This window comes from Lampetra planeri, chromosome 25 (genome assembly GCF_965212315.1).
Source record: "Lampetra planeri chromosome 25, kcLamPlan1.2.h2, whole genome shotgun sequence".
Lineage (NCBI taxonomy): Eukaryota > Metazoa > Chordata > Hyperoartia > Petromyzontiformes > Petromyzontidae > Lampetra > Lampetra planeri.
Window position 1 is genome coordinate 295,972 of NC_136131.1, and position 62,679 is coordinate 358,650.

Consider the following 62,679-nt stretch of genomic DNA (forward strand, 5'->3'; position numbering starts at 1 on the left):
GTGGCTCGGAGGCGAGACTGTGGGACCCGGGGTCCGACGCCCCCGTGGGTCGGGCTGGGGACCCACAGTCAAGACGGACACCCCGGGCAGGGAGTGTCCCGAGTAGCTCAGTGGGCGTTAGTCGCCAGGGTAGCTAAGTGGGTGTTGGTCACCCGAGTAGCTCAGGGGCGTTAGTCGCCGAGTAGCTAAGTGGGTGTTGGTCACCCGAGTAGCTCAGTGGGCGTTAGTCGCCGAGTAGCTAAGTGGGTGTTGGTCACCCGAGTAGCTCAGTGGGCGTTAGTCGCCAGGGTAGCTAAGTGGGTGTTGGTCACCCGAGTAGCTCAGTGGGCGTTAGTCGCCAGGGTAGCTAAGTGGGTGTTGGTCACCCGAGTAGCTCAGTGGGCGTTAGTCGCCAGGGTAGCTGGCGACTAACGAGGAAGACTACCCGTACCCACGAGCGAGGTCGGGACGACGACGGCGTACCGGGGACACCAACCTCGGGAGGAGAGGACGAGGAGTTGCCGCCGATGCAGCACTTCGCGGTGATGGCCGACGCTCCGCTCGCCTCCGACACCAGCCTCCAAGACGCACACTCCCGGTTGGCGGAGTTGCTACTCGCCGCCGCCGCTGTCTTGGCGGACATCTCCGTTCCGGCGAGCGGAAAAACGGCTGCGGGGTTGGTGGAGAAAGCGACGTTGGAGGGATCCCGCCAAAAGGCGCTTCGCGCCAAAAGTCTGGAAGTTGCCGCCGTTTTTGAGGGGCCGCCATCGATTGGCGGGAAGCACGGACACCACGTGGCCGGAGACCTCCGCTCAGCGCAGCCCACGTCATCAGCGCGCGCCGGAGCTCTCCATTTTGCGCCTGACAACCGAGCCGACATTTTACACAACTACAGCGGAGCGCGGGAAAATCTCTCCGACGTCGACGACGATCGGGTCCTCCAGCAAAGATTGCCCGCGCTGTCGGCGTTCAAGGCGGATGGGGGCGACTGGGGAGCCTTCCAACGAAGGTTCCTCGCTCATCAGGAAATGTCGGGGTGGTCCGACACCACTGCCCTGCGTGCGTTGCCAGCGATGCTCGACGACGACGCGCTTGCAGCCTTCACATCTGCTGCAAGGTCGTCCCGCTCTACGCTCCAGGCCGCACTACACCTGATGGCGAAGGTGTTCGGACCGCCCTCCACCTGTCGCCACCAGTTCTACGATCGGCGGAAGGTGGCTGGAGAAACGACGCTCGCCTATCGCACGGCACTGCTCGCCTTGGCGGACGCAGCTTTTCCCCGCATGGACAAGGAGGGGAAGGACGCCATGGTGACGGAGCAGCTGCTGGCGTTGGCCCATCAATGTGGCGGACGAAATGGATATCTGCTCCCTGGCGATCGCCACGAGCATTCACGCGTACGAGGTCCTCAAACGCAAGCCGGGGGTCGTCTGCAAATGGGCGGGGAACGCGGCACTGGCCGCCACGATCGCCGAACCTCAGCCAGCTGCGGATCAGGAGCAGGCCTTCGCTGCATCGCGTCCGGGGGAGTGGAGAACAGGAGGTCGTTCGCCCACACGTTCATCCCGCAAGCTGGAGCAACCGAAACCTACGACGTCCCTCGTCGTCTGCTACAACTGCGGCCTTCGGGGTCACGTCGCAGCCGGGTGCCGGGCCCCGCGTCAGCGCGCCACAGGACCACGTCGGGACGACGACCAGGCCCACAAGTCATCCCAACAAAACCCGGCAAGTCGCGGCACCTCACACGCTCGGTCCACAAACACGGCACATTCGGGTCGCCGCTTGGCGGTGGGGGGTTCGCGGCTGGGTGCCGGGGGTTCACTTCGGCGAGGGGGGTCCGTACACGGCCCGCAAGCAGTCGAGTGGTCCGAATTGGCTCACAGGATAGTGGCTGCGTCGGCCGGGTCGTCCGTGGTAACGGGGTTTATTGACGGGGTTGAGGTCCGGGTGCTTGTGGACACGGGTGCGTCGGCCACTATCATCTCGGACCTTATTTATAACATTCTTCCCGTCCAAAGTAGACCCCTTCTGCCAGTGGACGTGCCATTTTATGCGGCGAATGGGGGATCCCTGGGGATCATCGGCCAGATTCGGGCGACTATTTGCATTGGTGACATCAAATTGGCGGGCCCTATTTTTGTATCATCATCGCTGGCCGTTCCCTGTTTGCTAGGTACGGACTTTTTGTCCAAAATGCCCATCAAAATTCTCATAGATCAGGCCTGCATTGAGCTTCCGTCAGGTCGGCGGGTTGCGTTCTTGACGAGCCCTACCAAAATACGCACGGTTTATGCGACGGTGCAGGCGCTGGCAACTCAGACTGTACGGGTGCCCCCGGGATCGCAAATGTTGGTACCCCTTCGGTTGAGGAAACCACTCGAGGTGGGTGCGGAGGCACAGGGGGTGCTGTTGGGGCCGTCTAACAGGGCCAGAAGGGGCCTCGACTTAGCGGTTGCTCAAACCATGGTGAGAGGGGACAGTGAGCCGTTCGTAATGGTCCTGAATACGGGGTCGCGGCCGGCCGTAATTGCGCAGGGAACGGTGCTGGCTCACGCCGCGCCGCTACCCGTTGAGGAACGGCTCGTGGCTCAAGCAGATTTCACTGTCGAGTCGCATCCTCCAAGTGATGAGGGGACAGAGTGGTTGGACTCGTTGTGTGCCGGTTCTGCTAACTTGTCCAAGGTGCAATTGGGAGCATTGAGGGGTTTGCTACTCGAGTTTGCTGACGTGTTCAGCAAACATAAGTACGATATCAGCTGCACTGACCTGTTGCGCCACCACATAGCTACAGGGGACGCGGCCCCTATTCGTCAGAATCCCTTCCGGCTCAGCCCAGCCGAGAAGGAGCATGTGCAATCGGCGGTTAATGATATGTTGGCGGCCGATATCATTTCGCCCTCTTCTAGTCCGTGGGGTGCTCCTATTGTCCTAGTTAAAAAACAGGATGGGTCCTTGCGGTTTTGTGTCGATTTCCGCCGCTTAAACAAAATCTCGATGGCGGATGCGTATCCGCTCCCCAGGATGGATGAGTCGCTGGATGCCTTGGCGGGAGCACAGTTTTTTTCCACACTCGATCTGCTTTCCGGATTTTGGCAATTGCCACTCGATAACGAGTCTAAACCTAAAACCGCTTTCCGGACACCTGGTGGCCTATTTGAATTCAACCGTTTGCCCATGGGCTTACATTCCGCTCCCGCCACGTTCCAGAGACTCATGGAATTGGTTTTGTCGGGCCTCCAATGGGATACCTGTTTGATTTATCTCGACGATATCATCGTCTTCAGTCGGACTTTTGAGGAGCACCTCCAGCGACTGAGAGCGGTGTTCCTCAGGATGCGTTCCGCTAAGCTTAAATTTAAACCGGCTAAATGTTTTCTGCTTCGGGAATCGGTCAGGTATTTGGGCCATATCGTGAGTCGTTCAGGGATCTCGACGGACCCTGCTAAGACGCACTGCGTCAGCTCATGGCCAACGCCAACCTCGGTCACGGAGGTTCGCAGTTTTATTGGTTTCGCCTCCTATTACCGTCGTTTTGTCAAGCAGTTTGCCACCATAGCCAGGCCCCTGCACGCTTTGACGGCTAAGGGTGTGCGGTTTCACTGGGGGGCGGAAGAGGAGGCTGCATTCTGCTCCCTTCGTGACGCCTTGGTGCAGGCTCCCCCCTTGTGTTACCCCGATTTCACACAACCGTTTTTGCTTGACACAGATGCCAGCAACACGGGTATCGGGGGGGTGCTCTCACAGGTGGTCGGGGGGGTTGAACGGGTGGTCGCCTACGGTAGTAGAGTTCTTTCCCCCGCCGAACAACGCTATTGCGTGACTCGTCGTGAATTGTTAGCGATTGTGTTTTTTACACAGCAATTCAGGCCGTATTTTTACGGCCGTCATTTTACGGTCCGTACGGACCATGCGGCTCTACAATACGCTATGCGCGTGGCACAGCCATCAGGCCAATTGTCCCGATGGTTGGAGGTCCTTCAGGACTACCAATTCACGACGATTTACCGCAAGGGATTGCGACACTCAAATGCGGACGCCTTGTCGCGGTTGCCACCGTGCACGGACTGCACATGTTTGTTGGGATCGGCGCGGTGCAAACCCCCGGTCGCCGACACCCCGGGAGTTGCGCTCGCCGCCACTGACACCCCGGGAGTCGACGCCCCCACGGGGAGGGATTCGCTGTTGTCGTTGCCCCTCATTGAGTGGGGCCGTCTCCAAATGTCCGACAGCTCCCTACTTACGCTACGTCGAAAAGTTGGCGCTCCCGAGGTAGGGGATGCGCGGGTCGGTTCCTGGGTGTGCAGACAGGGCCTTTTGATGAAGTGGGACAACATGTCCCGGCGTCACGTGCTCGTTGTGCCTGTTGCTATGCGGGGTAGGGTCGTTCTGGCAGCTCATGAACGGCTCATGCATCTGGGTTTTCACAAAACGCTCGCCCTAATCCAGCGAGACTATTATTGGCCGGGGATGGGTAATGACGTGGCGAATATTCTTAAGGGACGCGTAGGGTGCGCCAAAAGAAAACCGCCACCATTGGCAGCTAATCCACCGCTGCAATCCATTCAAGTTTCGCGCATAAACGAATTGGTTGCGTTGGACATCTTGGGGCCCTTTCCTGCTACACCAAGGGGAAATAGGTTCCTGCTGGTTGGCGTAGAATACTTCACCCGATGGCCCATGGCATGGCCACTCGCCAACCAGTCGGCTGCAGCGGTGGCGGACGCCTTCGTCCAGGGTTATGTTTTGGACAAGGGCGCCCCCGAACGCTTGCTGACGGATCAAGGAAAGAATTTTTCGAGCGTTTTGTTGCGCGAGGTGTGCGACCTGTTGGGTACAAAGAAAGTGCGTAATTCCCCCTACCACCCGCAGACTGACGGGATGGTTGAGCGTCTGAACAGGACGATTACGTCTATGTTGTGCCAACAGGTCTGCGACGATCAGGTTGATTGGGACTTACAGGTGCCGGGGGTACTCGCGGCCTATCGAATGGCCCCTCATGCGGCGACGGGGTTTTCCCCATTTTTTCTTATGTATGGGCGGGAGGCCGATCCGGCCATGGACGTCCAACTGGGGATTTCCCAGCCACGTGCAAAATCAAAATTGGCAGACCACATCAAATTTAATATCGCCAAATTGACTGAAGCGCGGGAGGCGGCGAGGTTGAATTCGCGGTCTCGGCAAATCGCGAACGAGAGATTGCATGGGCGGAGGGTGCATACGCATGATTGGAAACCAGGCGATAAGGCCTGGCTGCATTGTCCACATGCACCGTTGGCTACGTCCCCCAAGTTGTTGAGACCTTGGAGGGGACCGGTGGAAATTGTGCGGGTTGCACGACCCCAGAGTATACAGATTAAATGGGAAAAACGCCGTTGGTACGTGCACCCCTCCCGACTGAAGCCCTATGCGGCACCGTGTGACCCCGTTCTGTGCCGTAACGACCGGGCGTGTGATGTGACCGTCGACTCGGGGAGGGAGGTGTCGCAGGCTGATCCTCACGTGTCTCCACCTGACCCACCCCCAGGTGCCTCGGGCTTGACGGCTGCTGACCGTCGGGAACCTGAACCCCGCGGCACGCACGGGTCCTCGATGCCTGGCCAATGTCTTCCTGAACTGCCGGCACCACCGGACGTTCAACCGCGTCTGGTGCCGTACGACGGACCGGCAAGGCGGACTCGGGCTAGGGCACAACAATTTTCATGAAGACATTTTTTTTTCGACACCGAGCTCGCCCGGTGTTCCCCTCTGCCGGGGTAATGTCCCGTTGTAGGGACGCTCGGAAAGAATGGGACGCTGCACGAGTCGAGAGAAAAAAAAAAAAAAAAAAAAAAAAAATTTCCATTTATTTTTCTTTCTGCATACACATTGCTATTGTCACTCGCCGGATTGTATATATTGTTCTATTGTCGCGGTGGCATTGGTTGATGGTTGCGGATGGTAGTGTTCGCGTCGTGTTGTGTTGTTACATTAGTTGTTGTTCTTGTTGTTGTGTTGTGTTACGGGGCACACAGGGGGGTTTGTATATTTTTATAGCAGCCGGGTCGGCTGCGAGCTATGTGGTAGGGGGTGATGTAGTGGTGGTGTTGACGTGCGCCGACTGTGACAGTGATGGATCACGGGGCGGCGCGGGGTGCGGGGTTGGGCACGCGTTGTGGGCGTGGTGTGGACGCGCGCGCCGGGAGTGACAGATGACGGGGCAGCGCGGCGTGGGTGGTGAGGCACGCTGAGATGTGGGAAAACAGGATCGTAGCCAGCGCCCAGTGATTGGTCGAATAGGATGGGTGCTCGCAGCGACGTCCGCAGGTGGGGTATAAAGGGGGACGCGCGAGAGCACTCGGAGAGAGTTACCCAGTTGAAGACCAGAAGACGGAGCTGAAGACCTAGTGCCCCGAGACCCCTAGTCCCGCCGTCCTTGTAGGGACCGGGGCCCTGTGTGGCTCGGAGGCGAGACTGTGGGACCCGGGGTCCGATGCCCCCGTGGGTCGGGCTGGGGACCCACAGTCAAGACGGACACCCCGGGCAGGGAGTGTCCCGAGTAGCTCAGTGGGCGTTAGTCGCCAGGGTAGCTAAGTGGGTGTTGGTCACCCGAGTAGCTCAGGGGCGTTAGTCGCCGAGTAGCTAAGTGGGTGTTGGTCACCCGAGTAGCTCAGTGGGCGTTAGTCGCCGAGTAGCTAAGTGGGTGTTGGTTACCCGAGTAGCTCAGTGGGCGTTAGTCGCCAGGGTAGCTAAGTGGGTGTTGGTCACCCGAGTAGCTCAGTGGGCGTTAGTCGCCAGGGTAGCTAAGTGGGTGTTTGTCACCCGAGATACTAAGTGGGTGTTTGTCACCCGAGATACTAAGTGGGTGTTTGTCACCCGAGATACTAAGTGGGTGTTAGTCACCTGTGAACGAGTTTGGTAAAATAAAGAGTGTGTTACCCGTGAAGTCGTCTCCCGCCGAGTTACTACATTACACATACAATATTATCAGAGCATGTTTGGTTGTATGTTCACCACAAGTACTGTGAGTGGTTAATGTAGTACTTGATTCATTGCAAAAGGTGTCAACCCATACAGTTTACCAGTATTCTTGTACAGAGAAATTGAGTTTTCAGGTCATTACGCTGTACAACTGTTTGAATACGAGCAACAAATGTGTTGATTTTTTTAAGTGCACGAGGTGACCAATAAGGTCTGAATTGGTTCGTAATAAGGTAGGCACTGATAAGGGGTTGACAGGTATGTAATCTATTTAGCGTTTGCACATCTTAACACACCTCTTGTTGTATTGCCAGAAAGGGGTAAAACATACATTCTTATTTCTCGTACTTTGATAGTCTTGGCGAAAAATGTTTCCCATGATGACTTAGGGGTTGGCAAACCTTGCGGGTCTTCTAAAGGACTCCTCCGTGACGTTCTTTATTAAGGACCCACCGTCCCGTGTTCACACGTGCGCTCTTGAAATATTAAGGGTTTTTTGTTGTTGTTTGGACCGAATTATAATTTTTTCAACGTCTCGTCTTGTTGTTATAGTTGTTTTGTTATTGACGTTATGTTATGGTCGTGTTAGTGTTGTTATTATTGCTGCTGCTGCTGCTGTTGTTATTGTTGGTCCAGACGGACCGACAACACCGGTGAAAACCACGGCCTCTGTGCTCCCGCAGACAGAGGCGACTTCCCGCACTCAGGCAGAAGCAGACAGACAGATCGGCCTCGACAAGGGAAAGTCACTTTAAATAAATATAGACAACACGTTCTACTTCTTTAAATAGACTTTTTAATAAATGTTTTCTCCTGCAACATCGGAGTGCAGCGCCACATTAAAAACGCACTACCATGACAATAGTTTAAAGCGAATTGAATTTGAAGCATGTTTTTTTTTTGGGGGGGGGGGGGGGCAGAGCTTTGTGACGTCATATTTGAGGGGGGGGGTCTGACTTTTGTGACGAGGGGGGGGGGTCAAAAATCGTCCAAAATCACGTGACGTCATTTAGGGTAAAGGTCGGCTCGTTGTTTTTACCTTTTACTTTACCTTGCCGCGGTCTACAGACAAGAAGTGATACGACACGTGACCCCCCCCCCCACCGTGACCCCCCCACTCCTCCACCAGCTGTCACGAGGCGGCGCGAGGCGGCGAGGCGATTTTGATTGCGTGGTCAAGAATCGATTCCCGTGATTCTCGCTATCACCGTCTCGTTTCTATTGTCTCTTTCTCTCGTCTGTGCCCGACATCAACAATTTGTCTCGATATCATTCTTCCCGATCGTCAGCCTGAAGCTGCTGATTATTGAATCCTGAAAAGAAGCTGTAATTCGATAAGAATCGAAAGACCGTCATAGAGTTGCGTGATTAATTTGGATCGGCGAATCGACGCGGGAGGCGGAAGCCAGAGCAGGGATCGAGCCGTGCCAGCGCCGACTCAGACGCGGTGGTGTGGACTGTGGAGCGGAGCCCCAGTCCACCAGCAGAGTTCACCAGCAGGGTCATCGTCCACCAGTAGAGTCCACCAGCAGGGTCATCGTCCACCAGCAGAGTCCACCAGCAGGATCATCGTCCACCAGCAGGGCCCCAGTCCACCAACAGAGTCATCGTCCACCAGCAGGGCCCCAGTCCACCAGCAGAGTCATCGTCCACCAGCAGGGTCCACCAGTAGGGTCATCGTCCACCAGCAGAGTCCACCAGCAGGGTCATCGTCCACCAGCAGAGTCCACCAGCAGGGTCATCGTCCACCAGCAGAGTCCACCAGCAGGGTCCACCAGCAGGGTCATCGTCCACCAGCAGGGTCCACCGTGCGAGTCGACCAGCGATGAGGCTGCTGCCTGCGCTGGGAGCGCTGCTTGGCGCTCTGCTGGCGGGAGCCCAGTTCGTGCCCCCGGTGAGACGAGAGACACGACAGCCAGTCACCACTACACCAGGCACCGCTACACCGGTCACCACTACACCAGTCACCGCTGTCACCGCTACACCGGTCACCGCTACACCGGTCACCGCTACACCAGTCACCGTTACACCAGTCACCGCAACACCAGGCACCGCTTCACCAGTCACCGCTACACCAGTCACCGCTGTCACCGCTACACCGGTCACCGCTACACCGGTCACCGCTACACCGGTCACCGGTACACCAGTCACCGCAACACCAGTCACCGCTACACCAGTCGCCGCAACACCAGGCGCCGCTACACCAGTCGCCGCTACATTAGTCACCGCTACACCAGTCACCGCTACACCAGTCACCGCTACACCAGTCACCGCTACACAGTCAGCGCTACACCAGTCACCGCTACACAGTCACCGCTACACCAGTCAGCGCTACACCAGTCACCGCTACACAGTCAGCGCTACACCAGTCACCGCTACACCAGTCACCGCAACACTAGTCACCGTTACACCAGTCAGCGCTACACCAGTCACTGCTACACCAGTCACCGCAACACTAGTCACCGCTACACCAGTCACCGCTACACAGTGACCGCTACACCAGTCAGCGCTACACCAGTCAGCGCTACACCAGTCACCGCTACACCAGTCAGCGCTACACAGTCACCGCTACACCAGTCACCGCAACACTAGTCACCGTTACACCAGTCAGCGCTACACCAGTCACCGCTACACCAGTCACCGCAACACTAGTCACCGCTACACCAGTCACCGCAACACTAGTCACCGCTACACCAGTCACCGCAACACCAGTCACCGCTACACTAGTCACCGCTACACTAGTCAGCGCTACACTAGTCACCGCTACACCGGTCGCCGCAACACCAGTCACCGCTACACTAGTCACCGCTACACTAGTCACCGCTACACTAGTCAGCGCTACACTAGTCACCGCTACACCGGTCGCCGCAACACTAGTCACCGTTACACCAGTCAGCGCTACACCAGTCACCGCTACACCAGTCACCGCAACACCAGTCACCGCAACACTAGTCACCGCAACACTAGTCACCGCTACACTAGTCACCGTTACACTAGTCAGCGCTACACTAGTCACCGCTACACCGGTCGCCGCAACACTAGTCACCGTTACACCAGTCAGCGCTACACCAGTCACCGCTACACTAGTCACCGCTACACCAGTCAGCGCTACACTAGTCACCGCTACACCGGTCGCCGCTACACTAGTCACCGCTACAGGCAGTTAGCGCTACACTAGTCACCGCTACAGGCTGTCAGCGCTACACTAGTCACCGCTACACTAGTCACCGCTACACCAGTCAGCGCTACACTAGTCACCGCTACACTAGTCACCGCTACACCAGTCAGCGCTACACCAGTCACCGCTACACCAGTCACCACTACACTAGTTACCGCTACACCAGTCACTGCTACACCGCAACACTAGTCACTGCTACACCAGTCACCGCTGTCACCACTACACCGGTCACCGCTACACCAGTCACCACTACACCAGTCACCGCTACACCAGTCACTGCTACACCAGTCACCGCTGTTACCGCTACACTGGTCACCGCTACACCAGTCACCGCTACACCAGTCACTGCTACACCAGTCACCGCTGTCACCGCTACACTGGTCACCGCTACACCAGTCACCGCTGTCACCGCTACACCAGTCGCCGCTACACCAGTCACCGCTACACCAGTCACTGCTAAACCAGTAACCGCTGTCACCGCTACACTGGTCACCGCTACACCAGTCACCGCTACACCAGTCACCGCTACACCAGTCACCGCTGTCACCGCTACACTGGTCACCGCTACACCAGTCACCGCTACACCAGTCACCGCAACACCAGTCACCGCTACACCGGTCGCCGCTACACCAGTCGCCGCTACACCAGTCACCGCTACACCAGTCACCGCTACACCAGTCAGCGCTACACCAGTCACCGCTACACCAGTCACCGCTACACAGTCACCGCTACACCAGTCAGCGCTACACAGTCACCGCTACACAGTCACCGCTACACAGTCAGCGCGACACCAGTCACCGCTACACAGTCACCGCTACACAGTCACCGCTACACCAGTCACCGCTACACCAGTCACCGCTACACCAGTCACCGCTACACCAGTCACCGCTACACAGTCACCGCTACACCAGTCAGCGCTACACCAGTCACCGCTACACCAGTCACCGCAACACCAGTCACCGCTACACCAGTCACCGCTACACCAGTCAGCGCTACACCAGTCACCGCTACACCAGTCACCGCAACACCAGTCACCGCAACACTAGTCACCGCTACACCAGTCACCGCTACACCAGTTACCGCTGTCACCGCTACACCAGTCACCGCAACACCAGGCACCGCTACACCAGGCACCACTACACCAGTCACCGCAACACTTGTCAACGCTACACCAGTCACCGCTACACCGGTCACCGCTACACCGGTCACCGCTACATCAGTCACTGCAACACCAGGCACCGCTACACCAGTCACCGCTACACCAGTCACCGCTACACCAGTCACTGCTACACCGGTCACCGCTACACCGGTCACCGCTAGAACCAGTCACCACTGTCACCGCTACACCGGTCACCGCTACACAGTCACCGCTACACAGTCAGCGCGACACCAGTCACCGCTACACAGTCACCGCTACACAGTCACCGCTACACCAGTCACCGCTACACCAGTCACCGCTACACCAGTCACCGCTACACCAGTCACCGCTACACAGTCACCGCTACACCAGTCAGCGCTACACCAGTCACCGCTACACCAGTCACCGCAACACCAGTCACCGCTACACCAGTCACCGCTACACCAGTCAGCGCTACACCAGTCACCGCTACACCAGTCACCGCAACACCAGTCACCGCAACACTAGTCACCGCTACACCAGTCACCGCTACACCAGTTACCGCTGTCACCGCTACACCAGTCACCGCAACACCAGGCACCGCTACACCAGGCACCACTACACCAGTCACCGCAACACTTGTCAACGCTACACCAGTCACCGCTACACCGGTCACCGCTACACCGGTCACCGCTACATCAGTCACTGCAACACCAGGCACCGCTACACCAGTCACCGCTACACCAGTCACCGCTACACCAGTCACCGCTACACCGGTCACCGCTACACCGGTCACCGCTAGAACCAGTCACCACTGTCACCGCTACACCGGTCACCGCTACACAGTCACCGCTACACCAGTCAGCACTACACCAGTCACCGCAACACTAGTCACCGCAACACCAGTCACCGCAATACTAGTCACCGCTACACCAGTCACCGCTACACCAGTCACCGCTACACCAGTCAGCGCTACACCAGTCACCGCTACACCAGTCACCGCAACACCAGTCACCGCAACACTAGTCACCGCTACACCAGTCACCGCTACACCAGTCACCGCTGTCACCGCTACACCAGTCACCGCAACACCAGGCACTGCTACACCAGGCACCACTACACCAGTCACCGCAACACTTGTCAACGCTACACCAGTCACCGCTACACCAGTCACCGCTACACCGGTCACCGCTACACCAGTCACCGCTACACCGGTCACCGCTACACCGGTCACCGCTACACCAGTCACCACTGTCACCGCTACACCGGTCACCGCTACACCAGTCACCGCAACACCAGTCACCGCTACACCAGTCACCGCTACACCGGTCACCACTAGACCAGTCACCGCTGTCACCACTACACCGGTCACCGCAACACCAGGCACCGCTACACCAGTCACCGCTACACCAGTCACCACTACACCAGTCACTGCAACACCAGGCACCGCTACACCAGTCACCGCTACACCAGTCACCGCTACACCGGTCACCGCTACACCAGTCACCGCAACATCAGGCACCGCTACACCAGTCACCGCTACACCAGTCACCGCTACACCGGTCACCGCTACACCGGTCACCGCTACACCAGTCACCGCTGTCACCGCTACACCGGTCACCGCTACACCAGTCACCGCAACACCAGTCACCGCTACACCAGTCACCGCTACACCAGTCACCGCTACACCGGTCACCACTACACCAGTCACCGCTGTCACCACTACACCGGTCACCGCAACACCAGTCACCGCTACACCAGTCACTGCTACACCAGTCACCGCAACACCAGTCACCGTAACACTAGTCACCGCTACACCAGTCACCGCTACACCAGTCTCCGCTGTCACCGCTACACTGGTCACCGCTACACCAGTCACCGCTACACCAGTCACAGCAACACCAGGCACCGCTACACCAGGCACCGCTACACTAGTCACCGCTACACCAGTCACTGCTACACCAGTCACCGCTACACCAGTCACCGCTACACCAGTCACCGCAACACCAGGCACCGCTACACCAGTCACCGCTACACCAGTCACCGCTACACCAGTCACTGCTACACCGGTCACCGCTACACCAGTCACCACTACACCAGTCACCGCTGTCACCGCTACACCGGTCACCGCTACACCAGTCACCGCTACACCAGTCACCGCTACACTGGTCACCACTACACCAGTCACCGCTGTCACCACTACACCGGTCACCGCAACACCAGGCACCGCTACACCAGTCACCGCTACACCAGTCACCGCAACACCAGTCACCACTACACCAGTCACCGCTGTCACCACTACACCGGTCACCGCAACACCAGGCACCGCTACACCAGTCACCGCTACACCAGTCACCGCAACACCAGTCACCGCTACACTAGTCACCGCTACACCAGTCACCGCTACACCAGTCACCACTACACCAGTCACCGCTACACCAGTCACTGCTACACCGCAACACTAGTCACCGCTACACCAGTCACCGCTGTCACCACTACACCGGTCACCGCTACACCAGTCACCACTACACCAGTCACCGCAACACTAGTCACCGCTACACCAGTCACTGCTACACCGGTCACCGCTACACCGGTCGCCGCTACACCGGTCGCCGCTACACCAGTCACCGCTACACCAGTCACCGCAACACCAGTCACCGCTACACCAGTCACCGCTACACCGGTCACCACTACACCAGTCACCGCTGTCACCGCTACACCGGTCACCGCTACACCAGTCACCGCAACACCAGTCACCGCAACACCTGTCACCGCAACACCAGTCGCCGCTACACCAGTCACCGCTGTCACCGCTACACCGATCGCCGCTACACCGGTCACCGCTACACTAGTCACCGCTACACTAGTCAGCGCTACACCAATCACCGCTACACAGTCAGCGCTACACCAGTCACCGCTACACCAGTCACGGCTACACCAGTCACCGCTACACCAGTCACCGCTACTCCAGTCAGCGCTACACCAGTCACCGCTACACCGGTCGCCGCTACACCGGTCGCCGCTACACCAGTCGCCGCTACACCGGTCGCCGCTACACCGGTCGCCGCTACACCGGTCGCCGCTACACCGGTCGCCGCTACAGCCAGTCACCGCTACAGCCAGTCACCGCTACACCAGTCACCGCTACACCAGTCACCGCTACACTAGTCACCGATACACCAGTCACCGCTACAGCCAGTCACCACTACACTAGTCACCGCTGTCACCGCTACACCGGTCACCGCTACACCAGTCACCGCTACACCAGTCACCGCAACACTAGTCACCGCTACACCGGTCGCCGCTACACCGGTCAACGCTGTCACCCCTACACCGGTCACCGCTACACCGGTCACCGCTACACCAGTCACCGCAACACCAGGCACCGCTACACCAGTCACCGCTACACCAGTCACCGCTACACCAGTCACCGCTGTCACAATTACACCGGTCACCGCTACACCGGTCACCGCTACACCGGTCACCGCTACACCGGTCACCACAACACCAGGCACCGCTACACCAGGCACCGCTACACCAGTCACCGCTACACCAGTCACCGCTACACCAGTCACCGCTGTCACCACTACACCGGTCACCGCTACACCGGTCACCACTACACCGGTCACCACTACACCAGTCACCGCTACACCAGTCACCGCAACACCAGGCACCGCTACACCAGTCACCGCAACACCAGTCACCGCAACACCAGTCGCCGCTACACCAGTCACCGCTGTCACCGCTACACCGATCGCCGCTACACTAGTCAGCGCTACACCAATCACCGCTACACAGTCAGCGCTACACCAGTCACCGCTACACCAGTCACCGTTACACCAGTCACCGCTACACAGTCACCGCTACACCAGTCACCGCTACACCAGTCAGCGCTACACCTGTCACCGCTACACCAGTCACCGCTACACAGTCACCGCTACACCGGTCGCCGCTACACCGGTCGCCGCTACACCGGTCGCCGCTACACCGGTCGCCGCTACACCAGTCGCCGCTACAGCCAGTCACCGCTACAGCCAGTCACCGCTACAGCCAGTCACCGCTACACCAGTCACCGCTACACCAGTCACCGCTACAATAGTCACCGCTACACCAGTCACCACTACAGCCAGTCACCACTACAGCCAGTCACCGCTACACTATTCACCGCTGTCACCGCTTCACCGGTCACCGCTACACCAGTCACCGCTACACCAGTCACCGCAACACTAGTCACCGCTACACCAGTCACCGCTACACCAGTCACCGCAACACTAGTCACCGCCACACCGGTCGCCGCTACACTAGTCACCACTACACCAGTCACCGCTGTCACCGCTACACCGGTCACCGCTACACCAGTCACCGCTACACTAGTCACCGCTACAGCCAGTCACTACTACAGCCAGTCACCACTACACTTAGTCACTTCTGCACTTCGTGGTGAATGGCGTTCATTGTTGTCTTGCTTCTGTGTGTGGTGTGTGCAGTACACCGAAGAGTGCCGGAGTGGCATGTACCCCCCGAAGGGACCCACGTAAGGATTCCCATTCGTGAACAACACTCCACGCTGATCGACTGCATGAATCATGACCTTGAGAAACGCAGGTTTCCTTGCACGCATTGCTGCGTCTTAAACATGCCTGGGTGGTCAACCCTGTTTCCCTGTGTAGGAGTCTGTGCGCTCTCTAAGGGAGATGGTCTTCTCTTGGGCTTTAAACCTTGTAATCTACAGCACGTATATTGTGCCGGACACCACTGCTCAATTCCGGTGGTGTCCGCACGACACGTGGGGGACACGCAAAGTCTTTGGTGGCGGAGGGAGGCGTTCACTTGGCTTCAGAATCCCTTGCGTTTCAGAGAATCGATCTCACCGATTGTCGAGGCTCGAATTATCTGGTGTCATACAGAACTTCCTCTCGTGTCTGTGCGTCTCTCGTGTTGTGTGCATCTCTCTAGCCTCGTAGATTCCTCATTGTGGTCTCTTTTCTGTTTCCACGTGAATCTTCAGTGTGTTTGTTTTTTGTCCATTTTCTGTGTGAACTCTTCAGTCTCTAGAAAAACAACTCACTCAAGACCCACATATTTTGCACCTCCTGGCTTTGAAATTCCTCCTCAGAGATACTGGTGGTGTGTCACGATCAACTGCATCAGAACATCAAACAGGCCAATGCACACATCTCCTTCATGAGTGTAAAATTTAAAATTAAAGAAGCCACGGTAGTGCGATTGTGGCCATGGTACCCAAACTATGGATAATACTGTATAGTAAGACCGCTGTAGTCTGCGCTCCGTCAACAGAGGAATAGCAAATCTAGATGGACTCCTGAAGCCCTCTCGTGGCTAAAAGACTTTAACATTGGCATTTACTATTTAAACTATTTTAAATTTTACCAGGTAAGGCCCACTGAGCTATATAGCTCATTTTCAGAAGCGACCTGGCTACAAATGAAACTCAACGTAGTGGCTTATCATGCGGAAATGTATTGCAGCCATATACTCTAAATGGATGTTTCTAAATGTGGAGGGAAAAACCGGAGCATCCAGAGAAAAATCCACGCAATCAAAGGGGTAAGAGAAATGCAAACTCCAAATATACAGGTGTCATGGTCGGGATCGAACTCGCGCCCTCCTGTATACCAGGCGAGTTAGTTAACATCTTGCCACCGTAGATCCTGAACACATTGCCAGATGCAAGAATAGAATTGAATCAAATTTTGTATAGAAAATTTGTCTACGATATCGCCGTTGTCCCTTGGTTCACTCCTGTGTTTATTTCTTTCTCTCCGTGTCACTCTGGCGCTCATCTCATCCTATGTCCTCTCTATCGCTCCTCCCATCTCCGCGTCTCATCTCTTCTGTCGCCCACCTCAGTATTTCTTCTCTCTCACTCTCTGGCCTCCCTTGTATTTCTAGCTGAAACAGCTGTTGATAAGATTGATCTTCCATTGTAAGAAAGTTACGTGGGAAGCGATGTTCTGGGAGAGACGGATCAGTATTTGTGTAAGGGGTTGCATTGGGCCCTGGGCTTTACACGAGCACTGCGTTAGGTAATGCCACATAGGGCACGGGAGATGCTCAGCTGTTACCAGACCACAGTTAGAGAGAATGCAGTCCAACAGGAATCACCAATTGGAGAATAACAAATCAGAAATGTATGAAAAAAATTTCATGACGCACGCAATGTGCTGCACTGGCAAGATACCAAACAGCATTAAATTATAATTTAATAGCAGCCACTCTTTGTAACTTGTTGTGGTAATGTCTGTGTGTGTTTATATTTGATCGGAATTACACTCACAGACACATGGATCAGCAACATCATATTGATCGTTGAGGGAAGTAAAGTGGGCAGGAGGCATCAGAAGCGATAGCAGCAGACGAACAAGACTGGTGATAGAATGGTAATCGAAGGAGTGCGCGCACCCAAGGGGAACGACAACCACGGAGATGGAGCGATGAGACCAGCTTTTGTAGGAGTGAGATGCATCGTGCTTGCAGGGTGACAGTTTTTGGGAGTCCTTCATTCAGCAGTGGATAGAAAATATTAACTACAGTATTCGTAATGAACCCACTGCCACTCAGAGCCACGATAACCGGGGATGTCAAATGACAGCACTGAGCGGGAGTAATCAAACTAAATAATGGGTGTGTAACCCAGCGGTGGAATTTACACCACTTCCTCTCTCGTGATCTTTGAGATCAGCGCTTTTCAAAGTCCCAGGTAAGCTGCGGCATAGTCAGAATTCTAGGAAAGAAGGTCACTGTTTCGCAAGTGAGGACGGACGAACTCCCCTCCGTGCCGTTCAGTGGCCGATCCAGTCCCCCACCTCCCCCCCTCCTCTCACCGTTGGTCCGCGCCCGCGGTGACAACAGTAGATGTCCGTCAGCCCCCACCGCCGGACCTCTCAACTGCTTCCTCAGTCGCGCCCCCACGAAGTTTGGCCAGACGGCATGCCGCGTAGATCTAACACACTCGACTGCGCGCCGTGGAATGATAAAGGGTTCGCGAGTAATTGATTCCGATGATATGGAGGTGCGCGTGTGTTGCCTTTTTGAGGTGTTAAAAGTTTATCGCCTTTACTATGTAAATGTTCAAGGTGCTGGAATGACGTGCGTGGGTTTTTATGAAACCCATGACTGCGTTATTATGGCCGAAGTGCACAGACATCCAGGAAAATGGGGGTCGCGTGCCTTGTGTGGTGGCGTCCGGTACGAAAACATGAGCACGGCGCTGAAATTTACGCAGAAGATACCTTGAACATAAACGGTCCTGCGTTATACCAGGCTCGTCACTTGTTGAAAAATTAATTATTTATCATGGGATCTCCTTTGCCAGTACCAAAATATTATAATAGTTTTTTCCCCTTTTTTCTGGCAACTAAACAGGTGTTAAGATACTCTTTGGTTCTTTCGGTAAAGTCACGTAGATAGAAATAAAATAAAATAAATCATGACGTTTGGATCGCAACACAAGTGAACTTCATCAGGTGGGACAACCACAGCAAGAAAATGCTGAAGTCGGCGGGAGAGTTGCCGTGGCAAGAGGTTATATAGGTAAGAGAGGGGGGAGGAGGCAAGGGGGGAGAGAGATAGAGGGGGGGGGGGCGTGTGAGGTAGGGGGAGGGGGGCGTGAGCGCTAGGGGAAGAGGACGTGAGTGGGCGGGGCTAGAAGTGGGAAGATGGTGGAAGAAGAGAAAGAGGACTTGAGGCTGGGGTGGGGGACGTGGGCAAGGCTAGCAGTAAACCGGCAGGTACGAATGAAACAACAAGTTAAGGTATTACCTGGCTAATAACATCCTTCCAATGATTGTTCAATTTGTATCTATCTTCTCGGTTGAAGTTTTGTCTGTTTATATATCTGGATGGCTTCATGAACAAACCTTTCATAGTAGCTCGAAGGTTTGCAGAGTACCTTGGTCTCGGAAAAAAACAATATCATGCAAGCCCACAGCGTTATAACAATGGTCAGCCACAGCAGAGGTATTTGTTCTGCCATGTTTCAGATCTGCCTTGTGTTCGTGAACACGGTCCGAGACATGTTTCATAATAAACGTTTTTGGGTTAGATCGCGTTATTTATAAATGTGTCGTAACCCTCCATCACCCGACATGGCCAATCAGCAAAAATAGTGTCACGTTGACAAAAGACAAATAGTTCACTGCTTTAGCCCAGCGGTGTGTTGAGGCGTGAAACCACAACATTTACAATTTTTTTAGTTAAATGATGATGTCACCCTGCTGCTGCTGCTCTATTTAAGACCGTGAGCAAGAGCAGAGCCTCACCATTCTGGCGAATTTCCCGATGATGCTGGACGCAATTACCAGCGAAACGTCGTACTCAAAAAATTGTAAATGTTGTGGTTTCACGCTTCAACACACCGGTGGGCGAAAGCAGTTAACTATTTGTCTTTTGTCAACGTGACACTTTTTTTGCTGATTGGCGTGTCGGGTGGGGGAGGGTTACGACACATTTATAAATAACGCGATCTAACCCAAAAACGTTGATTGTGAATAATATAGGTCGCGAAAGCCTACGTGTTAAACCGAGACATGTTGTTTCATTTCCCCAATGTAACTGCTGCCGCAGCCACAGCTCAGTTTGTAGACTCCAGGGTATAGCAAGTCAGGAATGACATCCTTCACAGATGGGATTATATCACGGATTTGGTGTACTGTATTGAATCGGACCTGGATCTTGTGTTTGTATAAGATTTTGGAATTATTTTTGGTAACACCTGCTATGTATGGTAACGTGATGGTTTTGATTGGATTCTCAGGAGATTGTTTCTCCATGGTTGGAGAAAACCTTTGCGAATAATGCGGTCCGAGTACCCATTCATCTTGAGGGCTTGGTGTACGTGTTCCAGTTCACTGGCTAGGTGGTGTTGAATCTTGATTTGAAGTTTTCGTGACTGCAGGAATCCATACACTTTCGTTCTTTCGGTAAAGTCACGTAGGTATAAAATAAAATAATTCACGACGTTTCGGGTGCAACACAAGCGTCCATCAGGTGGGAAAGCATGGTCTGCTGCTGAGGCAGACTGTTTTAAAAGGTTTGAAATGGGTGTAGCTCAAGGGTTATAAAGAAGTGGCCGGGGCTAGTGATGTTAATGTGAGAAATTAGCATGTAAAAGTAAGCTAGGAGAGCGCCCTCCTAGACGAGGGCACGGAAGTGGCTATGTTAATGTGAGGGATTAGCATGTAACTGTAGAAAAAAAGGAGGCCGCTCTCCTTTTTAAATCCTTTATATTAAGTTCACTTGCTTGCTTGCTTGCGCGCTTACGACCGTGCAAATCTTTCAGTCGTTTTTTAACCCACTTCCCGTGATCCAATCGAGCTGACATTTTGCACACAGACTCGTTGTGTGTGACAATTTATTTTCGTGAAAAAATTTTCCTAAATTTTCCACTTTTTAGGAATTTTTTTTTTCATATTTAATTTAAAATACCAATGTGATAAAAATGAAACTCTTACTCAAGAAAAACAGAAATTAATAATAAAATAAAACCGATGCCACGCATATAAAGGATTTATAGTGAAAAACTTTGTTTTTACGGGTTACATTTTCTACAGTTACATGCTAATTTCTCACATTAACATTATGCTAATCCCTCACATTAACATAGCCACTTCCGTGCCCTCTAATTTCTCCCCCCCTTGCCTCCTCCCCCCTTTCTTACCTATATAACCTCTTGCCACGGCAGCTCTCCCACCGACTTCAGCATTTTCTTGCTGTGGTTGTCCCACCTGATGAAGTTTGCTTGTGTTGCGATCGAAATGTCGTGATTTGTTTTATTTTATTTCGACCTACGTGACTTTACCGAAAGAACCAAAGAGTATGGATTCCTGCAGTCACGAAAGCTTCAAGTCAAGCTGTTAAGATGTTAAAAAACCAAACTGAAACCTTTTACAAGGAATCATGTCTGATGATTGTATCCACCACACTGTCGTCTCGTTCGTTTGAACGCATTTACAGGGGTCGCCATTGAAATGAGTGGCGGATTCTGTGGACGACTCTCATACCTGTCAACCCCTTATCAGTGCCTACCTTATTACAGACCTTATTGGTCACCCCGTGCCCTTATAAATCTCAACGTTCATCCAACAAAGTCCGTTCACAAGGTAGAAACACAAACAGACAAAAATGTTCCCGTTTTGAAACGGCTGTACGCCGTATGGACCTGAACTCAATTTCCCTGTACAAGAATACGGCTAAAACGTATGGGTTGATAGGTATGGACTCCTTTTGGCTGTCAATGACTCCCCCCCTCCCCCCCTAATTTACGTTAACGGCGAATTTGCGATAAGATCTTCGATCTTGGCAGCAGTTCCATCTCTCGCCACTGGAGGGCGCTCCTTGCTTGCTTGGTGGTAGGTGCACTGGACTCTTGATCTCGGCCAACTGAGTTTGATTCCCAACTATGGCTATCACCAGTGGCGAGTGATGTCAGAACCATATCCAGGGTAACCTCCCAGTGCGGTGAAGTATGGTCAACAAACAAACTTTTTTTTTACCAGGTAAGGCCCACTGAGGTATGTAGCCTTGTGGAATGAATATAATCTCCGGAGAAAGGGCAATTATGGAATGATATTCCACACAAGGATGGGAGGGGGAGAGAAGGTGGGGCGACGGGGGGAGGGAGAAAAGGGGGGAGAGAGAGGGGGAGGGTGGAGGATGGGAGGGAGAAAAGGTGGGGAGACAGGGAGAGTGGAGGATTAGAGGGAGATAAGGGGGGGGGAATAGAGGAGAGGGTGGGGGATGGGAGGGAGAGAAGGGGGGAGACAGTGGGAGGGGAACAGCTGTGGGGGCATGCCTGCCCATGTGATCGTGGGTTCATTAATCGCCGTGTGCTGGGTTAACGAACAGCACTCTGACAAGGTGGTGTTGTTGCCTTAGTGGTGGTCCTCAATACCTTTCAATTCAAACACGATCGTGGTTCTCTGATGGAATTGTTCTCGTTTTTAACTGTCAATTTTAACCGTATACATTTCCTCACTGAAATACACCGCACAGAATTTGTACACGCCGAAAAGATTAAAAGTTGTTCATTGGAATAATATAGACGTGACGGACTAGGGTTTTTAAGTGTCCCCTTATCACGAGTGGCGACTCGTGATGTTGTGCAGCTGGGGTTGGAAGTGAATGAACGGATTAGTCTGTTCTGCATTTGAACCGATATCTCTAAACAGCCTGTACGGTATGTAAACAAGAACATAAATCACGATCCACGTGGTCAGGCAGGGGGGAATAGAACACCACTTCTCAAACTCTAAACCTCGCAAAGAGCACGTGGGAATGGGACAATTAAGTGGCCATTTGACGTCCCGTCCCCCCCTCCTCCGGAAAACTGCATAGGAAGTCAAAGTGGAGCAGAGGGTGCCCAGTGGGCGGCTGTGGGGGGCAGACGGAGGGCATCTGCTGGAGAGAAGTGTGGAGGTGTCTGGTGAGAGGGAGGTCCGGAAGTCTAAAGCTTCCCGAGTGAGAAACGAGACTTCACGGTGAGGAGCGTCACTTTTGCGCATCGCTGATGTCACTCGTACGTTTGAGTTCAACGTCATTGCAGTGGCATCACAGGACGTATGTACGTATGTGCGGTGAACCTGTTTCGCACCCTACGTAGCCAACCGCGCTCATCGGAGGTGCGGGGGAAAGACAACAAACTAAACAAAAATCAGTTCGCAAGAAAAGAGTTTTCAATCGAGTTGTTTTTAAAAGTGAATAGCTCCAGCGGCTTCCTAATATCAGAAGGAAGAGCATTCCAGATGGCCGCAGAAACGCATCTAAAAGTGCACAATGCGGTGACCGTCTTTGTTCGGTGGTTCGCCAAAAGCCGCTGCGAGGATGACCGGAGTTTGCGTGATCGGAATTGATGTTAAAGTCTACTTCTCACAAATGAAGCTTCAAACTTACATCAGGATGCTGAAGATGCATTACCTGGGCTGTGTGTCCTGAGCTGCCTTTGAGCAATTATTGTTCTTATCTACAAGGTCAGCCTCAATCGATCTTGTAGCATTGGGAGCCAGAATCGCATTTTTCTCAACTAACCATCGTGCATCCTATGAGTCGCACCATGCTTTAACTCTCCGTGGTGACAGATGTGGCATATGCGAGGAGGGGGTATAGGAATGGAAGTCAGTTTTGGATGTTGATTTTGTTTAGCGAGGTGAGAGCACAATAGGCTAGGGTGAGTCTCATTTACAAGAGTGACCTGGGGCCATTCGATTATTGCGATATATAATCCTCATTGATATTTGTGGGTCATTTCTTTTTGGCGAGATGTTAACTACATCACTTGGTATACAGGAGGTCTTGGGTTCGATCCTGACCCTGACGCCTGCTGTATATTTGGAATTTGCGTGTTCTCCCCGTGGTCCTGTGGATTTTTTCTCTGGGTCCTCCTATTTTTCCCTCCACATTTAGAATCAACATTTGGCTGCTATACATTTCCACGTGATAAGCCACTTTGTTGACCTATCATTTGTGGCCTGGTCGCTTCTGAAAAAGAGCTACATAGCTCAGTAGGCCTTACCTGGTAAAAATATGAAAATTTCTAAATAGTAAATGGCAATGGGGTGAGTGTGTTCACCCGTGTCAGTGATTTAGCGATCGTGTGTGTGACGCGCACGAGTGTTAATGTAGCGGTTAACATGCTGCACTACAAACCTGGCGACCACGGTGTGCAGGATTTTGTGGGTTCCATCCCCACCCACGCGTTTAGAGTATTTGGCTGCTGTAAATTTTCACGTGAAAAGCCACTTCGTTGAGCTATCATTTGTGATAGCCAGCTGGCTTCTGAAAAAGAGCTACATAGCTCTGTGGGGCCTTACCAGATAAAATAAAAAAACAATTGTGTTTGTTTGTTTTGGAAAATTTGGACTCAGACGCCAGCGCACAATGGGCTACTCTTGCGATGGACGTCGGGGGATCTTTAACGTCCACCGCGTGGTATTGTCGTGGTTATTTCTCCAGCAGTAAATAATGGGGGGGGGGGGGGTGTTGGCTGAATTCGAACTGTGAGCCTCTGCGAGTGGCAGCGAACGCAGCGCTAATCGCTGGGCCCCATCTCTGACCCGTAGGAGGAGGAGGAGGTGATGGTGGTTTCCAGTTGACAGATATTGGGTGGGGAAAACTCTTTGGGGGGAGTCGATGATCACGTGCAGGTTTAAGGACAAGCAGACTCCTTGTACGTGAACTTGCTGGTGGGCCAACTTTGGTATCACTAAAGATCAATTTATGAATGGAATTAAGTTATTTGGTGCCAACCGATTGATTGGGTTATAGGTCTGGCAGCTTCAGCGGGGAATGATGGTCGCGCCTGTGATTGCAGGTACAAAGGGCAGGTTCCCTGGTACAAGATCGACTTGGACCTCCCGCCAGCCCAGCGCTGGACCAAGCTGATCACCGAGAAGAAAGCCGAGGTGCGTGCCCCCCCCCCCCCCCCAGTGCATTGAGCAAGGGCGCTAGTTCACGATTGCTTTCTCTATTCACGATTGCACTGGCTCATTCTTGCTTCGTGTTGCACGGGGTGAACCGCGTGTTTGTGTGAGCGGTGGCGCAGAGGTTAGCGCTGGGCTATGAACTCGGTGACCCGAGTTCCATTCCCGTTTATGACCAACACCAGTGAGGGGGTTATCTCAACCGGTCCTGGGCCTCCCCTAGGTCGACTCAGCCTCAAATGAGTAGTCAGTGCGGTGTGTCAACATCGCCACTCGGGAGACAAAGGTGGTCCGGTGTGGTGCTGGTCACCCACTTCTGCCTTCGTAGGTACTTGCTAACAGCACTCGCCCCAAAAGTCTGTTAAGGCTGTATGGGGATCTTTGTCTTTGTGTGTGTGAACAGTTGGTGTCGCTGGTCGACCTGATTAAGCAGCTGGCAGGAGATTTCTTCCCGAGTGGGAAGCTCGTGGAGATCATTGACGTCGCTCTGGTACCTACCCCACTTGCCCTTCCTGCACAGACTTTGCAGCACAGCACACGGAGGGTGCACGTACCAACACACGTCCACGCACGTACCAACACACGTCCACGCACGTACCAACACACGTCCACGCACGTACCAACACACGTCCACGCACGTACCAACACACGTCCACGCACGTACCAACACACGTCCACGCACGTACCAACACACGTCCACGCACGTACCAACACACGTCCACGCACGTACCAACACACGTCCACGCACGTACCAACACACGTCCACGCACGTACCAACACATGTCCACGCACGTACCAACACACGTCCACGCATGTACCAACACAAGTCCACGCATGTACCAACTTCTAGACTCTCTGGGACAAAAATATCCAATTAACCCACTTTCTCTGAAACCAAATCTCACTCTGGGTATTATGTCTCCCACTCTGGATATCACGTCTCTGCATCGATGATAAGTCCTCCAATATTTTCAACTCTTCACGTGATATGCTTCTGTTTTTCTAATTTTTATTTATTTTCCTTTTTGTCATTGTCGGTGACCTGTGTCACTCTGCCGAACGAGACTCCATCCCGGGTCTCTCAAGTTCTCATCTGGTTACACAAAATAAAACTTTGACACAAAACCTACATTTACATTGAAATCTGCGACCCTAGAGGTTTTCTTGATATCGCTTCCCGGCAAAGTAAATGTGCGGTATCTCACAGTTCGAGCGAGCTCAGCCCTGAGCCCAAGGTGAAGACTACACATTCCTATGGCAGGGGCCAAACACATTCCGACAGCGGATGAGGGGCACGCACTTGCATAGCTGTCAACCCATACGGTTTACCCCGTATTTTTGTACAGGGAAATTGAGTTTTCAGGTCCATATGGCGTACAGCCGTTTCAATACGGGAAAAACAAATGTTTTGTCTTTTTTTTGTGTGTTTCTCCCTTGTGATGAGACTTTGTAGGATGAACGTTGATATTTATAAGGGCACGGGGGACATTTAAGGATTTAATTGGTCTGTAATGAGGTAGGTATGATAAGGGGTTGACAGATATGCATTTGCACTTCACTTCGGAACATAAGAGGAGTGGCTCTTTTTGGGCTCTACACAATCCAATTTAAAATAAAATTCATTGTAATTTCGGCCTTTGTCAGTCCACTGCTGGAATTAAGGCCTCCCCACGCTTTAACCATACTTCACCACCCCAAGGGCGTCATGGTGGCGAGATGTTAACTACCTCACCTGGTGTACAGGAGGTTGTGGGTTCGATCCCGACCCTGACCCCTCCTGTATATTTGGAGTTTGCGTGTTTCTCTTCCCTCCTTGGTCGCGTGCATTCTTCTCCGGGTCCTCCGGTTTTTCCCTCCATATTTAGAAACATCACGCATTTAGAGTATTTGGCTGCTATAAATGTTTACGTGATGATAAGCCGCTTTGTTGGGCTACCATTTGTGATGGCCAGGTCGCTTCTGAAAAAGAGCTGCATAGCTCAGTCGGGCATTACTTGGTAAAATAAATAACATAGTTTAGTCTTAATGTTAGTTTGGTCAGTGCGGATTGGTAAAATGAGGGGCCATGGGCAGTTTAGGTAATTACTCACCGCTGATGTTAGCCGTGGCCAGGAATCTAACTCGGGCCACCGAATGTGTAGTTTAGTGTTGTAATCACTGCACTCGCATAATCGCCTATCCCCTCTTTGCAGCCCACGGGCGTCATGCCCACTCTACATGGCACCTCACCTCGCACACATCAGGACTTAGATGCCAATTATGTTTGTTCTGCACCTCGTATTAGTTGTGTGTGCCAGTTGTGTCATGTCTAATTGCGTGTGTGTGTGTGTATATATATGCAAGGTGTGGAGCGGTAGGGTAGCGGTTAGCACGCTCCGCTACAAACCTGGCAACCCGAGTTCGATTCCTGCTGACGGTCAACACCAGTGACGATTATTTGAACAGTTCCTGGGCCTCCACCTAAGTCGACTCATCCTCAATTGAGTACCTGGCTGCAGTGTGTAGTAAACATCCCCTCTCGGGAGACAAAGGTAGCCAGGCATGGTGCTGGCCACCCACCCCCTCGTGTACCGCCCTGACCCTCATAGATGCTTGCTAACAGCACTTGCCCCAACAGTCCATTAAGGCTATAGGGGGGAGCTTTGTCTTTATATGCAAGGTGGTATGTGGTGATCGTGTGTATGAGTGTAGGTTGCGTGTCTATCATGTGTGTAATGTGTGTGTGTGTGCTTGCTTGTCTTGCAGGGCCCGCTCGCTAGCACATTCCCAGCCCCTTTTGCAGATGAACTCAAAGGGATCTCCGAAGTCTCTGGGGTGCCTTTGGGTACGCACGCACACACGCACACACGCACACACGTAGATATGATGACAGGCACACACATGGAAACGATGACAGGTACACAGACACACTGACATGATGACAGACACACAGACATGATGAAAGGCACACAAACATGGTGACAGACATGATGACAGACACACAGACATGACAGACACACAGACACACTGACATACACAATGACAGACACAATGACAGGCACACAGACATGATGACAGACACACAGACATGACAGACACAATGACAGGCATACCGACACGATGACAGACACACAGACATGATGACAGACACACAGACATGACAGACACACAGACACACTGACATACACAATGACAGACACAATGACAGGCACACAGACATGATCACAGACACACAGACATGACAGACACACTGACATACACAATGACAGACACGGTGACAGACACAGACATGATGATCGACACAATGACAGAAACACAGACACAGTGACAAACACACACAAAGACAGACACACAGACACGATAACAAACACACACATGGTGACAGACACAGACACGATGACACACACAAAGACAGACACACAGACACGATAAAAAACACACACATGGTGACAGACACAATGACAGACACACAGACAAGGTGACGGACACAGACACGGTGTACCGCGACGCTGGCACGATGACGGACATGCAGACACGGCGCGACACGTGTGCGTGTGTAAATACTAACGCGTTCACACACCACGTGCTAGTTTAGACTTTTGCACTGGGCACGGAAATAGCACGTGATCAACACACAACACACACACACAGTCATTGTCATCACACACACACATTTAAATAGGACAACCTTCCAGTGTCACTTTTAAAGTTACCCGCGTTTGCATTACGCCTTTGTGTGTGTTACGTGTGTGTGTGTTACGCATGTGTGTGTTTCGGGCTCGTGTGTTACGCACATGTAAGTTACCGTGTGTGTGTGTTACGTGTTTGTTTTGTACGCGTGTGTTATATGCGTGTGTGTTTGTTACGTGTCTGTGTGTTACGCGTGTGCGCGTTACATGCGTGTGTGTTGTGCTTATGTGTTACGTGTGTGTTTGATACATGTCTGTGTGTTACGCTTGTGTGTGTTACGCACGTGTGTGTGTTAGGCGTGTTTGTGTGTTGTGCGCGTGTGTCTTATGCGTGTGTGTTTGTTGCTTGTGTGTGTGTGTGTTGCGTGTTTATTGCGTTTGTTCCGTGTGTGTTTCTTCCGTGTGTGTGTTATGCGTGTGTGTGTGTAACGCGTTTGTGTGTGTTACACACGTATGTGTGTGTGTGTGTGTTACACGCATGTGAGTGTGTGTTACATGCGTGTGTGCGTTACGCAGGTGAGGTGGTTCTCTACAATGTGTTCTACGAGGTTTTCACCGTCTGCACGTCGTTGGTCGCCATGGACACAAAAGGTGCCCCACCCTCTTACACAGAGCGGCACTGATACACTGATATTCTGTGGAGGTTACCCTCAATTTGCATGCGGAATTAAAATCATCGCTTTTTTAAAGGATGATGGTAATGACCAAATTCGCTGCGTTTGATAACACAGATGAGCAGGAAGCCTTTGTGATCACGTAGAATATCTTCTTACGTATGTATCCTATGCAAGGATAGAATAGAAACAAGCTATAAAAGCCCTGGGAATTCAGCTCGGCCTGCTATGCATGCAACCTCCATGTACGGTTACATACTCATAATAAGAGTGTTTTTTGGGGTTAGATTGCGTAAGTATAAATGTGTCGTTAACCCACCACCACCCAACACAGCCAACCGGTAAGGTATGTCATGTAAACAAAACATGCCAATTAGTTGCTAGTTCAGCCCACCAGTGTGTTGGAGAGTAAACCTATCTTCACTGACCTGCTTCTGTTCCTCTCTTAAAACAACCCCCATCTCTTCTCCCTAGGCTATTCTACTGATACTCCCTGCCCCCCAGCTATGGCCAGGCCTACCCCAACCCCTGTCACTACCCCAACCCCTATCACTACCCCTGCCACTACCCCAACCCCTATCACTACACCGCCACTTTTGATCTCCACCGCTCTCATCTTACGTACAATTTCATATCTGCTGTAAAGCGCCTTTGAATAAAGCGACACACACACACATATATCTAGACAAGGTAAGATCTCGAGTATATTTACGCTTTCACGTGAAAGCGTGACGTCGTGTCTGACCCGCAATGCGTTCTTCCACCGTCCGCTTGCCCATGAATTCTGGAGTGCTCGCGCGGGCGCTGCAGTGTTTTGGAGGCTACGGCTTTCTTTGGGGGGGGGGGGAGAGAGGGGGGGGGCTCTTTGAGCCCGAGCAGCAGACGGGCTTCAACAGCATCCGACTAATCGTGCGACTCTCGCCTCCCTAGGGAAAATGTACCACGCGAGAAACCTGGACTTTGGATTGTTCATGGGGTGAGTGTATCCGCTCGTGTCTGTGATGAAGTGATCGTATGTGTGTGTGATGTGTACAAGCGGTAATATAGCGGTTAACGTGCTGCACTACGAACCTAGCGCCTGTATATTTGGAGTTTGCATGTTCTCCCCGTGGTCACATGGATTTTTGTTAGGTTTCTCTGTTTTTTCCCTCCACATTTTGAATCAACAGGCGTTTTAGAGTATTTAGCTGCTATAAATGTCCATGTGGTAAGCCACTTCATTGAGCTATCATTTGTGGCCAGGTCGCTTCTGAAAAAGAGCCACATTGCTCAGTGGGTCTTACCTGGTAAAATAAATAAAAAATTGGCTTTTTTGTTTAGTAACCGAGTTCGATCCCTGCTCATGGCCAACACCATTGACGATTATCTGAACCGGTCCTGGGCCTCCTCTAGGTCGACTCAGCCTCAAATGAGTACCTGGTACGATGTGTAAACATCGCCACTAGGGAGACAAAGGTGGCCGGACTTGGTGCCGGCCACCCACCCCCTCGTGTGCCGTTTCTGCCCTTCGTAGATGCTTGCTAACAGCACTTACCCCAACAGTCTGTTCAGGCTACACGGGGGATCTTTGTCTTTGTACACATGTATGTAATGCTCTGCTTACGTAGGTGCCGCGGTCGGGGTTTCGTGCCTAGATCCTGACGACCTGAGTTCAATTCCTGGCCATGGCTCATGTCGGTAGCAATTATCTGTGCCGTTCTTGATCCCAGGTCGACTCTGTTTGAATTGTGTACCGAGAGCAGTGTGCACACATTGGCACTGGAGACGTGCCATACCCCTGCTTCCATCTCTACAATGCTGGCCTTAATAGGTGCTCACTAACAGCACTTGCCCCGCAGCCTGTGCAGGCTACATGGTGTCTTTGAAATGTTGTTAATTTATATTCTTTGGGTCTTTCGGTAAAGCCACGTAGATAGAAACAATTATGAAAAATAGTAAAAAGAATAACAATATCACGACGTTTCGATCGCAACACGAGTAATTGTCATCAGGTGAGAAAATATAGCGGGATAACTGCTGAGGCAGGAAAAATATATGGTGGGAGAGCTGCTAAGGCAGGATGTTATAAAGGTTTGAGATGGGTGTAGCCCAACGGTAAATGGGCGGGGCTAGAGATGAAATTTGCATGTAAATGTAAAATCGGAGAGTGCTTGGCAAGAGCCTCCGCCACATCGAGGAAAACGAGCAACGGTAGCTGTGTCAAGAACCTTGTCTCCCGCTCCGCTGACACTACATATGTACACACATGTAGGTAGACACGTGTGTTCTCATGCGAGTGCACATGTTTTAGTTGTCTTCTGAATTGCTGATGAGGTTGAAATCCGAAATATTGAGTCGAAAATCTCAGCGATCTCCCGCTCAAAATCGAGCATTGAGGTGGTGCTCATCTCCCGTTTACTGCCCGGAGTCTGACGGAAATTCCACATTCCACATGGCGGGGCAGAGTCTTTCTAATGGGGGGAAACCACTGTGGTACTCCTATAGTGTGCGTAAATTGAGGATGTCACGTGCCACGCTGCGTTGAAATCCATACTCTGCCGGGCTGCGGCGTCCGCGTGCATGCGCCTCCCCCCATCTCTGTCTCTCTCTATCTCTCTGTCTCGCTCTCCCTCTCTGTGTCTCTGTCTCTCTGTCTCTGCAGCTGGGACTCCAGAAACAACTCGTGGATGGTGCCGGCGCGCCTCGCGCCCCTCGTTGTCAACCTGGACTTTCAGCGCTCGGGAAAGACCGTGTTCCGCTCAACCAACTTCGCCGGATACGTGGGGATGTTGACGGGAATGAGGCCTGTACGTACATCACTCGGGTTTTGTGATACGTAGGAGATGTTGACAGGAATGAGGCCTGTATGTACATCACTTGAGCTGTGTGATACGTGGAGATGTTGACGGGAATGAGGCATGTACGCACATCACTCGGGTTGTGTGATACGTGGGGATGTTGACGGGAATGAGGCCTGTACGTACATCACTTGAGCTGTGTGATATGTGGGGATGTTGACGGGAATGAGGCCTGTACGTACCTCCCTCGGGCTGTGCACACCGCAAACAGGAGAGGCATTTGCTTCAGCTCTGGCACGCTACGCAATGTTCCACTTCGAGAATCTCAGCCCTCGCTGAGAAAGGCCCAAGGTTATTGGCCCACCCCATCAGCTCGTATTTGTATTTTGGGTGCGAGTGAGACTGGGCGCCCGTGTGTTCGTGTGTCGCTGGGTGCATGTGTATTCGTGTGTGAGTGAGTGCGTATGTGTTCGTGTGTTAGAGCGTGTGACTGGGTGCGCGTGTGTTCGTGTGTATGTTCGTATGTGACTGGGTGTGTGTGTGTTCGTGAGCGCAGGCTGCCTTCACCCTCACAATGAACGAGCGCTTCAACATCGACGGAGGCTACATCGGTCAGTGGCGATGACGCGCTCCCTGCTTTGTGAAGGATCTGATAACTCGGTGTCACAGCTCTTATCCCCCGATGTGGCCGTGTCGATCACTCACCACGCTCACTCACCCATCCACTCACTCACACACCCCATCACTCACTGCACTGCAGGACACAACAACACACTCACTCACCCATCCACTCACTCACCACACTGCACATCACAACAACACATTCACCCATCCACTGACACACACTCACCCCATCACTCACCACACTGTAGGTCACAATGCTTCTCTTTCTGCTTCTTCCCTTGCATTGTTGCACTTTGTAATTCCCAAGCTCCTATAACGTCAATCAATGCAAGACACAAGTTCACTGTTGTTGTTGGACTCTAGATGTTTTGGCTCTTTGGGCGTGCGTTCAGGAACGTGTTTAATATGTATATTTATTGATAATAGATATAGATGTTTGAGTCAGATAACATGAGTAAAACTGGTTTCATAAAACCCACCTCCACCTGACAGTCAATTTATAAAGTTCCTCATGTGAACTATAGTATACATTTATGACCGCTTCAGCACCACCGGTGTTGTTGTTGGAGAGCGATCCACGGACAATCCACAATTGGGTGCGGACGTTTCGCTGGTGGTTACAGCCGGCATCATCAGACGGTTGCCTGAAATGTGACAACGTTATTAATTGGCTGTGTCGGGTGGAGGAGGGTGTTACGTGTTAAATGTATATTTCTATTGGATGCATACATGGAGAGTGGTGGCGTCGCGGTTAGTGCGCTGCGCTACAAATACGGCGACCCAAGTATGATTCCCACTCACGGCCAACACCAGTGGCAATTATCTCAACTGGTCCCTAGCCTCCCCTAGGTCTACTCAGCCTCAAATGAGTACCTGGTGCGGTGTGTAAACAACAACATGAGGGAAAAACAAATGCGGTCGGGCGTGGTGCTGGCCACCCACCCTTTCGTGTGCCGTGCCGGCCTTCATAGGTGCTCGCTAACAGCACTTGCCCCAAAAGTCTGCTCAGGCTATACAGGGGACCTTTGTATGTTCATATATATAGTGACAGGGCGCTTGTTTATATGTAGTGTATCTGCGAGTAATCGTGTTGGATGCGTGCGTGCATCGCTCGTATCGGTCTGGATTGCTACATAGGTACACGCTGGAATGCACAGGGTTGATGTTCACGCTGACCACGAAGGGCGCTCCCGTGCGGCTATTCACTCGTGTGTGTGCGTGCGCGTATGATGTGTGAGTGTGTGCGTGTGTGTGTGTGAATGTGTGCGCGTGTGTGTGCACGTATGTGTGTTTGTGTGTGTGCGTGCATGTGTGTGCGTGCATGTGTGTGCGTGTGTGTGTGCATCTGTGTGGATGTGAGCAGGCATTATTGAGTGGATCCTGGGGCAGAGGGACGGCCATTGGATGAGTTTCCTTACGAGATCAGTTCTGGAAAATGCAACCAGGTGAGGTTCAATTCACATCAGCCGTGATCAATCCACTGCTGGTGTGACGCAAGTTACCCTTCGACATTGCCGGTAGAGAGGACGGCATCAAAACTTTAGGCCTCAGCCTGTATATTTGGAGTTTGCTTGTCTCTCTCCCCGTGAACGCGTGGATTTGTCCTCCGGGTCCTCTGGTTTTTCGATCCATATTTAAAATCAACGTTACGTATTTAGAGTATTTGGCTGATATAAATTACCACACGATAAGCCACTTTGTTGAACTATAATTTGTCAAAGTCAAGTCGCTTTTGAAAAAAGAGCTATATGGCTCAGTGGGGCCTTACCTGGGTGATGCTGCTGGTGCATTGGCAATGTCGCACGCAAAGTACAATCATCAAAAAAACTCGACGCACTCGTCAACAACAATGTGACCATAAAAATAAAAGTGTCGGGCAATGACCCTCCTTCAACGGCATACGATAACATCACAGGCAACGTAGCAACACGTGTCTCAGCGTGTTGTTACGTTGCCATTGTTGAACATCGTCAAAACGGTCCTTCTCAGAAATTATTGCGCGACCGCGAATTAACAGACTTGAGTGCGCGACGCAGACGAATTGGCTTGATGCAGCGGTTCGTCACGTTCCTCGGTGGCCGCATGTAGCTGTTGCGGGCCTCCGCCGAATTTTGTCAGCGAGACAGTCGCTGACGATACACGACGCCGTACGCTGCCAGTTGAGTCGTGTGCGGAGGACGCGTTTCTCGCCAAGTTCCTGGGAGCTGGTACGCGAGCTGTGTTGTGTGTGCGGTCTGAACGTGAGCGAGTCGGTTTTAATTGCTATTGGTGGTCGTGCTCGTGGCCTCCCACGGCATCGTGATTCCGTCCGACGTGCCCTGGCTTGTCCTTTCCATGGAGAACGTTGCCCTACGCAGAGGGTGTCCGGTTTTTGCCCAAGAGAAGGGACTGCTTTTGTTTTTTGGACCATGGCCCACATTGCAGGAGCCTCGAGGGCATCACTATGTTTTATATAAATAAATTGTATTAATTCTTATTCTTGAACCCAAAGAACAGGAGTCACAGACGGGAATAAATTTCTGCGCGTGCACAACGTACTCACTGCAGCCGCAACCTCTTGAGTAATTCTTCACCCCAAAGGACGACAGATTTTTTTTTTCCCTACAGTGGATCAGCGTCTTGAGGTCCCGTCCAATCCTGGGTTTGGCAAATCCACAGGGACCACATCGCCTCGTATAGTCGCCGCTCGCTTAGCGACGGGTGTTTGCGCACCTGGAAGATAGGACTTATATTTTAAGCGAGGCGATGTTAAGCGGAAAACCTCCTGCAAGAAACGATGTGAATAATGTGGAGGTTATGTCACTGGGAGATTTCCTATCAAGCTTAAGAACATAGCAGACTTTCTTAACGTGCATATTTAATAGAAAAACGAGTAATAACATCATGGATTAACTAGCTGTCTTGAGAGAAAAAAGTTAGGTTAGGTTAACATTCACCAGTGATGGTCGTGGAGCTTGCGAGAGGTGGAGTGAGGTGTTGGAGCCACAGCGACACGTCCAGTGATGGTTGCACAGCTTTAGTCTTCTTTTCCAGGTCGAGTTTCTCGTAGCATCACAAAGTATCAGTTGCTTTCCTGCACACTTGAGCACTACGCTCCCTACTTGCGTCACTCTCAATAAAAATGCCCACGCCTCGTTGGAGGTTCGGCAGCTCCGGGAGCTGTGGTGACACCCTAACTCGGCACCCTCGGCCTTAAATGTCGGTGTCTTTCCCGGATCACCAGTCAACAGAGAGGAATGTGGCGCTGATTTTGATCTTCAATCCACACCAATAACAGGCATGTCACACCTGCTGAAAAGCGGCGTAATAATTATAATTCGGTTTGCAATGTGATCACCTTCCTACACGTCGTGGCGCTTATAGCAGTAGAATCACTTCTCGGGTCATTTAGCACTCCTGTTGAAAACAGGGTGGGTGAGCGGGTGGCCAGCACCAAAGACAAAGATCCCTGTGTAGTCTTTAGCAGACTGTTGGGGCAAGTGCTGTTAGTGAGTAGCACCTGTGAAGGCCGGCACAGCACACGAGGAGGTGGGTGGCCAGCACCACGCACACTCGACCGCCTTTGTCTCCCAAGTGGCGACGTTTAATACACACCGCGCCAGGTATTCATTTGGGGCTGAGTCGACCTAGAGGAGGTCCAGGACCCAGGTTCAGATAATTGCTGTCACTGGTTGTGGCAGAAATTATATCATTCACTGTGTCGGGTGGAGGAGGGTGTATGGCGCATTTCACTTTATGTGACCTGACCCGCGTAATCCATTCTGAATCGCCAATATTGCCACGTTTTATGTATTCATTTATTCGAGGGCGTGTAAGCCGTATCGATTCCGAGGTCCACAGCCTGTTGTGGGTAACGGGAGGCGGCATGACCCACATTTGACTTTCATGGTGACGGAGGTTCCCTGGGGTGGCCACGGTGCCCTGACCATGCGTGCGCTGCGCCCTGTTGGAGCTTTGCCATGACGTTGGTGTTGTGCCCGACCCCCACGCCAAGTCGTCTCAACGAGCCCGCTGTGGAACGCGCAGATAACCGACGGTAAAACGTGTCCTCTAGGTTTCCTGAGCGGCGTGTTCACAGCGCCTCACCTCGCTGCCAGTAATGCCTCCCAGATAAGAGCTGGGTTATTGGGTTTTTTGTTCCCTCGTTTAACAGATCACAGTGAGGTGATGTATTTTTCATCCCTTATCTACTGCGAGTTTAATCACACGTTAGAAAGCTTCGTTTCGACAGCTTAGCCCTGCTTTTTTGTCCTTTTGCGTATCTGCTGCGAGGGGCATCTTCTGTACATTGTGCATCAGAACACTCGCCGTGGTTTTGTATGTACATTGTTTTTATTACGGTGGAATTCGTGGAACGTGTAATTTAATCGCAGTTGTCTTCGGTCGCTTCCTCGCTTCAATATCATCGAACGGCGGCAACAAAGGCGTTCATCGGCTGACAACCTGTGCCCATTCGCCGATTGGCTATCGAAGCTAGATATCGAAATTTAACTTTCCGTGTTCTGTCGTGCATGTCGCCAAGCGGAGGCGAGCATGCGTGACACGTCACTGCCTTTCCCAGCTACGACGAGGCTCTGAAGATGCTCACGGACACGCCCATGCTGGCACCCGCGTACTTCATCCTGGGTGGCGCCGCCTCCGGGGAGGGCTGCGTGATCACGCGCGCCCGCAAGACCACGCTCGACGTGTGGAAGTGCGTACATGCGCACACATGCGCACACGCGCGCACGTGTGCACGCATGTACACCGGCACATCACCCCCGCTCAAACACGCAGCAAAACCACTCCGTGCCAAATGTCGTGCTGTGGATTAAGTTGAGATGCAATTTGCATTAGCGTCGCTATATAAAATAATATTATTATTGTTAAAATTATTATTAACTTGCCTCTGCTCTGGGAATGGGAATTTTTCACCATTGGCTTCGAGCTGGATTGGTGCCTCCCTATTGTTTGTGTAATGACTCTCGGACACTTCTTGTCTTTCTTTATTTAGTAGGGCGCAGATAACGTACTCTCATATCCTACAACACTTAGCTATGACTAGCATACACGACTGGGCTAGAATAACAACAGATACTTGGGCCAGGATAACAACAGATACTTGGGCTAGGACAGCACCCAAGCAACGCCTGCATGAAGACAGCGACGACACGGAGATAGCGATGGCCCGAAGACGATGGCCCGAAGACGATGGCCCGAAGACGATGGCGGCGTAGAACCAGTCCATCCCGATAGAACTAGTCCATCCCGATAGAACCAGTCCATCCCGATAGAACCAGTCCATCCCGATAGAACCAGTCCATCCCGATAGAACCAGTCCATCCCGATAGAACCAGTCCATCCCGATAGAACCAGTCCATCCCGATAGAACCAGTCCATCCCGATAGAACCAGTCCATCCCGATAGAACCAGTCCATCCCGATAGAACCAGTCGATCCCGATAGAACCAGTCCATCCCGATAGAACCAGTCCATCCCGATAGAACCAGTCCATCCCGATTCCAGGGCAGCCCCGAGCTCTCTCAGCCTCCGCTTTCTATTCCCCCCCCCCCCCCCCGCGTGTGGCCTCGCCCTGCCCCGGCCACGCTCACGCCCTCGTTCCCGAACTGGCCCAGCCAAACCCGAACATCCACCCATGGTTCCCTCCTATAATTACCCCTCGTGACCACCTGGCCACGCACGCCAATCCCGAAAATTGAGCAGGGAGACGCTGTGAGGTGGCTTGAGCAGGGAGACGCTGTTGGCGTGGCTTGAGCAGGGAGACGCTGTGACGTGGCTTGAGCAGGGAGACGCTGTGACGTGGCTTGAGCAGGGAGACGCTGTGACGTGGCTTGAGCAGGGAGACGTTGTGACGTGGCTTGAGCAGGGAGACGCTGTGACGTGGCTTGAGCAAGGAGACGCTGTGACGTGGCTTGAGCAGGGAGACGCTGTGACGTGGCTTGAGCAGGGAGACGCTGTGACGTGGCTTGAGCAGGGAGACGCTGTGACGTGGCTTGAGCAGGGAGACGCTGTGACGTGGCTTGAGCAGGGAGACGTTGTGACGTGGCTTGAGCAGGGAGACGCTGTGACGTGGCTTGAGCAGGGAGACGTTGTGACGTGGTTTGAGCAGGGAGACGCTGTGACGTGGCTTGAGCAGGGAGACGCTGTGACGTGGCTTGAGCAGGGAGACGCTGTGACGTGGCTTGAGCAGGGAGACGTGACGTGGCTTGAGCAGGGAGACGTGGCTTGAGCAGGGAGACGTTGTGACGTGGCTTGAGCAGGGAGATGTTGTGACGTGGCTTGAGCAGGGAGACGCTGTGACGTGGCTTGAGCAGGGAGACGCTGTGACGTGGCTTGAGCAGGGAGAAGCTGTTGGCGTGGCTTGAGCAGGGAGACGCTGTGACGTGGCTTGAGCAGGGAGACGCTGTGACGTGGCTTGAGCAGGGAGACGTTGTGACGTGGCTTGAGCAGGGAGACGTTGTGACGTCGCTTGAGCAGGGAGACGCTGTTGGCGTGGCTTGAGCAGGGAGACGCTGTGACGTGGCTTGAGCAGGGAGACGTTGTGACGTGGCTTGAGCAGGGAGACGCTGTGACGTGGCTATGCGAGGCTGTGACGTGGCTATGAGACGCTGTGACGTGGCTATGAGACGCTGTGACGTGGCTTGAGCAGGGAGACGCTGTTGGCGTGGCTTGAGCAGGGAGACGCTGTGACGTGGCTTGAGCAGGGAGACGTTGTGACGTGGCTTGAGCAGGGAGACGCTGTGACGTGGCTTGAGCAGGGAGACGCTGTGGCGTGGCTTGAGCAGGGAGACGCTGTTGGCGTGGCTTGAGCAGGGAGACGTTGTGACGTGGCTTGAGCAGGGAGACGCTGTGACGTGGCTTGAGCAGGGAGACGTTGTGACGTGGCTTGAGCAGGGAGACGCTGTGGCGTGGCTTGAGCAGGGAGACGCTGTGACGTGGCTTGAGCAGGGAGACGCTGTGACGTAGCTTGAGCAGGGAGACGCTGTGACGTGGCTATGAGAGGCTGTGATGTGGCTATGCGAGGCTGTGACGTGGCTATGAGACGCTGTGACGTGGCTATGAGACGCTGTGACGTGGCTATGAGACGCAGTATACGCACACTAGAGACACAACACAGCACGCCGTGTCGTGAGATGCCTGCTGACGCGTGTGTACAGTAACACTGCACAGGAATGATTCAGTTAAGCTTAAGTTGTTCGGTAAGTAGAGAGTCATTAAAATGTAAATAAGGCCTTTAGACTTGTGTGGGCCCCCGCTGTTAACTCAGGTTAGATTGGGTGTATCTGTGTGGGCGTGTGTGTGCAACATATACATTGAAACCATGGTAAATTCTGCACGATGAGCAGCGTGTTTTATGTATTTCCCGTTGCAAGGTGGGTATAAAACTGAAGTAAAAACTAAACTATGTTTTATTCACCAGGTCAGGCCCACTGATCTATATAGCTCTTTTTCAGAAGTGACTTGGCCACAAATTATAGCTCAGCGAAGTGTCTTATCACGTGGAAATATATAGCAGCCAAATACTCTCAACGCACGTCGATTCTAAATGTGGAGGGACCTGGAGTACCCAGAGAAAAATCCATGCGACCATGGGGAGAACGTGCACACTCCAAATATACAGCAGGCGTCAGGGTTGGGATCGAACCCACTACGTCCTGTGTATACCAGGCGAGGTAGGAAACATCGTGCCACCGTAGCGCCCTCAATTATACAGCCGTCTTGACGGCCGTATCGACGCAGCGGTGGGGACACCACCGTGTGGAGGCTGTTGGTGCACTCGGAGGCTAACGGTGACCGTGGTCGTTGTTGTACCGCGTATGTCTCTGCTGTGCAGGATGGACCCCGCGCATGGCCTGTGGTACGTCTTGGAAACCAACTATGACCACTGGAGGCCTCCGTTCTTCCTGGACGACCGCAGGACGCCCGCCATGCTCTGCATGAACCGGACCACGCAGGCCGTACGTAAAATCCCATGTACACGACGCGCAGCCGAGCCTGCGCTCTGCCACGGGCGTGCGTGCACAGATGCACACCCGCTTCGTGTTGCGCTTCACACGCACGCGCGTAGCCGACGTGCATACGTAACCGGAGCGAATGCCGTGTAAGTGAAGCACAGTGGGAAGAGATGTTAACACAGATAAGCAGGACGCAGTCAAACGCATCGCTGCCGCTGCACGGGCAAATTGGTTGGCCTGGATGTGTTTAAATCGCTGTCCCACAAGGAGTGGTCGGCTATTGCGTCAACATGCAGAAGTGTGGCTACTCAGGCAGCCCATCCATTGGCCCACCAACTCTCTCACTCTTTCACTCACTCACCCGTTCTCCCGCTCACCCACCCACCCTTCGCTCATTCACTCACCCACTGACTCGCTCACTAATTCACTCACCCGTTTGCTTACTCACCCACCCACTCAATCACTCGTTCAATCACCCACCCATTCACTCATCCACTCACCCACTCAGTCGCTCACTCATTAACTCACTCACCCGTTCGCTCACCCACCCACCATGTGTGTCATGGTTTATCCACCGCTGGCCATATCAACACGAGCCTGATGCTGGACAAATGTACACGACTGTGGAGGCAGCACGCGAGAAGAAGACTTAGAACAAGAGATGAATACAATCACGAGGGCTGCTGACGGTTATTAGGAACACATGACAAAGAGTCGGCTACCTCCAAGATCAAAGCAGGAGCCTGACATAGAGCACAGATTCGAGGATGTTTATTCGAAGGTGGGGGCGGGGAGAGGAATGGCTTTTGACCTCCCCTGAAAGATGACGTGAATCTCCAGAGGTTTTGTTCGCTTGTTAAATAAACACGTCAAGGGGGCTGATGAGAGAGGGGCAGAAATGGCAGTGGTGGTGTTGTGAGAGTTGAGAAGAAGCCCCATTGTGGGTGGATGGGAGACGTGGCATTGCAGTCGTGGCATCTCCAGTGTCTCAATCGGGGCCACCCTGTTGTGTTTTAGCGTCGAGCCGTCCAGTAGCTTCCGAGGCAGAACCACCACTCAAAAGCCTCTCCACACGAGTGTGAGGCCACGAGTGCTCCCACTGAGGCCACCCTGCTACCCGCCAGCTGTTTATTGGCAAGGGCCCCCTCCGTTAGGCACGGGTTCCAGACTGATGCAAACTCATGCCCAGGTCACTCCTGCCCAAGAGACTACTATAGTAGTAATACCTCGATATACAGAAAGTGTATGCATTCGTGGAGCTTAGACGCAATGCCCCTGAATTATTACGGCTGCTCGTGTTCACCCAGGTCGGCCCCACTGAGTCTCAAGACTCCGTTTCAGGAGGTAATTCCTGAGGCAAGTTTTCACAGTAAGGGGGGCGATGTTGTTGCTTTGTGTGTAATACCAACTGCGTAATTTTCAGGTAAAAGTTGCAGCATTGGGGATGTGGTCTGGCCAATACCGGTCACATTGTTTGTGTGTGCGGGATTAGCTGGGGAGTGGTAGTTTAGGTTAGCGCTACGCTGCACTACGAACCTGGCGCCCCGAGTTCAATTCCCGCTCACGGTCAACACCAGTGACGATTATCTGAGCTGGTCCTGGGCCTCCCCTTGTCGACTCAACCTCAAATGATTACTTGATGCGGTGTTTAAACATTGCCACTTGGGAGACAAAGGTTAGCTGGGCATGGAGTTGGCCACCCACCCCCTCGTGTGCCATACTGGCCTTCACAGCTGCTCGCTAACAGCACTTGCCGTGATAGTCTGTTAAAGGCTACAGGGGGATCTTTGTCTTTTGGGTTTAGATATGGGAGGAAACTGGAGAGACTTAAAAGGCCACTGGGTGAAACTCAATCAGGACTAAACAGAATATTTGCTGGGTTTTGGCAGCAGTGTAAACCTGTTGACCTGAGGCTCAAGGCAGCATCTTTAACTGTCAATGGAATGGTACCCCGACTAGTAATTGGGACGTCTTGGTGATACCCTTACTGGACATCTGTGAATAAAAGAGCTTGATAGCTCATCGGATTCCTCCTCCTGCAGTGTAAATAAAGATTCTGATTCTGAATTAACTGTCGTTTCTGCCCCGGGTAAAGAAAGTAGTAGAAACCGATTGGTTTCTACTTACGGACAATCAATCAAAACAATTAGAACCATTCCTCTCTGACAGAGATTGAGCTGTGGTCCTGAATGCCGCCCCTTGTAAGACCTCGTCTCGACTATGGCAATGGTTGTGTACGCGAGTCTTCCATTCAGAAAGAAACTAAAAACCCTTCTTGTTTCCTGTGATATGTTACATAAATTAGAGATGTGTATAGTAGTGTCGTGTATAGTGTAGTGTATAGTGGAGTAGTGTATAGTGTTAATAGTGTATAGCGTAGTAGTGTATAGGAGTGTGGCGTAGTGTGTAATAGTGTATAGTGTATAATAGTGTCTAGTGTAGTCGTGTATAGTGCATAGTATTGTACAGTGTAGTAGTGTATAGCGTAGTAGTGTATAGTGTAGTAGTGTATAGCGTAGTAGTGTATGGCGCATTAGTGTATAGTGTAGTAGTGTATAGCGTAGTGTATAGCGTAGTAGTGTATAGTAGTGTAGAGCGTAGTAGTGTATGGCGTATTAGTGTATAGTGTAGTAGTGTATAGTGTAGTAGTGTAAAGTGTAGTAGTGTATGGCGTATTAGTGTATAGCGTAATAGTGTATAGCGTAGTAGTGTATAGTAGTGTAGAGCGTATTAGTGTGTAGTGTATAGCGTAGTAGTGTATAGCGTAGTAGTGTATAGTGTAGTAGTGTATAGCGTAGTAGTGTATAGTGTAGTGTATAGTTTAGTAGTGCATAGTGTAGTAGTGTATAGCGTAGTAGTGTATGGCGTATTAGTGTATAGCGTAGTAGTGTAGTAGTGCATAGTGTAGTGTAAAGTGTAGTAGTGTAAAGCATAGTAGTGTATAGCGTAGTAGTTTATGGTGTAATGTATAGTGTAGTCGTGCTAGAGTCTGTCGCCAGGGAAAGGGAGGTGTGGACCGCCACTATTCAACACGCTGCCGCCAGCGTGACCCTCGCCGGGACAAGCGGAGTGAGAAAAGAACGAAAATTTTACTCTACGGCACTCTGTTTGAACTGCTGCGCCTTCTAAAAACTTAATTAATAAAAAAAATACATTTCCCTTGAAGGGGCATCAATGTATTTCTGAAGAATCCCAAGAGTGATGTTTACCTTTTGAGAAAACGTTTATTGGTCTCAACTGCTCCAGACTGCAATAAAAACACAACAGGCCAGGATCACTTTGTAGCTCAGCACGAATGAATGCAATACTCTTCAAATAAATCAAGAGGAAAGCAAATTGTTCTTAATTCTACTTTTACTGCATTGTAGTGACTTGTAGAACAAGATGACAAGCATGCTAGGGACATGAGGGGAGAGTAGCGGCCTGCGTGCTTGCCTCCTCGGGGCAGTGCCGTAGAGGTAGCTGTGGAGAGAGCATATCTCTGTAGGGAGAGAGAGTGTCTCTGTAGAGAGAGAGTGTGTCTCTGTAGGGAGAGAGCGTGTCTAGGTCTCCATGGTGATAATGTGTATCTCTTATTTTTATTCAACAGAATGTCACGCTGGAAACCATCTACGATGTCCTTTCAACCAAGCCTGTCCTCAACAAGGTGCATGTTTCTTTGTTCGTGCATTTGCTGTGGTTCAGCCAGCCCCTCTCGAATTGGCAGTCGCGTAGCCTCTGGCTTAGCCCACAGTTACATTGCAGTGGTGCAGCAAGAGCCAAGTCACGAGTGATTATAAAAAAATATTTTACCATTTCTGGCAATAAAACAGTTGTGTTAAGACGTTAAAACACCAAACGGAAACCTTTTGAAAGGAATCCTGTTTGCATTAACCACACGTACTTGTGGTGAACTCGCAAACAAAAACATTATCTGATACTATATGCATTGTTTTTTTAACAGAGACAGCTTTCTTTAGAGCCTAGTCTCAAAGTGTTAGACCAGAGAACGCCAAAAGGTGAACAACACAAATACAATGCACTATCATGGCATTTATAGCCCTGGGTGAGCAAAAGGTTTATATTTGGTGTTTTAAAATCTTAACACAACTGTTTTATTACCATAAAGGGTAAAATCTATTGTTATATTTTGATACTGGCAAGGAAGATCCCATATCACGAGTGATTATTGAGGCATTGATGCTCATCTCATGTTCACAACCATACAGAGCTGATGCTGGAAATTCGACATTCCTGCTCATGTCTAACATGAGTGATGATGATTATCTGAACCAGTCCTGGGCCTCCCCTAGGTCGATGTAGCCTGAAATTGGTACCCGTGCGGTGTGTAACATCAGCACTGGGGAGACAAAGGCGGCCGGGCGTGGTTCTGGGAGGCATGCGGCCAGGCGTGGTGTTAGCCACTCACCCCCTCGCTTGCCCTGCCAGCCTTCATAGGTGCTTGCTAACAGCACTTGCCCCAACATTCTGTTAAGGCTGCACAGGGGATCTTTGTCTTGTCTTGGTGTGGGCTTGTCAAAGCAGCGGTGGAAATGTGGAACTTGTTCTTCCTACAGCAGCCCTTCTTGACTGTCCTTTTCCTCTCCGCGGAGACTTCATAGCGTAGGAGCAGGAACCGTTGCGAAGCCTGCCGGGGGTTAGTGGTGGTGGTACACGTGTCTGGCGTTCTGAGCAGTGCCGGTGTGGCGTATCCCCCTGGCGTGTGTTCAGGCCACATCTGAGTTCCCTGGTGCGGTGTGTGAGAGAGAGAGCTCCTCTTTTGCGTGTCTGTGCGCACAGCTGACCACCTACACGGCGCTCATGGAAATCGGAACGGGCACCTACGAAGCTTACCTGAGGTCCTGCCCGGACCCGTGCATGCCCTGGTGATGACGACCCTTCGCCGTTACGTCCCCCCATGCGCGCTCGCCGGTGTGCGTCTCTTGATGGCAAACGCTTTTTTTTAATATAAACGGCAGCCCGTAAGAACAACGTGATTAGTGTGAGTTGCACACAGTGCTTTGGGAATTAAAACATGTGCACGCACATCTAATTCCATGGGCAAAAAAAATGCGGTTCGTGTTTCTGCGCTCACGTAACTCTCTAACGTCATCTTGCATTTGCAGCATTCTTGCCCTAACAAACAGGCGCACACCATGGCAGGCGACTTATTTGTGAGCGTGAAATATTTGTTGTACGAAGCCAAGCGTTGAGGTGCCGCAGTGGCGAGATGTTGCCTCCCTCACTTGGTGTACAGGAGGTCGTGGGTTCGATCCCAACCCTGACACCTGTTGCACATTTGCAGTTTGAATTTCCTCCCCGTGGTCGCGTGGATTTTTGTCTGGGTACTCCGGTTTTTTTCTCCACATTTAGAATCATCATGCGTTTAGAGTAATTTGGCTGCTATAAATTTCCACACGATGATAATACACTTTGTTGAGCTATCATTTGTGGCCAGGTCGCTTCTGAAAAAGAGCTCAGTGGTGCCTTACCTGGTAAAATAAAATGTTTAGTTTTTGTATTCAGTTATTAATGACAAATCGGTACCCCGAGTGGAGCATTTTCAACCATGTTCCACCTGGCTCATCCACTGACCCACTCGCTCACGTGGGCAATGCATTACTCAAGCCTGCACCTTTCTGCCTTGGCAAAACTCTAAACCTGAACCGCGTTGGATATCATTTGAGGTGCACACTGCGAGATTTACACTTTACATTCGGTTTCCAACGCTCCACATCAACCACGCCGCTGCATTGGCATATTCAGAGGATGCAACTTTACTTTAGAGAGCGACGTTTCTAATGGCTGCAAAGTACGAGTTTATTCCTGACGCAGAAGAGCCAAACTATCTTAATTCATTGGTACATTTCTGGGCATTATTGAAAAAAAAACGCACACACATTGACTTAATTCTAAATGTAAATTTTTTATATCCGCTCCGATAACTTTATAACCGTTTTTTTTTGCGAGCACAGCTGAGCTAGATGAGCTTGCTGCACTTGCTGAGAAATGCACGATGGGCATGGCGGGCGAGTGATTTGTAGCTTCTAAACGATGGGTTGGTTGCAGAGACATTTCAAGAGGGGGTGTGGTGTTGGGTGTCCTGACGCCTATGGAAAGTGGCTGGAAATAGTGAATGCTGTCAAATAAGTTGATTTTCCTTTCAATGTTTAATTGAGACTGAATTTTTGCATCGCCGGAGATTTTTTTTATTGAATCTTGGGCATGTGATGTTCCTATCACGTTTTTTACTCACACTTGAAAGTGTTCGTAAAACACTGGGGGCATTTATCCATTTGTGAGTGATGGCACAGTTACAGTTTATTTCCGGGATCCTATGATGACCGAGTGCGATGGTCGCGTTTTGGTTGAACGCAAACTTTCCTGAAATCGTGTGGTTTACCGTTGATTGATAAGCTGTTCGTTTCCCTGTCGACCTATAACTCTGTTTTCTGGTGTTGCCTTAGGACCAGTTTTATGCTTGTGCAAACGTGCAGCATTTAATGCACAGCAATTTCTTTTTGAGAATAACACGGAGAGAGGGAGTGGGGGGTGACTGTCAGCGATTGCTGATGCTGCTGGACATGGGGACTTGCCTCGGTGAGAGTAGATTTTTGCACATCTCTGGATGCAATGTTGTCGCTGTAACAAGTATTTTCACACCAGCAATACTGGAACACTGGGGAATAAAAAAAAATCAATGTGCGAGCGTTTTCTCCTGTGCGTGTGTCGTCAATGCTGATTTCGTGTGACCAATGAAGAGCGAATGAACGTATTTGGCTGTACACCGGTATAAAAAAAAACTAATTCGTAATAATTACTTTTTTCCAGCAATTCACAACAACAGTCAGAAACTCTTGCGGGGTGGTGGTGCGTCAAAATCAGTTATCGGGATGTCGAAGCAGTCGGAAGACGAATGTTTACATCAGCGGCTGAACATGAAGAAGCTTCAGTCTGTTGCTATATAGCAGCACCCAGCCTGATGACGATTGGCTGCTCTGTGTCCCAAGGCAGATTTGACTCCTCGTGCTCTAGACTTGGCCAGACGATTCCTCGATTCAACAGACCCAAATCAATGGTTAATGTTGACCTTTTTTGTTATCAAGTCTCAATAGACTGAATAAACCTTAGAATCACATCAAACTTGGCTACACGGTCAATTAAAGACTGATAAAACAGATTTAGTGATTCAAATTTAGATTTTAGAGTTTTATGAGGACCGGTGTGTTGCACTGCACCGGTGTGCGGCCAATATATCCAAATAGAGATAAGTTGCCAATGAAACCGTGACTTAAAATGCCCTGCAAGGGTTCAACAAAGTTGCTGCCAATTCCCTGATTAAGAATTATTCGCCCATCGATGTCGTCGGACGCCTTTCATGAGTGAGGAGGACGAGGCGCATGGTTGTCTGCAATTCTAAACAGCTCTGCAGCGTCCTGACTGTCAATTTCACTGACATTACACCGTGACACTGTGACAGTGCAATGTACACCGCACAGGCTCAAATCCTGAAAACCTTTCTGGCAATATGCAAAGAACCGCCACGATGACAATACCACCAAAGTACGATGGGGCAAACATCAACCTGCTGCAGAAACCCATCATCAAGCGACCCCGACAATCCTCCAACCAGGATCCGACCTACCGATGACGACCTGGGTCCTCCTTGATCGGATCCGAACACTGCGTGGAAGATGTTTGGACACTTTCTCCATCAATGGACAATTAACAAGAGTTCAGTTTGTGACTGTTGTGGTGGTGCCACATCTCAGACCTGCGCAGTATCTCGTGAATGGCTGCCCCAATCGGATCATTCAATGGCCGATCTGATACAAATCCACGTGGCTACTCCTGAAGCCGACGGACGGGGATATCAAATCTCGACATCAATTTGTAATCTGTTGCAATCCCCAAAAATTGCATACGAGATAAGACTGTCAGTGACAGGCAAGCACACAGGAGAGTAAGTCAGAATTTTGGAAAGGCTATTCAGATTAACACCGAGCCGGTCTTGAAGCTGCGTGCGCGTTCGTGGGACGGCTTGTGATTTGAGTTCTCCGCAATGAGAATTTGCGCCACAGCAGCAACAGCCGTCGACAGAAATAAACGAGATGCTGCCACACGGCAAGGAGATAAAAAGTCCTCGTCGGTCTTGGTGTTCTCCACCATGGAGATTGGTCCCCGTACAGACCCAGCCAGAATTGTGGGTGAGTAGTAGATAACAAGCACGGTGGACAGTTGTGTACCTCCTGTGTACAAAGAACACGGCACAACATTATATAAACACAATAATAATCAGCCATAACGGAATTAATATAGCGTATTAACCAAGGCGTTTTACGAGGAATTAACAACGGTACAACAACAGCGTGTGTGAATGTAATGGTGGAGATGAGGTGAATGAAATAGATGAGAGGAAGCAATGGGGGCGAATCTGTGATGCGTGAATTCGGTGAAAGCAAAATTTTTATAGTGAATGATGAGGAATGGATTAAATCAACGGGGTGAATGAGTGACAGCCATGTAATGAGAATATGAAGAGGGAACAGTCACGGTGGCAGTGATTATGAGGGGGAGATTAAGGGGGGTCGTGGGGTGAGCTCGCGAACAATATAATAAGTGAGCTTTGAGTGAGGAGCGGAAACTTAGTGAGCCGGTGACGGCTTAATGGGGGGGGGGGGGGGGAGTTTGTTCCAGTGAAGTGGGGCAAGAAGAGCCTCGTGGAGAATATAAGTAGAAGCGAAATAGATGAGCAGACGATATACCCCAACGTAGTCCCTCCACATCAGCAACGTCTTCTGGTAGTGTCCATTTTACAGCAGTATTGGTTCAATTGCAAGCAAACTCAATGTGTGGCCATGTTTTAAAATTTAAGGCCACCAACTCATTGGAGTTGAGAAAATATGACCATCCCGACGGGCAGCCGTGAGGCAAATCGTGTAGAGGGCAGCTGCCATGGCCTCCTTGCTGATCTCGGTCATCCTCGCAGCGGCGGCGGCGGCTTTTGGCAAACCATCGAATAAAAACGGTGGTCACCGCATCGCGCCCTTTGAGATGCGCTTCTGTGGCAGTCTGGAATGCTCTTCCGATATTTGGAAGCCACTGCAAAAATGCACTTTTAAATCTAAATTGTAAACTCATTCCTTTACAACTGCCGGAGGAGCTCACCGATGGGACTTTGTCCAGATCTTTCAAGGATTTGTGAGCTCCTCACACAATCCAGCCTGGTTAAACCCAGGATGGATCGTAGGCAGGCCAGCCTAAATGTTTCTAACTAGTGAAGATGTTCCATTAGGGGGGTCCACGTTTCGCAAGCGTAGAGAAGGGAGGGAATGACTGGCCGAGAAGACCTGAAGCTTCGTGCGGAGCGACAGACCAAGTAGCTTCCACACAGCGTTACGCAACCGATGAAAAGATAATGCCACTCGACTGATTCAGAGTGAGACCTCTGCTGTTAAACTGGAGCCGGTCATAAGCACACTGCCCAGATATGGGAAACTCTCCACTATCTCCACAACTGCCCCATCACCAATTGGGAGTTGTCGGGGTGGAGTGTCCGATGGTATAAAATACCTTAGCAGGTGCTTAGTTTTGGTGGGGCTGATGGTAAGGCCACACCTCTTCGTGGCAATCTCCAGGTTTAGCAGCAGCGCCTCCAACTCCTCCTCTGAGTGAGCAGCAATTACCAGATCATCGACATACATAACATGGTTGAGCAATAGGGAGCCATCCCTTGACCGCACCCGGGCATCGATCAGCCTCCCATTGTATCTGTACCAGATGGAAATTCCTCCGGGACGTAAATGGCGTCCCTGGGGTGTGACTATTGTGAGGGGACGCGCTCCCTTACCTGCACTTGCCTGCCGATGGGGACTCGAGGGGCCTGTTACGTTGGCTCGGGTGCCATCGGGAGAGTCAGGAGAAGTGACGTGGCAAGAGGCGGGGTGGGGCCACGCTCGGGGAAGGGAAAGGGAAGAGGCGGGGCCTTGGGACAGTGTGAGTCAGATAGTGTGGGGTTCGGATGGTGCATGGTCATGCTGGTGGAAGCGGGAGCCGAGAGTGTTGAGGCTCTGGGCATGAAGAATCCTCCCTCTCTTTCGTTGGGGTGTAGAATAGCCTTGTTGTAGCTGTTACTGTTAAGTGAATAAAGTGTGGTGCCTCCTATCCCAGTGTGTGCCTCGTCAGACACGAATTACATCAGCTATTGCAGGCCTCACGAACTACGTGGTCAAAATAGATGTTAAATAATGTGGGAGCCAGAGGACATCCCTGTTGCACCCCAAGATGTACACTGAATGGCTCCGACTCCCAGCCACGTAGTTTTACCCGGGCCCGCTCACCATCATGAAGGTCCTTAATGATCATGAGCAGAGGGCCAGGGACTCCTAAAGCACGAAGAACAACCCAGAGCCCAGGCCTACTGATGGTATCATAGGCCTTGACCGGGTTAATAAAGCAGAGATGTAGGTCTTGTTGGAATTCCCTACACGTCTGCTGTAGAGAGTAAATATGGCATCCGTGTGGGACCGCCCACACGTACATACACACACAGTACATACACACACAGTACATGCTGGTGCCAGGCTCGCACCACTGAACCCCAGTCCCACCGTCGGGTTGAGCGCGGAGATCATCGGAAGCTCTTTATCGAACTGCACCTAACCGCTGAGATTCTCCCATTTAGAAATAAACTAGACCTACTAAATTCCTTTGATATGTTAGGTAAACTAAATATTTTTTTAGATTTTAATGATATGGCACTCTGAAGCCCTTTTGTTGGGTCTGCTGCGCCTTATAAATAATAAATAATCATAAAATAAACATTTGTTATTTATTTTACCAGGTAAGGCCCCACTGAGATACATAGCTCTTTTTCAGAAGCGACCTGGCTATCACAAATGATAGCTAAACAAAGTAGTGGCTTATCATAGCGGCCAAATGCTCTAAACGCGCGACGATTGTAACTGTGGAGGGAAAAACCAGAGGACCCAGAGACAAATCCACGAGACCACGGGAAGAGAACTCCAAATATACAGCAGGCGTCTGGGTCAGGATCGAACCCACGACATCGAGGCGAGGTAGATAACATTTCCTCGCCACCACGGCGCCCAATAATACCACAGATGCGGGGAACGCACCTGGAGTTGAACATCAGGAGCTAACTGAGGGAGGGGAGTCGCCTTAAATGGCTGTTACTGCGAACTCGATTACTGGGAGCAACCGACGGCCCTCGAGAGGGGACGAGAAGAGGCCTGAGGGTCGCAGCGCGTGCCGGGCGGGTTGGGGAGCAGCCGGCTACCGGCTCGCTCGCTCCAAATGCCCCCGGCGTTTAAACGGTCACGTAACGAGCCCCTCTCCGTACGTGGCAGGTTGAAGTGTTTTGTCTGTGTGTGTGTTGTCATTCCTGGGGAGCGGTGGCGCAGTGGATAACGCACTGCGCTACGAACACAGCGGCTTCAAGTTCGATTACCGCTCACGGCCAACACCAGTGACGATTATCTGAACCGGTTCTGGGCCTCCCCTAGGTCGACTCAGCCTCAAATGAGTACCTAGTGTGGTATGTAAACATCGCACACTAGGGAGACAAAGGCGGTCGGGCATGGTGTTAGCCACCCGCCCCCTCGTTTGCCTTGCCGGCCTTCATCGGTGCTCGCGAACAGCACTTGCCCCATCAGTCTGTTAAGGATATTTTGGGGGGGGGGGGGGGGTGTCATTGTCTTTGATTGTGACGTGCCAATTCCCCGAGTCTAACCCGAGGCCACGTGGAGCGTGAGTGCAGATTCAAACTTGTGGGCGGTGCAAAACGCAGCATCATGCGTTAACTGGAGACTCGCTCGCACGGACGCCCACTCACGTGGGAGCCGCTTATCGGTGCTTGTGTAATGACAGGGTGCTATCTGTAGATCAGGAGGGATGATCACGAATATGGGTGTATTATATAAGAACCAACTAGAAGGGGGTCGTAATTGGGCTAAAGGTAAAATGTGGGGTCAGTCGGGAAGCTCCGGGAACCTGCTCGAAGGTTCTAGAAGGTGGCGTGGCCGGAGGTGGGGCCTGGCCACGCCGGGAAGCATATAAGGGGGACGTGACCGGAGATTCAGGGCTATCGTGGGGTCCCAGGTCTTGGCTGCCGTAGCTGTCTTCGCCATCATCTCTCTTCATCGTCCGGCTGCATGGCCGATCCTCTGCACGGCTCTCAATGTTGTCGTCGCTATATTAGTCAGCCAGCTATATAGTTAGATGCCGACGATGGGGCTGTGTAGATGGGTCAGCTATGCGTAAGCCGTGAATATGTCGCCCAGTGATTGTGCTTGAAGTGTAAGAAATAAATAAGAAGCCATATACACGTTGTGTCTCGGAAGTCACTCACTACATTTGGAGTCAGAAGTGGTTGGAAAAAGCAAGAATGTCTAAATATCAGAAGAAACAGAACCCACCTGTGGGGATTAAAACGACATGCAGAGCCCCGGGAACCGCGGTCCCGGTCACCGACCCCGCGGTTGGAAGATTGGCTGCGCCAGAGGCGGAGGAGACGGGAGCGATCTTCCCACAGCCGCAGCCCAAAGACGGATGGCACACTGTAACGGAGCAGCTTGAGCTTTTGCGGGCGACGGTCTTGCAGCTTGTAGTGCTCATGATGGTGACTGCAGTGGCGGGTCGGACTGCACGGACTTCGCCAGAGAGAACGGAGCAGGCACCGTCAATCGGTGTTCTGGCGGGAACGTCCACGGGAGCGGCGGCCGCCATCACACGTGGCACGGAGGACACATGGCTGGCGGCTGCCATTATGCAACGCACGGGAGAAACATGGCCGGGAGCCACCATTATGCAACGCGCGGGAGAAACACGGCCATTGTACGACATGGGCATGAATCGCCGGAAGCGACGCCCGATACAGAAAAATGTGAAAAAGGGATCAATCGGACCCGCCAATTACCTCCTGTCAGGGAATTAATTGCTACAGAGGGTGACTGGAGCGCCTTTACCTGGCGTTTTGAAGCGGCTTTCCGGTCGGTGAACTCGACCGAGGAGGAGGCATTGAATGCTCTGCCGACAGCATTGGACGACGACGCCCTCGCGGCGCTCCGGGCCATCCCTGCTGATAAGAAGGCCACTCTGCAAAGGGCATATGCCGAGATAGCAGTATACAAGCTGCCTTCCGACACACGCAAGAAGTTTCTGCAGTGGAGGCGAGTGGAGGCCGAGATGCCTCTCACCTAACGCAGTGCGTTGTTGGCGCTGGGAGAGGCGGCGTACCCTGCAGTGGACCCGAAGGCCCTCGACTTGCTTGTTATGAAGAGGATGTTGTTGGTTCTAGCGCAGGAGATGGGGGTCGTCCTGCCTGTGGTTGACAAAAAAGAGCAGACGTTCCGTTGGGCCGCCAGATGTCTGCAGGCCCATGAGAACTTGCACTGGTGGTCCCAGATGGCGGCATGGACGGGGGAACCCTGCCGAGATGGCGAGTCAGATGGCTGGTCGCCGCGATGCGTTGAGGGATAGTCAGCCGTAGACCTGCCACCGAGCGGGGACGTCGCGGCCGCGATCCCAGCATGGAGTCGGAGTCGCAGGGAGGCCATGCGACGACCGAGGGGCTGGAGACCGCGAGAGGAGGGGGATCGCCTTCCGCTGCGGCCAGCCGGGGCATTTTGCGCGGGGTTGCCAGAACCATTCTCGGCCCCTGACGACGGCTCCGGCACCCTCAGCTCCACCAACGGCCGCATCTCAACCCCAACAGGTGAGTCGTGACACACCCGGCCCATTTCACCATCTCAGGCATCTGGGGTTCCACGGGTCATCTCCACCCCGCATCGCGCTGATAGTGCCGCCGGGCGGCAGGGGCTAGCTGCGCAAGGGTGGCCTAGCTCAGGTACGCAGTGGAGGAAGTTGGCGCGCTGGGTGATCGTGGCCGCATCGGGTTCCTCAGCGGTGTCGAGCTCCATCCAGGGGATCGAGGTACGCGTCCTGGTGGACACTGGTGCTTTCGCCACCATTATATTAGGCATGATTTTTTATTTGTTGCCGCTGAAGAACCAGCATCTTAAGCCAGTGTTAAATGCATACATCGCGGTGAACGGAGGGAGTATTGGTGTCATAGGGCAGATTGAGGCCCGTGTCGAGATTGGCGAGATTGCGGTGGTTGGACCTGTGTTGATCTTGAGGATGCTGGCAGTGCCCTGCATTTTGGGCACGGAATTTTTGAGTAAGATGCCCCTCAAGATCCTGATTGATCAGAGCTGTGTGGAGATGCGGTCGGGCCGTAGACTGTTTTTCTTGCAATCTCCACACAAAAGTGCAGTGGCCAGTGTCACTGTCCAGGCCCTTGCGAGGGACTCGGTGGAAATCCCGCCAGGCACGCAGATGTTGATACCGTTGCGCTACCGCAAACGAAATACTGACCCGGAGGCGGGTGTCCTTTTGACTACATCAAATACAGCGACCCGGGGCCTAGTGCCTGAACCAGTAGCCGTTCTTGCAGGTGCTCAATGCGGGCCCGGGAACGGCTGTGGTTCAGGCAGGGATGGTGCTGGCTCACGCAATGGCCGCTTGTTGCGAGGGAACTGGGATTGCGTGCGACGGGATTGTTGGCGCGGTGGAACAGGGTGTAGGATCCGACGAGTCGTGGGCAGAGACGTTGTGTCAGGAAAACCCGCAGTTGTCCCCGGTGCGGCAAGGAGAATTAGGCGCTGCTGCGCCGGGTTTCGGATGTGTTTTGTAAAAGTAAATTTGATATCGGCCGTAACTCCCTGTTGGCAGCACTGCATTGATATGGGGGAGGCCGATCCCAATTCGTCAGAACTTGTATCGCTTGAGTCCACTGTGCAACAGGCGGTGAGCGACATGTGAGCCGCCGATATAAATTCTCCCTCTACCAGCCCTTTGGGGAGCGCCCATGGTGCTGGTTAAGAAGCATGATGGCATTCTGGTTTTGTGTAGATTTTCGTAAATTAAATAAGGTCTCGGTGGCCGACGCATACCCGCTCCCACACATTGTCCGGTGCGTGTTTTTTTTCTATGCTAGACTTATTATCAGGGTTTTGGCAACTTCCCCTTGAGGAGTCGTCGAAGCCTAAGACCGCATTCTGCATGCCCCAGGGACTCTTCCCATTTAACTGTCTCCCGATGGGATTGCATTTGTCCCCGGCCACCTTACAACGGCTTATGGAACTCGTTTTGGCTGCCTCATCTATTTAGATGATATCGTGTTCAGCCGCACTTTTGAAGAACATCTCCAGTGGTTGCAATCTGTGTTCGTTAGGATGCAATCAGCTAATCTGAAATTGAAGCCTGCTAAATGTCATTTGCTGCAAACTTCCGTGCATTACTTGTGTCACATCGTTAGTTCGAACGGAATAGCCACGGACCCTGAGAAAACGGCGTGCGTAGGAGATTGGCCGACCCCCTCAGTCCATGGGTGAGGTGTGCAGTTTCGTTGGGTTTGTGTCATTTTATCGCAGATTCATGCCGCAGTTTGCCATGGTGGCTAAGCCCCTACATGTTCTGACTGCCAAGAACCAGAGATTCAAGTGGGGGGTGAAGGAGGAGGCTGCGTTTTTTTCCCTTCGTGAGCGTCTATCCAACGCGTTCCCACTCGACGATCCGGATTTTTCCCTGCCGTTTGTTCTCGACACAGACACTAGTGATACGGGTATAGGAGCCGTCCTGTCCCAGGTTAAGAATGAAGTAGAGAGGGTAGTCGCGTATGGCAGCCACGCTTTGTCCTCTGTGGAACAGTGCTACTGTGTTACCCGCGGGAAATAGTTGGCCATGGTGTACTTTGTACAACAGTATAGGCCTTATCTCTACGGCAGATCATTTTTTGTTCGCACGGATCATGCAGCCCTTTAGTACTCCCTGCGAGTGGACCAACCTTCCGGCCAGCTCTCACGCTGGCTGGAAATTCTCCAGGAGTACTCGTTCTGCGTGATATTCTGTAAAGGGGTGCAGCATTCCAATGCTGACGCATTATCCTGCCTAACCCAAGGGGCGAGCTGTGCGTGTTCATCCGGCGCGGGTCTCTGTAAAACTCCGGCGGTGGGGCCTGCGGCCGTCATAGCAGCACTTGATGAAGGGGAGCCCACCAAGGTGGTCGCGCCGGGTGACAGTCTTTTGCACCATACGTGCGCCGAGTGGGGGCAGTTGCAGATGGAAGATGTGTCCCTTATGGCTTTGTGGCGTCGCGCTGAATTGGGGGACAAGGAGTCTGCTCCCTCTGACACCCCGCAACCGATCCTTCGGGATTGCCTTTTGATGTTGGGGGATGAAGGGCTGCATCGTCATCGCATTGTGGTTCCCACCACCCTCCGAGGCAAGTTGACTCAGGTGGTGCACGAGGACAAATTATTACATCTCGTGGTGCGGAAGACGTTAACGTTGCAGCGTGATTTTTATTGGCCGGAAATGTCGAGTGATGTGCACCACTTGATTAAGGGTTGTACGGACTACGCGTGCAGAAAACCGCTGAGGAAGTTCCAGCCTCCGCTGCAGTCCATCTCAGTGTCGCAGATGAACGAGTTGGTCGCGCTCGACATTCTAGGACCCTTTTCGGCCACGCAGAGGGGGAATAAGTTTCTCCTCGTTGGTGTTAAATATTTTTTGCATCACAATTAACCCTTATCTTTATTTTCAGCTTTACTTTTAGGCTTACATCTACAGTACACGTATACCTGTTAACTACATTACATGCTTCTTCTAGATTATAAGCTTTCGTGACTGCAAGAATTCATACACTTTGGTTTTTTCGGTAAAGTCACGTAGGTAAAAAATAAAATTAATAAAAGTAATAATAGAAATAAAATAAAATAATAATAAATCACAACGTTTCAGAGGCAACACAAGTCTCCTTCATCAGGTCGGACCGTCACAGCTAGAGGTGAAATTTCTCCCCGTAGAGAGTATTAATTATTTTATTTCTATAATAACTTTTATTTTAATTTTATTTTTTACCTACGTGACTTTACCGAAAAAACCTAAGAGTATGAATCCTTGCAGTCACGAAAGCTTCAAATCTAGAATTTTTCGCATTGGCCGATGGCCTGGCCGTTGCCTGACCAGTCGGCAACTTCTATTGCCGAGGCGTTTTTGCCCCTCTCACGAATCAGGGGCGGAATTTTTCTTCGAAGCTGCTGCGCGAAGTTTGTGACGTGCTGGGCACTAGGAAGATTAAAACGTCGCCGTACCATCCCCAGACAGACAGGATGGTGGAATGCCTGCATAGAACCCTGACATCCATGCTCTGTCAGGCGGTTAGTGCGGCTCAAAATTATTGGGATCAGCATGTTTCAGGAGTCTTGGTAGCATACAGGATGGCTCCCCACGCTTCCATTGCATTTTGGCCGTTTTTTCTCATGTATGTGTAATGTTCTTGAAGGGAGACGGAGTCTTCGTAGAGGCAACACGGTTTATTTTACCAACAGTTTACACTAATCCCTAACACAAAGGGGTAATGGCCCCTTCCACCCACAACCTGGGGAGGTACAGTCTCCGGGCTATCGTACCTACAACTCTCTCTACTCCAGCCCTCCAGCTAGCTAGACCTAGGGGAGGCTGACCCACCGCTGGCCCAGTGGGTCCCTGACCACTGGCCCGTCCGGACCTGGCCCTTACAAGGGCATCAGGCCGAGGGATCCTCAGGGTCCTAACCCCACGACCACTGGCACCACACTGAGCCCCGGCCCTTAGAAGGACATCGGCGGCTTGGGGTCCAGGGTCTTCTTCTTCTTCCGGCGGCTTCTGGCTTCGGCTTGAGACGGACTCCCTCGCGCTCTCAGGGACCCGCCTTATATACTCTTTCTGCCTGAGGGGCGGGGTTCTGGGGGATCGTAGCTTCTGCCAGCCCCCTCCCCTCAGAGGGGTTCCAACCGCCGTTGGCCCGACCGGTCCGGACCGGTTTCTACCCCTCCCCCTGGTTGTGGCGCGTGTGTCAATCATGACCACAACATATGGAAGAAAAAATTAACCTTCCATGGAGGTCCAATTGGGTCTGTCAAAGAACAAGGGTAAAACGATCTTACCTACGCCCCTGCAACTTACGCTAAAGCGCAACTCGGCAGCACGCGAAGCGGCTAAGGCAAACACTGCCAAAGCGCAACTCAGCAGCACGCGAAGCGGCTGAGGCAAACACGAACGGAATGCGGGGCACCATGACCATGTGCTGCATTGAGCCATAAGGGACTGGGCGTGGTTGCACTGCCCGCAGGTGACGTGGGGAACGTCCCCTAAATTGCATCGGCCATGGCAAGTTCCCGTGGAAGTGGTAGAGGTCAAATGGCCGCAGTGCGTGCATATACGGGTGGGCCGTTGCCGTTGGGCCGTCGCCGTTGGTTTGTTCATCCGTCGCGGTTGAAGCCTTACGTTCCTCCCCAAACTGACACCTTCTCTCCAAGTTTTGTACGACCGGTGTCTGATGTGTCCGACGAGCCGGGGGAAGCAGCGACGGAGAGCGTGCATCAGGATTGTGTTGTGCCGCCCACAGTTTCCGAGCCCCTGCAGGTTGGCGGGTCACGAGGTCTCACCAAATGCTGGGAGGCGCCGGCTGCGGCCCAGCCCACATCACCTGTGAAGCCGGGGATGGAACCAACTTCTCTGGGTCTTCTGGTTGAGCCCACATCCCCTCTGAAGAATGCGAAGATTGCCCCCATGGATAGACCAGCGTCGAGGACTCAGTCAAATTAGATTCCGGTGATAGGAATGTCCGTGTGTATGAGAGAGTATTTGGGGTCGCGCTCGCGCGTTATGTGGAAGGAAAATGTGTTTTTCTTTCTCTGTACCCCTACTTCCCGAGTTGTAGCTTGGGTCTTCCCTTTACCTTCCCGAGTTGTTGCTTGGGTTTTGCTTTTTCATTGTGGATTGCTCCTTAACAAAAAGTTAGTATTTAAACGTGGGGGGGGGGTGATGTAATGACAGGGTGCCATCTGTTGACCAGGAGGGATTATCACAAATATGGGTGCATTATATAAGAACCAACTAGAAGGGGTTAATTGGGTTAAAGGTAAAAGGCGGGGTCAGTCGGAAAGCTCCGGGAACCTGCTCGAAGGTTCTAGAAGGAGGCGTGGCCGGAGGTGGGGTCTGGCCACGTCGGGGAGTAGATAAGGGGGACATGACCGAAGGTTCAGGGCTGTCGTGGGGCCCCAGGTCTTGGCTGTCGTCGCTGTCTTCGCCGTCATCTCTCTTCATCGTCCGGCCGCATGGCCAATCCTCTGCACGGCTCCCATCGTTGTCGTCGCTATATTAGCCAGCCAGCTATAGAGTTAGACGCTGACGATAGGGCTGTGTAGATGGGTCAGCTATGCGTAGCCGTGTATATATATATATGTCGCTCAGTGATTGAAGTTTGAGAAATAAATAAGAAGCCCTCTACACGTTGTGTCTCGGAAGTCACTCACTAAACTTGCACAGGGACAGCCCAAAAATAATAATAATAATCCATAGCGTTCGGTGAATTAATTAATAATTTTATTGTAGACAAAAAATTTACAGGTGGTGTGGTTGCGCTTAGTCTGTTGTCCCCCACCCCCCCCAACTGCCCCTCCGATTAACACGGTTGGCTAGGTACGGTGCGAAAGAAGTTTAACATACTTTCTCCCATGATGATGTGCGGGAAGCTGTGCGTCCCCACAATGCCGGTGCTAGGCCCACACTTCAACACCCGCCACGCACGCACCATCGACCCTGCGATTGACACACATTGACACTTAAATGCGTCTACGTAACAAACACAGGATGGCAATACACATTTGCATTTATATAAAGGTTTAAAGAGTAAAACTATCCAGACGGTATAATTGTAACCGCGGTAAACATTTTCTAAATTGGTTCTCAAAGTCAGCAAGCGGTAATTGATTACGGTGCAATTGTTTGTGGCAAGGGGTGGGCGTACACCACACTTTATCTCATCACATGGGAACCCATTTACACACTGTTAGGTGGACATGAGGTGATTGAAGAAATTCATCCTCTTTGCCTCCGCTGCCGTGCCCGGGAGATGGCATCGAACCGGCGACCTCTATTGTGCTAGTCCAGTGCGGAGAAAATTACACCACTGACAGTTTAACACGTAACAGTAGTTGGGCTTTCGTGACCAATATTATCCCTAATGGAGGTTTTTTGGGTCAGATCGCGTTCATATAAATGTCGTTAAACCCGCCACCACCAGTTAGTAAGGTTTGTCACGTAAACAAAACGTGCAAATTCGTTACTCGTTCAGCACACTTGTGTGCTTGAGAGTGCGTTGGAGAGTAAACTCTGCTGACACTACTGTGGCAGCGGCTGCCTTGTTTCTCAGCTAAAAAGTTACTTAAAAAATTACACTCAAAAGCAAATGCCACCAAACTGAAACCAAATCCATCCACTTGTTTTCAAAACACTCTCATTCATACCCACGCACATCCTCCCCGTTTGCATTTTCTGCTTCGTAACTTTGCACATCGTTTCAGGCACATCAGTGCTTTGATTTCAAATACGGTAAAAACCTTGGATTGCGAGCATAATTCGTTCCGGAAACGTGTTTGTAATCCAAAGCACTCGTATATCAAAACACTCGTATATCAGTTGTGATCACGTGACGCTCAGCAGACAAAGCATATACGTACTAATTCTAGATTTGAAGCTTTCGTGACTGCAAGGAATCATCTTCTTAGGTTTTTTCGGTAAAGTCACGTAGAAAGACGGTAAACTACCATTCTTGGATATTCTGTTTGAGAGGAGTCCTGACGGTTCCTTGGGACATTCTGTCTACAGAAAAGCCACCCACACAGACTCCTACTTGAAACCGGATTCCCACCACCACCCATCTCAAAAGAACTCTCTCATCAAAACGCTATACCACAGAGCACATGGCATTTCTGACAAACACCACCTGGCGGTGAATTAAGACATGTACATCGGGCCCTCAGGATGAACGGATACTCTGACCGTACTATCCGCCAAGCTGTCTCTCCCACCACACAGAAACAGCCACATGAAACTCCGACCAAAACCATCACGTTACCATACATAGCTGGCGTGACCAAAAAGATCTCCAAAATTCTAAACAAACATAAGATCCAAGTCCGATTCAGTACAGTGCATAAAATCCGTGATCTGATTCCATCTGTGAAGGATGTCGTTCCTGACTTACAGTATCCTGGAGTCTACAAATTGAGTTGCATTTGTGGTGATTGCTACATTGGAGAAACGAAACGTCATGTTTCTGATCGTGTCCGCGAGCACAAGTCAGATCTGAAACACGGCAGAACTGATTCTTCTGCCGTGGCCGATCATTGCTACAACTCGGTGGGCTCTCATGAAATTGTCTTTTCCGAGACCAAGGTTCTCTGCAAACCTCCCGGCTACCATCAAAGGTTTGTACACGAAGCCATACAAATATACAAACACAGACATAATTTCAACCGTGATGATGGGTACAAAGTAATCATTGGAAAGATGTTATCAACCACGCAAAAAAGACTTAATCACAAATTTTTTGGACCATCTTATCTGACAGGCACTATTTTACTGTACTTTACCGAGTGTTAACATCCCCAGTTATTTTAACAGTACTCTCTTCATTGTTCAGCCAGCATTGGTATAAACATGGGCATTTTCGTTCTTTTGTCTATCATGTGTATCAGACCCCCCCTCCCCCCTCTCTCTCCATTGTGTTGGCGTGTGCAGTAATTGGCCGCTTGCGCACAAGCGCTTCCACGTCCGTCGCCCACCCTTTTGGCCTCGCCCCCCCCCCGCCCCCCCCCTCCCTCCCGATACGTTCCATTCATTGGCTACCATAGTCTGATGAGCTCCCCCTAAGTTTGTACCCATCATCATTTTCGTTCTTTCGTCTATCATGTGTATTAGACCTCCCCTCCTCCTCTCTGCCCATTGTGTTGGCGGGTGCAGTGGCTGGCCGCTTGCGCACAATCGCTCCATTGTGTTGGCGTGTGCAGTAATTGGCCGCTTGCGCACAAGCGCTTCCACGTCCATCGCCCACCCTTTTGGCCTCGCCCCCCCTCCCTCCCGATACGTTCCTTTCATTGGCTACCATAGTCTGATGAGCTCCCCCCTCCCTCTGCCTCCCCCCTCAACTCGCTTTTAAGGGATTACATCTTGAATCATTGCCTCACTTGATACAGCTAATCTGGCTGTGACGGTCCCACCTGATGACGGAGACTTGTGTTGCCTCCGAAACGTCGTGATTTTTGTTTTTATTTTATTTTACTTTCTACGTGACTTTACCGAAAAAACCTAAGAACATATACGTACTACTCGTATTGCAAGACCTCGCTCGTTTATCAAATTAATATTTATTTTAAAATTTTGCTCGTCTTGCAGAACACTCGTATACCAAGTTACTCGCAATCCAATGTTTTACTATAATCTATTTTTACATCCATGAGTACTGATGTGACGGCACTTTGGGAGG

The 62,679-nt window shown here is 51.8% G+C and overlaps 1 protein-coding gene across 1 annotated transcript; it reads left to right on the forward strand.

Annotated features, from left to right (window-relative positions):
* Positions 1-8,671: 8,671 nt before the first annotated feature.
* Positions 8,672-46,988, forward strand: ASAH1 (N-acylsphingosine amidohydrolase 1). The gene is made up of 14 exons (XM_078605852.1): positions 8,672-8,830; positions 15,719-15,765; positions 24,559-24,649; positions 25,071-25,157; positions 27,413-27,491; positions 28,852-28,926; positions 29,880-29,925; positions 31,591-31,735; positions 32,283-32,337; positions 33,714-33,795; positions 36,912-37,043; positions 40,184-40,307; positions 43,894-43,950; positions 45,084-46,988. The coding sequence occupies exons 1-14, from the start codon at positions 8,762-8,764 to the stop codon at positions 45,171-45,173; spliced, it is 1,179 nt and encodes a 392-aa protein (XP_078461978.1). The 5' UTR covers positions 8,672-8,761; the 3' UTR covers positions 45,174-46,988.
* The last annotated feature ends 15,691 nt before the right edge of the window (positions 46,989-62,679 follow it).

What these genes read in the sequence shown, in the direction of transcription:
- ASAH1 (XM_078605852.1), top strand. Translation starts at nt 8,762, where the DNA reads ATGAGGCTGCTGCCTGCGCTGGGAGCGCTGCTTGGCGCTCTGCTGGCG. An exon ending in AGATCATTGACGTCGCTCTG is followed by an intron (nt 25,158 to 27,412) that starts GTACCTACCCCA and finishes CTTGTCTTGCAG; the next exon opens with GGCCCGCTCGCTAGCACATT. An exon ending in CATCGACGGAGGCTACATCG is followed by an intron (nt 32,338 to 33,713) that starts GTCAGTGGCGAT and finishes GGATGTGAGCAG; the next exon opens with GCATTATTGAGTGGATCCTG.